Source organism: Eumetopias jubatus, unplaced genomic scaffold, assembly GCF_037043125.1.
Source record: "Eumetopias jubatus isolate StellerSeaLion01/CBP00866 unplaced genomic scaffold, mEumJub1_p1.0 scaffold_129, whole genome shotgun sequence".
NCBI lineage: Eukaryota > Metazoa > Chordata > Mammalia > Carnivora > Otariidae > Eumetopias > Eumetopias jubatus.
In genome coordinates, this window is record NW_028274935.1 from 117,624 (window position 1) to 189,712 (window position 72,089).

General features: G+C 41.6%; 1 protein-coding gene across 1 annotated transcript in view; it reads right to left on the reverse strand.

The window, feature by feature from the left end:
* Nucleotides 1-70,409: 70,409 nt before the first annotated feature.
* LOC148161576 (epididymal-specific lipocalin-10-like) overlaps nucleotides 70,410-72,089 on the reverse strand; it is a 5,911-nt gene continuing 4,231 nt past the window's right edge. The window contains exons 6-7 of the mRNA XM_088020733.1: nucleotides 71,721-71,828; nucleotides 70,410-70,573 (exon numbers count right to left, since the gene is read on the reverse strand). Of these exons, the coding sequence (XP_087876859.1) occupies nucleotides 70,410-70,573; nucleotides 71,721-71,828 (272 nt within the window). The remainder of the gene's footprint in view (nucleotides 70,574-71,720; nucleotides 71,829-72,089) is intronic.

A 72,089-nucleotide genomic window follows, 5' to 3' on the forward strand; every position in this document is an offset into this window, starting at 1 on the left:
GAATAGGTATTAATTCTTCTTTAAATGTTTGGTAAATTCCCCTGGGAAGCCATCTGGCCCTGGGCTTTTGTTTGTTGGGAGATATTTGATGACTACTTCAATTTCTGTAGTGGTTATAGGTCTGTTCAGGTTTTCTATTTCTTCCTGGTTCAGTTTTGGTAGTTGATACATCTCTAGGAATGCATCCATTTCTTCCAGGTTATCTAATTTGCTGTCGTATAGTTGCTCATAATATGTTCTTATAATTGTTTGTATTTCTTTGGTGTTGGTTGTGATCTCTCCTCTTTCATTCATGATTTTGTTGATTTGGGTCATTTTTCTTTTTGATAAGTCTGGCCTGGGGTTTATCAATCTTGTTAATTCTTTCAAAGAACCAGCTCCTAGTTTCGTTGATGTGTTCTACTGTTCTTTTGGTTTCTATTTCATTGATTTCTGCTCTGATCTTTATTATTTCTCTTCTCCTGCTGGGTTTAGGCTTTATTTGCTGTTTTTTCCCTAGCTCCTCTAGTATAATGTCTTTTTTAAAAAATAGTTTATTTATTTATTTGGCAGTTAGAGAAAGTACAAGCAGGGGGAGCACCAGAGGGAGAGGGAGAAGCAGGCTCCCCGCTGAGCTGGTAGCCCGATGTGGGGCTCGATCCCAGAACCCTGGGATCTTCCCTGAGCCAAAGGCACATGCTTAACTGACTGAGTCACCCAGGTGCCCCTATAATGCCTTGACTTTTAATGAAAAAATTTAAAAACCAAAAGGCAAAATGTACAGTTGAAAGTTACAAAGCAAGCATCAGAAGCAGCTTTAGATATGACAGAGACTTGGGGTTTATAAAGCCCGAATTTGAAATAACTAATTAATATGCCAAGGGTGGTAATGGCAATAGTGCACAATATGCAAGAACAGATGGATAATGTAAGCAAAGAGATGGAAACTTTAAGAACGAAGGAATGGTAGAAATCAAATAAAGTGTAATAGAATGAGAAACAGATAATCTGAGTAGGCCTGTATCTTTTAAAGAAATTGAATCAGCAATTGACCTTCCAAACAGTCCTAGATGGTTTCACCGGTGAATTCTACCAAATGGTTAAGGAAGATGTGATACCAATTCTCTGTAATCTCGAACAGAAACTAGAAGCAGAGCGAACACTTCTAGCTCATTCTAGGACGCCAGCATTACCTTAATACTAAAATTGGACAAAAACATTGCAATAAAGGAAAACTACAGACCAGTATCTGTTGTGAGCATAAATGCACAGTTCTGCAAGAAAATATTAGCAAACTAAATCCAGTAGCATATCAAAAGAATTATTATACACCACGACCAAGTGGGATGTATTCCAAGTATGCAAGGCTGGTTCTACATTCAGAAATCACTTGGTGTAATCCATCACATCAAGAGACTCAAGAAGAAATAGCATATAATCCTATTAATATCCTATCGGAGAGAGCATTTGACAAAATCCAATACCCATTTATGATAAAAGCTCTCAATAAACCAAGAATAGAGTGGAACTTCCTCAGCTTGATAAAGAACATCCACAAAATATCTACAGCTAATATCACACTAATGAAGAAACCAAAAGCTTTCCAACTAAGATCAGAAACAAGGCAAGGATGTCCCCTTTTATCACTGCTTTTTTGTGGAAGTCCTAGCTAATGCAGTGAGAAAAGGAAAGGAACTGATAGGTTTACAAATTGGGGAGAGAAAAAGCAAACTGTCTTCATTCAGAGATGACATGATAGTCTAGGTAGACAATCCCAGAAAGTTAATAACAACAATAGAACTCCTGGGACTAACAGATTATAGCAAGACATTAAGATACAACGTTAATACACAAAAGTCCGTTGCTGTCCTGTATACCGGGATGAAAAATTGGAATTTGAAATTAAAAATACACCATTAACATTAGCATGAAGAAAAAAGTGCTTAGGTATAAAGCTAACAAAACATGTACCTGATCTATATGAGGAAAACTACTCTGATTTAAAAAAATCAAAGAAGATAATTAGTGGAGAGCTGTTCCTCTCCTGGAAGGAAGACTTAGTATCGTTCAGAGATCGTACTTAACTGGTTATTGTGTGGGTAAACTTGGTAGGAAATAGTTGTAAAGCAGTTTCATTTTCTCCCACTGCTGCTTGCAAGGATCCTTTGGTGGGTCTCTGTTCCCTTCCTTTGGTGACAACTTTGGCTCATCTAATAGTTTTATGGTCACTCTCACATACTGAAAAATCAAGTCCAGTCTAATTTAAACTTCTGTCTTTCATCCTATTCAAAGTGTCTCCCCTTCGCCGTGACTGGGCCTCATGGAGGTTAAGGAACCAGAAGTGGGAAGGATTGTAATTTACTCTGTTTATTTTAAAATTATTTATCTAGGCACTCAGGAAGATTCAAGAGATGTATAAGGTAGTTCCTGTTTGTATTAGTACCTTTAATGTGCCTAAACTATATATAATAAGAATTTTAGGAGACACATTTTATTTACATGAAACATTTAATGGAAATCAGTGGTTGTGCTGAAATACTGTGAACTAGGAGTATTGTGAGGGTTCAGAAGGGGGGGCTTTGTGGGTAGAATAGCTGTGCTTGGGATGTAGAACACGAAGGACAAAGTGAGTGACAGCTGGCTCTGGTGGCAGCTTCTCTCAGGTAAAGCTGTCTTTCGTTTACGTTTTGCTGGAGTCTGGGTCTCAGAAGCTTTTATCATAAATGGGTATTGGATTTTGTCAAATGCTCTGGGTCTCTAAAAGTTCTTTTAGAGAACTTTTGGCTGGTGACATACAATGTAAGATTAGACAGAATCTGAAAAATCTCAATAAGTAATAAGGTGTAATATTGTAGATGACATTACTGAATTTGACATTTACTGTGATAATCTTGAAAAACAGAATATTTACTCCTTGTTAAAGGTCTCTGTTAGATGTTTATGAGGAAATACTGTTTTACCTTTACTGAAGCACAAGTTGATGGACACAGGGCAATTTATTATGATGGTGCCGATAACAGAAAAGTGGATATCCGCTTGTGTTTCAAAGTCATGTTAATTGTTTGGGAGATAGAATATTGCTAATTTTGTTTTCTTATCTCTTTAAAAGGTGGTTTGTTGCAGTTATAAACAATGAACATATGCAAATGTATCTGAAAGGAATGCTTGCAGCTGCTAGCAACAAAATATTCACTGTGTTTTTAATTACATAGTGTTTTATTTTTCTTGTAAAAAGTCTGGAAGAACGATGTATTTGTACATGCTATAGCATGGATGAACCTTGAAAACATTATGCTAAGGAAAGAAGACAGACACAAAAAGGCGCATATTATGTTTTCATTTATATGAAATATCCGGAATAGGCAAATCCATAGAAACAGAAAGCAGTAGTTGTGAGGGGCTAGGACATTGGGGTGGCAGGACATGGATTTATAGGTATATACCATTGAGTATGATAAAGCCATGTATTTACTGGAGCAATATTATTACTGTAAAAAATTTCATATTTATTATTATGTATTTGGTTTGCATTTGCTTTTTCTTTGATGGTGAGTTGAAGACTCCCAACTAAAGTAGTGGTTTACATTTTCCCTTTCATACTCAGTTTTGAAAAATTATCTTGGTGTTTTTGGTACATGAGGATTCTTTCTTCATTGTGGGCGATACTGTTGTTCATAAAGTACCCTATTTTGTCTTCACACCTTATTAAAAAAAAAGACGACAGCTTCTTTGTTAGCATCTGCCTGGTTTGTCTCTGTTTATCCTTTTGTTTTCAATCTTTTTGAGTCACTTTATTTTATTTCATTTTTTTAAAAGATTTTTTGAGAGGAAGAGTGAGAGCGAGAGCAAGGAAGAGAGGGAGAAGCAGGCTTCCCGCGGAGCAGGGAGCCCGGTGCGGGGCTCCACCCCAGAAGTCTGGGGTCAGGGACCTGAGCCGGAGGCAGGCGCTCAACCAGCTGAGCCACCCAAGCGCATGAGTCACTTTATTGTAGATATGTCTGTATCTGTGAGCGTTTTCTTTTAATCATTTGTCTCATTTACAATTTTGGTTTTAGTGTTTCATCTTTAATCTGTTGTATTATTATTTTCATAATGTTGGTGTCTTCCTGTCTTTTACTACATAGTCTGGATTTTTCTTTGTTTTATTGTTGTTTTCCTGGCTCTTAGGGTAACTTGAAGAATTTTAATTTTATTTTAGTGGTTAGCTTGTAATGTTAAAGGATACTTAACATCTCTATTTTTGATTTAGTGACCTTAAAATAAAGCAGTGTCTATTGGCTCTCAGCTGTGGTATGAGATTATTGGCTCAATTATAGTTTCCTCATTTCTCTGCCAAGATTTTGTCAGAAATGTGTTCACGGTAACAGTCCTTGAGCGTCTTTGCACCCATGACTCTTTTATGATACTCATTCCTTCTGGTTACCCTAAAGTAGTTGAAGCCTATCGGCCTTGAATGAAAAGCTACTAGGTAGTACCATTTGATTATAATGTACCAGTTTGAATTTAGGTTCAAATCTTATACCTGGAATTTATGAATTTTAGCTTTTAACATTGTATTTTGAAAGCATTATTAGATTATTTGTGACCGGGTAATTCAGTTCCCAAATGCCTAGCCCTTTTTTTAATTAAAAAATTATAATTTAAGTATAGTTAACATACAATGTTATATTAGTTTTAGGTGTACAACCTATTGATTCAACAATTTTGTACATTACCCAGTGCTCACGACAATAAATGTAGTCACCATTTGTCACCATATAACATTTTTACAATATTATTGACTATATTTCCTATGCTGTACTTTTCATCTCAGTGACTGACTTACTGTATAACTGGAAGTTTGTACCTCTTAATGCCCTTTATCTGTTTCACCCATCCTCCTACCCACCTTCCCTCTGGCAACCACCAGTTTATTTTCTGTATTTACGAGTCCATTTTGTTTGGTTGTTTGCTTTTCATTTTTTTTAGATTCCACATGTAAGTGAAATCATACGGTATTTTGTCTTTCTTTGTCTGACTTATTTCACTCCGCATAATACCCTTAGGTCCATCCATGTTGTTGCAAATGGCAAGATATCGTTCTCTTTTATGGCTGAGTAATACTCTATTTTATTTATATATATGTGCCACATATTCTTTACTCATTCATCTATTGGTAGACACTTGGGTTGTCTCTGTATCTTGGCTGTTGTAGAAAATGCTGCAATACACATGAGTATATACATCTTTTCAAATTAATGTTTTTGTTTTCTTTGGGTAAATACCCCGTAGTGCAAATATTGGATCATATGGTATTTCTTTTTTTAATGTTTTGAGGATCGTCTATACTGTTTCACAGAGTGGCTGCACTGATTTGCATTCCCACTAACAGTGCACGAGGGGTCCTCTTTCTCCACATCTTCACCAACACTTGTTATTTTTTGTCTTTTTGATACTAACCATTCTGACTGGTGTGAGGTCGTATTTATTTGTTTGTTTGTTTTTGGTGTAAGGTGGTTCTGATTTGCATTTCCCTGATGTTGCGCATCTTTTCACACAGGCTTATCTGTATGTGTTTTTTGGAAAAATGTCTATTCAGGTCCTCTGCCCATTTTTAAATTGGAGTGTTTGTTTTTTTGGTATTGAGTTGTGTAAGTTCTTTATGTATTTTGGATATTTGCTCCAAATATCTTCTCCCAGTCATTAAGTTGACTGTTTGTTTTGTGGATGGTTTTCTTTGCTGTGCAAAAAGCTTTTTGTTTCGGTGTAGTCCCAATGGTTTATTTTTACTTTTGTATCTCTTGCTTCAGGAGACATGTCCACAACTATGTTGCTAAGGTGATTTCCAAGAGGTTACTAGCTCTGTTTGCTTCTGGAGTTTTATGATTTCAGGTCTCATATTTAGGTCTTTGATCTGTTTTGAATTTATTTTGGGGTATGTTGTAATAAAATGGTCCAGTTTCATTCTTGTGCATGTAGCTGTCCAGTTTTCCCAGCACCATTTATTGAGAAGACTGTCTTTTCCCCATTGTATATTCTTGCCTCCTTTGTTGTAGATTAATTAACCATATAGATATGGGTTTGTTTCTGGTCTCTCTGTCCTGTTCTGTTGACCCGTGTTTCTTGTTTTTGTGCCAGTACTGTACTATTTTGATTACTTTAGCTTTGTAGTATATTTTTAAATCTGCGATTGTGATACCTCCAGTTCTTCTTTCTCAAGATTGCTTTGGTTATTCAAGGTCTTTTGTGGTTCTCTACAAATTTTAGGATTATTTGTTCTAGTTCTGGGAAAAATGCTATTGGTATTTTGGTAAGGATTGCAGTGCATCTGTAGATAGCTTTAGTACGGACATTTTAATAATATTCTTCCAGTCCATGAGCATGGTGTATCTTTCTGTTTGTTTGTGTCATCTTTATTTCATGAATGTCTTATAGTTTTCAGGATATGGGTGTTTTACCTTTTTGATGAGTTTATTCCTAGGTATTTTATTATTTTTGGTACAATCGTAAATGGGATTGATACTTTCATTTCTCTTTCTGCTACTTTGTTATCAGTGTATAGAAATGCAAGTTTTCTGAATATTAATTTTGTGTCCTGCAACTTTACTGAATTCAGTATCAGTTCTAATAGTTTTTTGGTGGAGTCTCTAGTGTTTTCTGTATATTGTGTCATGTCATCTGCAAACAGTAGTAGTTTTACTTCTTCCTTAGCAATTTTTTTTTTTAAATGTAGGCTCCATGCCTAGCATGGAGTCCAATGTGGGGCTTGAACTCACAACCCTGAGATCAAGACCTGATCTGAGATCAAGAGCTGGACACTTATCGAGTGAGCCACCCAGGCACCCCACTTCCTCAGCAATATATGTCTTTTATTTCTTTTTCTTGCCTGATTGCTGCAGCTAGGACTTCTAGTACTTTGTTGAATAAAAGTGGTGAGAGTGAACATCCTTGCCTTGTTCCTGATCATAGAGAAAAAGCTTTCAGTTTTACATCATTGAGTATGATATTAACTGTAGATTTTTCATATATGACCTTTATTATGTTGAGGTATTACTCCCTCTAAACTCACTTTGTGGAGTGTTTTTATCATGAATGGATGTTGTCAGTTGCTTTTTCTGCATCTACGAAATGATCATATGGTTTTTATCCTGCCTCTTGTTAGTATGATGTATCACATTGATTGGTTTGTGAATATTGAACCATGTTTGAATCCCTGGAATAAATCCCACTTGATTGTGGTGAATGATTTTTTTCATGTATTGTTGGATTGGGTTTGCTAGTATTTTGTTGAAGAGTTTTTGCCTCTATGTTCAGCAGAGATATCAGCTTGTTTTTTTTTCCCCTCAGGTTTTTGTCTGGTTTTGGTATCAGGGTAATGCTGGTCTTATAAGATGAATTTGGAAGCTTTTCTCCATCTTCTATCTTTTTGGAATAGTTTGAGAAGAATAGGTATTAACCATTCTTTAAATGTTTGGTAGATTCACCTGTGAAGCCATCAGGTCCTGGACTTTTGTTTGTTGGTGGTTTTTCATTACCCATTCAATTTTATTACTAGAAATCGGTCTGTTCAAATTTTCTATTTCTTCTTGTTTCAGTTTTGGAAGAGTGTATGTTTCTAGGATAGCCATCCTTGATCATCATCAGGACTAAAGCCATGTGGCCCCCGAGAGGGGTGAATTTTCTGCTGTCTAGGTTAGCTGGCATAGAAGACATGCAACTGGTATTGTTTCTGCTTGAGTTTCAGTAACCTTGCTCTTCCTCCCTGACCAGGAGGGAAGAGCTCAGTCTTCTTAGAGAACCATGAGAGCCTGTTCCTCTCCCTTTTTATCAGCTGTATCTTACTTACTGTTAATGGCGAGGAGCTGTAATGACTTTCTTCTTCTTTTTTTTTTTTAAGATTTTATTTATTTATTAGAAAGAGAGAGAGCATAAGCAGGGGGAGTGGCAGAGGGAGAGGGAGAAGCTGACTCCCCACTGAGCAGGGAGCCCCATGCGGGGCTAGATCCCAGGACCCTGGGATCATGACCTGAGCCAAAGGCAGGTGCGGAACCAGCTAAGCCACCCAGGGTGCCCCGCCTTTCTCCTTTTTTGGTTAGGAATTTCCTTTTGTTCCCACCAGATATAGGGACAATAAAAGGCATCACAACAGCTTGCTTTCATTTCACTCATCTCTGGGTTGCTTTCTGTTGAAGATGTACTCATTTAGGGGAGGCATTTGCTCCTAGTCTCACTTTTGGAACTAGAAAAATAGTTCTAGTTCTAACCCATTCTGTGAGTTTTCTAATCCGTTATAGTTGTATTTTTATTTTCCTAATGCGTGGCTTTTATACTTAAATTAGTAATACTTATATTTGTTTTTATAATTGTTAGCCTTATTTCCGTTCTTAAATGAATCGCTTTCCATTAGTCTTTTCATTTTATGCCATGCATTTTGGTTTCTTAATTTCATTTTGTTCATTACCTCTCATGCCTTCTCATCTTCTGCTTCTGCATGAACTTTCTGGAATTCCTGACACTTTTGTTCTCTAAATTCAAATACTAAGTTTAAAAATCTATAAACATTCTTTAATCATAACCTTTTCTTCTTCCACGTTCCTTGGTCTCCTGCAGTTCTACTGGGAGCCTCAGTTGATAGACATCTCCACTTATCCATCACTCTGTACTTGGTTTCTTTTTTTCCTCCCCAATCTACTTAGGATTTATGGCCATTCATTTCACTCTTTTTTTTTTTAAAGATTTTATTTATGTTTTAGAGAGAGCGTGCGAGAGAGCGAGCACAAGCTGTGTGGGGGAGGGGCAGAGGGAGAGGGAGAAGCAGACTCCCTTATGAACAGGGAGCCTGACGCAGGGATCAATCCCAGCGTATTGCAACCTGAGCCTAAGGGAAACACCCAACCGATTGAGCCACCCAGGTGCCCTTTACTTACTTTTGCTAATCCCCTAATCCAGTGGTTTTCACACTGTTGTCCAGGGATTTCTGGGGTTGATGGTTAAAACCCTGGGAGCAGATTAGGTTACCTGTGAAGAGTTTGTGGATTGAGAACAGATTTCTGGCTCAGCCCTGAAATCATGGAGAAGAAAAATAGTGTGCTGTGTTTTGTTTTGTTTGTTTTAGAAGAATAATGTTTAAAGACTGGCAGGAAAAGGGAAGCTAGTGATGGAAAATGGGTGAATAATCAGAGAAGGAGGATGATTGCTGAAACAGGAGGGGCTGCTCAGAGATCAGGTGAAATTGTGAGAGTGGAATTCGGATACTGGGTCTTGACTGACCACTGCCAGAGCACTTGGAGTTGGTCAGTGGACATGAAGTCAGATCTGTGACTGGAGGAGTGAGTGAGCGGTACCTAGCACAAGTCTGCCAGTGTAGGCTGTACAGGGGAGGAGAGAATAGGGTCGTTGTTAGAATCCTCAAAGCTCTGCTTGGTGTACCTGCAGCTTCCCCAGCACCTAAGAGCTAGGCCGTCGTGTTGTAGAGCAGCAGTAGGCCTCCTGCCTGGCTCGGAGGTTCAGCTTGGGCTTGCCTGGAGCTGTGAAGTCCATTTCATCTTGCCGTGGCTCTCAGGATTCCCTCATATTCTCTACTCCATTTACGGTGTCCTCCTCCTGTGTGCATTCTGTCTCCATGTGTAACTCTTATTTGAGGAACTTGGCTTCTATTTTACTAAGAAAATAGAAACCATCTAAAGGGAATGTTTTTGTGCTTTTACCCCGCATCTGTTGACCTAGCTGCAGTGGAACTCAAATGTTCTGTCCTCTGCTCCTCCTCCTTCTGACTAGGGATACATTTATTTCTAGCTCCTCACCTTGAATGCATTGCTTTAGCACTTCTCCTTTTTCTTTCTTGCATCAATAATTTTTCTCTCTACCTGATTATTATTGCAATGTGTAACTTTTCTCATCTTAAAAAAAAAAAAAGCCCTCTTCATAGTTCCCATCCCATTTCTTTTGCTTCCCTTTACCTTAAAATTCCTGGAAAGAACTGTCTATGTACATTTTATTTTCAGTGCTTCTTCTGTCTTAATTTACTTCAGTCAGGGTTTTACGTTCACTGCTTCAGAAAAACAGCTCTGGTCAAGGTCACCGATGACCTCCATGTTGCTAAATCCAGTTGTCAATTCTCAGTGCTCGTCTAACTTGGCCTGTCAGCAGCATTTGACACAGCTGATAATTCCCTTTTCCTACATGAACTTTCTTCATTTGACTTTTGGGACATCACAGTCTGTTGTTTGCCTCCTACCTGCTGACTGCTGCTTCTCAGTTAGCTCTTCCTGGTTCCTTCTGTCAAGTTGACTTCTAAATATTTGAGAGCTCCGGGGCTTGGTTCTCCGACTTCTCTGGTTGTACTCACTCCCTGGGGTGGAAATCTCATCTGGTCTCAGGGCTTTAGCTATCTATCTGCTTATGTCCCCCCTGCTCCTCAGCTTAAAAAAAAATTCTAGCCAGGCTCCTTTCCTTGGACTGTACAGATTTGTATATCCAACAGCTCATCCACCCTCTCCACCTGAGTGAATAATAAGTATTTCACATTCATCAGTGTAAACCGTACTTTTTATTTCCAGCACAAATTAACTTTACTCATAATCTTTCCTGACTCAGGAAATGGCCACTCTCTCTTTCCAGTTTCTTCGGCCAAGCCTTAATGCCTGCAAGCCCTCTCAAGTCTGTTTTCAAAACATACCTAGAACTTAATAATTTTTGATATTTCTACTACACAGGTCCAAGTGACCTGTCTTCTGGATGATTGCAGGGCACTCCTAACTGGTCTCTCTGCTTCTGACCTGTCCCTTCTAAGTTACTTTCCACATTGTACCTAGAGTGAGCCTTTTGCCCTCTGTCAGATCCTGTCACCCTTCTGCTCAGAGTCTCGTCGCACGGATTCCTGTCTCACTCAGGGTGAAAACCAACTCTTCACTGTTTGTGAGAACTGACGCTTAGTACGAACTCCTGTATGACCTCATCTCTTACTTCTCTCTTGCTGTTTGAACACACCAGAGCTTTTCCTGTCTCAGACCCTTGGTGTGACTGTTCTCTGTCCCTTGAGTACCCTCCCTCCAGATTTCTGCATGTCTTGCTCTCTCTTCTCCCATAAGTCCTTCCTCAGATGTCACCTTATTTGTGAAGCGTGCCCCGTCACCTGAGCTCGCACTCCCTGTTCCCGTAATCCTGCACCAATTGTCATTTGCCCTGTTGCCTGTTTATTGATGGGCTGTTTTCTTAGTGGAGTGTAAGCTCAGTGAGGGTGGGAGTTTTGTTTTGTTCACTGCTGTGTTCTCAGTTCTGAAAAGAATGCCTGGTGTACAGTAAGCTCATGACAAGTAATTGTTGAATGAATTGAATTTCATTTAGCTTCTGTAATAAATATTAATTGCCTTGGTCATCCGATCCCTCTGACTTTAACCTTGTAAGTCACGGAGTTTCTGCCCAGTTACCCTGTTTCTAGTGCTCTTGCAGCCCTACTCAGACTTCACCATTCCATTATAAACAGTCTCCCCCGACACTCAACATCTTCTTTTTTTTTTTTAAAGATTTACTTATTTATTTTGAGAGAGTGAGAATGAGAGAGAGAGAGAGAGTATATGAAATGGGGGAGGGTTAGAGGGAGAAGCAGGCTCCTCGCTGAGCAGGGAGCCCAATGTGGGACTCGATCCCGGGACTCCAGGATCATGACCTGAGCCGAAGGCAGTCACTTAACCGACTGAGCCACCCAGGCGCCCTCAACATCTTCTTAGGAGACCCCCTCCGTTTACATTTCTTCACCAATAACTGGTTTCCTTTTTTGACCCATTTCCCCTACTCATAGGATTTTGGGAGGAAGTAGTGATGGTGCTAACATTCTCTTATCCATCTGGAGTTCTTAGTGGGCTCCCAGCAGTAGGCCAGTTTGATGCTTTTGACTCTTAGCTCCTTTTTGGTCACTGTCATTATGGTCCGTTGTCACTTTCCCACTCCACTGGTATTGGAAGAACATGAGGCTCGTGGTCTTCCTGTCCACTCTTAGTTTGTCATTTCCTAGATGACATTTCACAGTGGCTGTTCACACCTAGATCTAAGGTCCTTTTTAGTCATGTGGCCAACAGTCCTTCAGAAATCTATGCATAGGGGTGCTCCCTAGACTATCGTCACTTTGAATTGTTTCATTTGAGAGTCTTCACATTATTTTTACCCTGGTTCATAGCTCTAGTGAGACTGTATTTCTGCACACTTGGTCTTTGACAGGGACGAGGTCTCCCGTTCTTTGACCCACCCTCTTTTACCTATCGTTCCCATGAAATTAAATGGAATTTAATTTGAATTTAATATTTAAGAAGTTTCTCATTCAGCTGCTGTTTATTTTGATATGTGGTTTATTTATTGAATGATTATTCCCCCCACATTGATTTGTGATGCTTTCTATATGTAGAACCAAATTATATAAATTTTGTGTAGTAGATGTTTCATTTGTCTGTCAAGTTTTGGTGCCATCACACTCTTTAAATGTTACTGAAGCTTTATAGTGTGTTTGATATTTGGAAGGGATAGTAGCATCTCATTGACTTTGGTTTTCAGAATTGTTGGTGTTGGTCTTGCTCTTTACACTTCCATATGATTTTGAAAACAATTCGGTTAAGTTATGAAAAGAAAGATCTTCCTTGGGCTTTTTCTTCTGCAATGATATTAAACACTGGGTTATTTGAGTTATTAGTTCATATAAGTTAGTATTTTATCAAAACTTTATATTAGCAAAATATCTAAAAATTTTTACTTTTTTAATAGATCAAATCCTTCTTGCATATAAATACCAAAGATGTATCTTCTATAATTTATTAAAAAAATGCCACAAATGTAAATGAACTGTTAATTTTTTTTTCCAGATATGTTTCCTTCTTTTTGCCATTCTCTATATTGTTTCCTACTTCATCATCACAAGATACAAGAGAAAATCAGGCAAGTAGAAACATTGTAGTTAAAACTTAGATCATCATGTCAGCTGGTCTGTGGTATTTGGGCTGTATACTGTGCCTGTCAGTGTGGTAGTATATATATTCAGTATGGCCATGATTGAAGGACACGATAGCCTGGTACTAAGAGTAAACAGTAACCTTCAGGGAATCTGACTGCTTGCAGGGTCGTCATTCTCAGACCTGAGCCCTCGTTTACTACCGTTCTTATGTCCAACCAAGAACAGTGTGGGGCTGCTCAGTATCTGGGAAATTCTAGAGTTTATAAGGATATATGAGTTCTTGTGACTGGCTCTGGGTTTGAACATGCATACCCTATCCCATCTTTTCTCTGACTACTAGACTATCTTTTCTTTCTCTAAAGTAATACAGAATTTAGAGTCTCCATGATACCATTTAGTATCAATTTAGGATTCAATCGTATATTATTCTTTTTATTATTTCATATATATCGTGTCTACCAGAGGGACCACTAAATCTTTGTTCTTTTTTTATTTAAAAAATTATTTTTATTTTTTATTCATATTTTTTATTATTATGTTAATCACCATACATTACATCATCAGTTTTTGATGTAGTGTTCCATGATTTATTGTTTGTGCATAACACCCAGTGCTCCATGCAGAACGTGCCCTCTTTAATACCCATCACCAGGCTGACCCATCCCCCCACCCCCTCCCCTCTAGAACCCTCAATTTGTTTCTCAGAGTCCATCGTCTCTCATGGTTCGTCTCCCCCTCTGAATCCCCCCCTTCATTTTTCCCTTCCTATGATCTTCTTTTTTTTTTTTTAACATATATTGCATTATTTCAGAGGTACAGGTCTGTGATTCAACAGTCTTGCACAATTCACAGCGCTCACCATAGCACATACACTCCCCAATGTCTTTCACCCAGCCACCCCATCCCTCCCACCCCCCCACCACTCCAGCATTGTTATTATTATTTTTAAAGATTTTATATTTTTGAGAGAGAGAGGGAGCGAATGTGCATGTGCACGAGCAGGGGGAGGAGCAGAGGGACAGGGAGGGGGACAAGCAGACTTCCTGCTGAGCAGGGAGCCTGGTGTGGGACCTCAGGACCCTGAGACCATGACCTGAGCTGAAGGCAGACACTTAACTGACCGAGCCACCCAGGCACCTGTTCTTTTTTTTTTTTTTAAGATTTTATTTATTTGTAGAGAGAGGGAGAGAGAGTGAGTCCAAGCAGGGGGAGCGGCAGGCAGAGGGAGAAGCAGGCTCCCCACTGAGCAGGGAGCCTGATGTGAGACTTGATCCCAGGACCCTGGGATCGTGATCTGAGCTGAAGGCACGTTCTTAACTGACTGAGCCACCCAGGCATCCCATCCCCTATTCTTTTTTTAAAAATGAACTTTGTGCTAATTCATTCACATATTTTTGTGCCAGGGTTTTGTAAGGACCTAAACAGTTGCCTTACTGCCTTCTGTTAAATCTCAGCTATTTTCTATAAATCACAGGATTTTCTACCTGTGATGCTGGGCTAATAGTAGGTACCATATGATTACTTAAGGATTCCATATAATAGGGACTCTTTATGTCATAATATTAAACTTGTTAGACTTTTGAAAGCAGTCAGTAAATGCTTGCTCTCTAGTGTTTTAGTTTGGCTCTATGATTACACTAAAATACTTCCTAGAATCTATAATCTCTCAAAAATTTGAAGACCTGCAGATTCAACACAGTATCTTAGCTATTTTTAAAGTTGTTTTGGCATCAGGTTTTAATGATTATGGACATAGAAGGTGGGGGGAGAATTAATGAATATAAATGCATCATTTTAGGGGAAATTAGGGGATGACGAGCAGGAAAATTAGAGATTTATTAGATGATTTAGATGATTTTTAAGTATTTATTTATTTTGAGAGAGAGTGAGCAGGGGTGGGGGGCAGAGACAGAGGAGGAGAGAGAGCCCCAAGCAGACTCCCCTGACCCCTTCAGTCAGCCCGGAGCCTGACGCAGGGCCTGATCCATGATCCCGAGACATGACCCCAGTGGAAATCAAGACCTGGATACTCAACTGACTGAGCCACCTGGGCACCCTTATCAGATGATTTTTAAAGTAATGGCAGGGAGAGGTGATGAATACCCTGGACTTTAGTAGAGTGTAGGGAGAAGAATTGAAATTTATATGAAGCTATTAAAACGTTCTTCAGTAGTGGATGGTTAATTGGGGGTGTGTACAACAGTATAAAAATTGTGACTGTTATTTTATGGTCCTTTTGGTTGTAAAGCTATTTTGGGCAGCCCATAATTAAGAATGGAGATTGGAGTAAGAGAATGGCTCAAATAAACCATTGACACGGAAGCAGGTGGACACTCATAATTACAGAGACTTAGAGAGAGAGCCTTTGAGGACAACCCCAGTTAGGTATTGAGGAGAAGGAGGGGCCAGGGGGTGCTGTGCAGTATTCTTGTAATTGGATCAGACTTTCTTTAGCTGGTAAATTTATGTGGGAGGACAGAGAGAAGGCGAGCAGCCATGAGGGAGAGGTAGAGGAGGTGAGCGAGCATTGGGGCAGAGGGTATCTGCTACTTGTAAGAGATACAGAACTTGATACTTTCCACTCTATAACTTGCACAGTAATTATGAAGTATTGAGGCAGTGGTATCTAAATGGTTTAGACTGGTCAAAGAGAATCTTCCTTATTACCATTAATAATGACAAACTCAAATCATAGAAAACTACATGAGTTTTAAGATTCTGACTTCTAATTTTATAGTAAAGATTTTTGTTGGATACTATCAACTAAAAAATTTCATTCATTAGCAATTATAATTTTACTTATATCGTATGACAGTAAACTTGATAGTGGTCCTAAGGTTCTACTAAGTTTTATTTTCTTGAGCAATAAATATTTGGAAAATTTCAATTTACATATGGTAGTTTTGTTAATCAGGATTTTGGTTAATCACAACACTCTTACCTAGCTACATTCTCTCTTACGTGATTTACTGAGATTTAAATTTGGATCCATGTTGAAATAAATACAGTGCATTTTGAAAATCAGTTCTTTTCAAAATAATTAAGTTTCTATTTTTGTTTAATTTCCTAATAAATTAATGAAACATTTTATTGAAGATAAAAAAATTAATACCTTAACCATTTTTACAGATGAACAAGAAGACGAAGATGCCATAGTCAACAGGATTTCGTATGTATTTTAAAATTCATTTGTTCTGTTTCAAATTTTGATGTCATAAATTCTTCAAATTTAATTCACACCTTTGGCCATAAATGTGGAAAAAATTCACCTGAAGTATTACAATGCTTTTATCGATATTAACCCTATCCTTAGAAACACATAGAGACAGATACCCAGTTGACTCTTGAACACCGTGGGGGTGAGGGACGCTGGCCCTGTGCAGTTGGAAATTGTGTATAATTTTTGATTTATCCAAAACTTAACTACTAATAGCTTACTATTGACTGGAAGTCTTACTGATGACATAAACAGCTGATTAACACATATTTTATATGTTATATGTATTATATACTGTATTCTCCCAATAAAGTAGCTAGAGAAAAGAAAACTATTAAGAAAATCATAAGGGAGAGAAAATACATTTATATTACTGTACTATATTTATTAAAAAAGTTCACTTGTAAGTGGACCTGTGCATTTCTAAGCCATATTGTTCAAGGATCAACTGTACATGGAAAAATGAGGATTGATTGTCTCCTGTTAAAATTTGCTTGTTTGAGGAGCTGACAATTTTACCTTCAGAGGTTTTAACCAGGAAGTGGGCTTATGGTTGGGGAAGTTGCTGGGCCATAAGAAAGAAAACTCTTGGCTGTTCAATGGTCTGCTGAGAAGGCTGTGACAGTCTTGGAATAGGGAACAGACATCTCTTCTAGTTAATCGAACATCTACCTGCTGTGAGCAGGGAGACGGACTCAGATGGTTCTTTAGGTTCCCGATAGCTCTTTTTCTGCTTATATATGCTGAGATATGATTGATGTACCCTTTAATTTTTTTTTTGAGGTATCAAACCAGATGGGAAGCAGCGAGTTTCTTTCTATCATATTTTGCTTGACTAAAATTTGAAATCACACAGATGTAACTACATTGGAGAGATTATTATTCCAGGATTCTTTGGATTCTTGAAAAATTTTTGGCGTAGTCCTGAATTTAGACAAAAGTTAGAAATATAACAAAAAAGAGCCTTTTTGCCCCAGAACTGTTTGAGAAGTTGCTGACCTGGTTCTCCATTTCCTCAGGATACTTTTGTATATAATGCCTGTAAACAGTGCATTCTCCTGTGTAGCTACCATACAAACATCAAGATAATGAAACTGATGCTGTACCACTCCTGCCCCATTCAGATTTACCAGTTGTCCCGTTCATGTCCTTTGTTGCAAAAAGATCCCACTCAGAATCACACACTGCTTGTAGTTGTCATGTCCCTTTAGTTGCCTTCAGACTGAAACCCTTCAGGATTTTCTTGACTTCCCTTACCTTGATACTTCTGAAGATGACAGGCCAGTTATTTGGATTTGTTTCTTCACGATTAGTATCAGATTATTCATCTTTTGCCTGGGGTGGGGAGGAGGTGAGGGGAAGGGAGAAAGGCTGCCCGCACTTACGCACACATTCACGGATACTCTCGTGTCCCCGGGGATATTATTCAGCCATAAAAAGGAATAAGGTACTGACACATACTACAGCATGTAGGAACCTTGAAAACATCATGCTAAGTGAAAGAAGCCAGACATGAAAGGCCATGTAGTGTAGGATTCCACTTATGAGAAATATCCAGAATAGGTAAACCCATCAGTGTCATATTGATGGTTACCAGGGACTGAGGGGCGGGCAAAATGGGGAGCAACTGCTTAATGAATACAAGGTTTTATTTTGGGGTGATGGAATGTTCTGGAACTAGAAAGTGGTGGTGTTTGCACAACAGACCAGAACACATCACTTAGACTGTACCTTGCAGTGTATTCTGTGAAACGGTGGCTGTGCCTCGTTTCCTTGTGAGGAGGCTCAGGAGCCCTGACCTCCCCTTCTGCTTTCATCAGTTCTGCTGCCATCGCTGTTGTGGCGGGTCTGAGGGTTCTCCTGGCAGGTGGCTCCTGCATCACGTGCCTGGAGCTGGCATCCCTTTCCTGCAGGCAGACGGGTGTACTTACAATAAAGACAGGAGAGGGCGCGGGGCGGCGGGGGGGGGGGGGGCACCTGAGAGAATCAGGGCTGGTCCGTTCCCCCCCCTTGCCCAGTAATCCTTTTGGCTTTCACCGCCTGTTTTCCCCCTTGTGTGATAGAATGAGTGAGAATGGAAGAGGAAGGTAGATCTGGGTTCAAATTCCGAACTCAAGATTAACTTAAGATCAGAAGAGATTGAGAAAGATTTGTTTTCTCTGTGTGTGAAGGAGAGCTGCCACTTACTCTGTCATGCTGTTGTGTGGATTAAATCACATCTGCAAAACAATCCAGGGTTGGTGCTCGTGCACAGTCTGTGGGAATTTGGGGTTGCCTCCCTTCTCTCCACCGTCTTTCCTTGCCTTGCCCCCTCCACCAAAAAGGAGGAAATGGAAGGAGAGTCCTGCTGAACAAAGAGAAAAAAGGGGAAGAGCTCCGACAAGTTTTTTTTTTTTTTAAGATTTTATTTATCCATTTGAGAGAGAGAGAGAATGAGAGATAGAGAGCACGAGAGGGAAGAGGGTCAGAGGGAGAAGCAGACTCCCCGCCAAGCAGGGAGCCCAATGCGGGACTCGATCCCAGGACTCCAGGATCATGCCCCGAGCCGAAGGCAGCCGCCCAACACACTGAGCCACCCAGGCGCCCTCAGACAAGTTTTTAAGTGTAATGATTGGCAGCACTACCTGGCCACTTGAAACAGGGATCTCTGCAGCTGGTTCAGCACCCATGTCAAAATGGAAAGCCTGTCCCTTGGCCGTTCTCACCTCCCGTTAGACCCACGTTTGCTTTCTCCTTTGCTCCTTTGTTCTGTTCTCTGTTTGTATCTACTTGTGCCCCCAAATTAACTTTGCAACCAAAAACTACATTTTATGAGAGCTACTGTTGGCTAATTAGTTGATTTGATTTGGATTTAAGTTATTGATATAAAAATGGAATGCCTAACTGGTGAAACTTTTGGGAGCCCTTGCAGGTGAGAGGAGAGTCTCCATTGCAGGAAGTAGGCCTGGCATGAGGTATCAGAGCCCGGGGGTGACCTGGTGTGGGCTCTCAGGGTCCAGGAGCAGGGAGGGAATTTTCCCTGCAGAGGGAAATCCTTGGTGGAGTGTCAGCTTGAGCGGTGACGAGGGGCACTCGCGTGTGTTCAGGGGTGCTCTGTTACAGGGAGTCAGAGGTTGGGGAGGGCATCCAGGCAGGATGACAGAGCCCAAGCAGGCTGAGGAGGGTGTCCCCAGAGGGATGGCCTGGCCTAGGCATCAGAGGTCCGTGGGGAGGGAGGTGGGACGGTCCAGAATGGGGCGTCACCTGAGTAGGAGGGCGCCTCCGCAGGGGGCGGGGTGTCAGATCATTTCCAGGGGGTTGGTCCATTAAAGGTGAGGGGAACCATTCTGTAGTTAAGGGAAAGGGAGAAAAATGAAAATGAACAGGGTTGTTGCATTGCAGTTGGACTTGCAAGTGAACTATCAGTGTGGACTCACGGTTTTCAATACAGAGTTGTTGCACCAGATCTAGATGTGAAGGTGGGTGTGTGTTAGTGTGTATATGTACATGCAGGCGTAGTGCATACTTGCATTCCTTGCCTGTCCATTGGGAGCATGACACCCCAGGAGCAGTGAATATACTTAGCCCTAGATCTGTGCTTCTAAATACAACTTTCCACTGATAGGAACCAGGGCTCCTTGGGGAAGAAGCTGACTGCAGGGGTAGGAGAGGGGAAGTTCCAGGCTCATTTTGTATGTATGGTACTGCCAGAATGCAAGGAAGTGCTCCAAGAACGATGGGGTGCATGTCTAAAAGACCCAAGAGCCTTGAAGGGCTTTCACATCAATCAGGGACAATCTGAGTGTCCGGAGAACGATTGTAATGGATCCTGCACAGAATAAAATAGAACAATCTTGAGTCCATCCTGATAGGCATCAGTAAATGAATAAACTTTTTGGGAAGGAACAGGGTATTTTTCCTAGTTTCAAACTTAGCTTCCCACAAAATACTTACTAATTAAAAGTGGAAGAGTGATGTTAGAGTCAGAGAGCCCTGGCAGACACCGTCCTGCCCAGTGGTCAGTCAGAACGTAACCAGCAATGGGGCAGACAGAAGTTCTAGGCCACCTGGTAGCCTGCGGAGAGGTGTGAAGCGTGGCCTCCGTGGTGCTCCTGCCTTGTGGACATGACAGACGAGGCCGGGCCAAAGCTGAGTCCCGTGTTTCCCCGCCGGCCCGCTCCAGCTGGGGCCTTCTCCGTCACGGGCGATACCAGCTCTACCCTTCCCGTTCTCAGGCTGAAGGCTCAGCGTCAGCCTTGAGCCCTGGCTGCCCCGACCCCAGGAAGTCCTGTGGGTGCTGTCCTCAGAATCTGCTCCGTTTCGGAAGGTGACTTCTGTGAAACGGCACTTTAATCTGAAGGGCACTTCAGGAGGTCTGCAAGCTATGACCACTACTGCTCTTTTTCGATCTGGCCTTCCCTTGGGGACCCCTTGCCAGCATTGACCTGACCTGCATCGGCCTTTTCTGAGTAGCTTTCGTGCTAGGTGCTCACAGGCAGGGTGAGAGGGTGGCAGCGGCGCTCTGTATCCAGAGCCCAGGCACAGTACCTGAGATGCAGTAGATTCTGCAAGTGTTTGTTTATAGTTAGGCTTTTCTGGATCGTTTATGATTTCAAATACTTTACCTATTTGCCCTCATAAGCTTAGTTTTTTGTCAGATTACTGGTCCCGGTTTTTGATTTGGAAACTCTGGTTGGTCTTGCTGGTTATGTGGTCAGTGTCGTGTGAGCTGAGAGGAGAAGCATTGACTGTTGAGAGGAGTGTGGAGAGTGGTGCTGAGGCTGCTTCGCAGGGCAGATGACATAAAGCGACCCTAGGGGCAGAGCTGACTGTGCCCCAGAGCACAGAACCGTGAGACGCATTGAGGTTTGGTGTGTGAGCAGGTGGGTACATCACACTGTATGTGGGAGTCTGTCGTGGCAAGAGGAGCCTGGCACACATACTGGAATAGCTGTTCAGGACCTGGAATGGTGACCTTGTGGGTTTGATCCTATTTTTGGCATTGGAAGGAAGCAATGGTAGCGATTGGGATAACTTCCTCCCTTGACTTGCAAGGACAAAACCAGAGAAGCACGCTGCAGGCCACGGGCTGGTAGTTGCCAGAGTTGGCAGTGGACCTGGCTGGACATTTTTCCTAGTGCGTTTCCCAGGAAACATGCCCACTCAGCAAAACAGCTTCTAAGCCTTCTTCTGTGTCTGATTTGAGCTGTATTTTTGGTATGTATGATATGGTCTACATTTAAACATTATCCATGATTTACTGAACAGAGGTTTCGTGGTTGTTTTGGCTTTTAAGTAGGAAAACACTTCTGTTGGTTGCCACAAGATGGCATTGGTCTCAAAGTTACTCTAGTGGATGTGTATTTCAATCGTTTATTACGTGTTTTTTTTTTCTTATGTGTTACATTTATTTTCACGTTCTTCCTATATTGACTTTAATGGGATGGATATTAAATTAAGATTCCATCTCTAATGTTGGTGAGGTTTTCTTTTCCTTTGCCTTTTAAGTCTTAAAAAAATCTTTTAAAAATTAGATAAAAAATTTTAAACATTTCAGACATATATATAACTGAGAAAGTGAAAGCCCTTTAGAATTCCACTCTCCTGTGGGATTGTTATATATTGTGCTAGGTGTGTGTGTGTGTGTGTGTGTGTGTGTGTGTGTACCTCTATTTTCCTGTGTGTATAAATGCATTTTTTTGGGGGGGGAGCATGTTTTCTATTTATTGTCCGTGCCTTTTCAGTTTTTTTAACTTAATTTATCTTAGACATTTCTCTGTATCAGTATTTATGAGCAATATCTTATTTTTAAAAATGACAAATAGTGTTTTAAATACTGTTTAATAGTAGAATATTGTTTAATAGTTCTCTACGGTTTCTTAGTATAATTTATTTTGCCTTTACCCATTTTAAGAGGTAGCTGACCAATGGCTTTGTTAAGTTTTTTTCTCTTGAAATAACCATTTTGAATTGATTTGTTTTTCATACTGTTTTCACAAGTTTTTGTTTTTTTTTCATCTGAAATCAGCTTTTGCATTGCTGTTAGGATGTATTTGCCAATGTAGTTAATTAAATGCAATTGTGAAATAAATATTTAAATTTAAAAGAGGAAAGAGACTATGGCTTATTCTTTGTAAAATGTGCAAAGTACTCTGTCTTCTGTATGTGATTCTTCTAGGGCCTGCTCGTTCAACAAGTTAATGACCCTTTTCACAGAGTGAGTAGTTTTAGAGTATACCTAATTGAACTTCTAGTATCATATATATATCATTTGTCTCCCAACTACACATATTTAATGAAAATCTTATGTAACTTTTTGGATTAAAAGATTTAAAAAGATTTAAGAGTTTTTATCCTTTTTAAATTCCTACCGTATTCCTTGCTTTTTTCAATTGCTGGTGACAATGATCTCTTCTCTTCCAGGTTGTTTTTGAGCACGTTCACTCTGGCAGTTTCAGCTGGGGCTGTTTTGCTTTTACCCTTTTCAATAATCAGCAATGAAATCCTGCTTTCTTTTCCTCAGAACTACTATATTCAATGGCTAAATGGCTCCCTGATTCATGGTTAGTATATATTGCTTAATATCACAATGAATGTTTTCATTTTTTACTGCACTGTATTTTTAGATTTGCCTTTTCTTAATTTCCTTCATAATTTGCATCTTCCTCCAATAAACCATGAGTCCTTCATAAAATCAGAAAACCAGATTTTTACTTACTATTCCTATTCTTAGTTGTGAAAGGCTTTTCTGTTTTACTTAATCAAGAAGCAGTCTTTATACTTAATGATTTGGTAAGTTCTCATTTAAATATTTAGCAAGAGAATTTTGGTTTATCTGGATATGTCAAAAGAACTCAGCCTCCATTTAAGACCTAAGAATACTAGCCATAGTTTTCTACTTAATTTATTTTCTGTTACTTTTGTTATTTAAGAATGTATAATTGAAGGGGGAAAAACTCTTTTGTCAAGTACAAACTTTAAAATTAATGTGGTTAAAAAAGTGACTTACTTACTGTGGGCAACATGGTATATTGCTTGGAGGCCAATTAGACCTGCATTCCAATCTTGACTCTGCCATTTCCTGGAGATTTTTAGTGAGGTGTATGACATTTTAATTTTAATTTATAAAATATATTACAAGATCTAATACATAGATCTTTTTTATATGTTTCATTGTCCTTCCCCCTTTTATTCTTTTTGAATTGTGATATCTTTATATGGAAAGCACATCAGCTTTTTATTAAATTTTTGTAAATATGTTCTAGTTATTTTTCTTTTTAACTTTACTTGCTTTTTATTGACAGAATTTTTAACATTTGTATATTGTCCAGGGTCCAGTCTTTTTTCTTCCTTTGGTTTCTCTAATTGTTTTGTGTTTAGAAGATCCTTTCCCTTCCTGATATGTGACAAATACTCTCTTTTTCCCCCTCATTTTCTAAAGGTGACTTTTTTTGTGCATAACTGTTTAATTCGTCTGGAATTTATACAGACAACTACCATTTCTCTCACTCCTTTGTGTTTAAAAAAAATGCTTCGTTTGCTGGAGAATATTTGGAAAACAATATATGGTGAAGAAAATTAATGTTACCCACAATCCTACAACCCACCGAGCTATTGTGAATACTGTGGTCTGTAATCTTCAGTAAGGTGTCTTCCTGTGAATACATAACCAGATGGCAACCTTCACGGACTCACTGATGATTTATGTTTTCCTAAATCAACATGTGAGTGGGAGGTTTCCATGCCATTAACTACTTTTCTGTGCAATTTATAGTAGTGCCTGGAGCTGTTATAAGCATGGATTGTTCCCAATTTTTTTTAACTAAAAGAGCTCCAGTGTACATCTTTACAAATATTTGTCCTTAGGATAAATTTCTGCAATTCACTTTCTAGGTAAGCACACTTTAAAAGTTTTGAGAAGATGTTTCCTGATTCCGAAAAGCTGTGTGAATTCCACTAGTGGTTTCACTTTCACTGAGGGGCTCCTCTTCCCAGAATGTATCTTCATCAACTGTGGGTGGTACTTAAAACCTGCCAATTCAAGGAGTGCTTGGGTGTCACAGTTGGTTAAGTGTCCAACTCATGGTTTCTGCTCAGGGTCATGAGATTGAGTCCTGCATCAGGTTCCATGCTCAGTGCAGTCTACTTGAATTCTCTCTCTCTGCCCACCCCCCACCCCCTGCAGTAAATCTTAAAAAAAAAAAAAGTTCCAGGTCAGAAATATGAAACATTTCCCCTCTTAAATGTACATTTCTTTAATTACTAGTAAGGATAGACATTTACAAAACATACTCAGAGGTCATTCATAGTTATTTTTTAGTAAATTGCCTACCTATGTTTCCTTTGCCCATTTTTACAGTGTTTTCCCCTCCTTTTTTTTTTTAATTAAAATTTTAATTCCTGTTAGTTAACATACAGTGTAATATTAGCTTCAGGTGTACAGTGCAGTCCTTCAGCACTCCATACACTGCCCCGTGCTCATCCCAAGTGCTCTCCTTAATCGCTATCACCTATTTCATTCATCCCCCAACGACTCCCTCCCCTCTGGTAACCATCGGTTTGTTCTCTATAGGGAAGAGTCTGTTTCCTGGCTTGCCCCCCCTCTCTCTTTTGTCCGTTTGCTCATTTGTTTTGTTTCTTAAATTCCCCATATGAGTGAAATCATAGGGTATTTGTCTTTCTCTGACTGACTTATTTCTCCTGCATTATACTCTCACTCTATCCATGTTGTTGCAAATGGCAAGATTTCATTCCTTTTTACACTTGCAGTTTTTTTTTAAGTAATTAGTTGTCTCTCAGAGGTTAATTGCAAACATTTTCCTCCCATTTGTCCTTTAATACTGCTTAAACTGTTTTTTAACATGAAAAATTTTAACATTTTAGTTTAATCATATATTTGAATCTGGCCTTTGTGGTTTCTGTCATGCTTGAAAGTAGAAACAAATGGAGTCATGATGCTCTGAAGACCAAATGAATTCAGTAAAATGAGGACTAATTATTAACTGAATAAAAAGAAATTACTCCATTTTTTTGCTTAGCAATTGAAAAAAACAATAAGCAAACTGAAATTGATACAAAACATAAATCCTCTACTGAAAAGTCAGCTATTATTATGAAAGGCAGGAGGCAACCTGGAAAGTAATGGCTATGAATGTTTTGGTGAGTTTTTTTTAGATGACATGTTTTTTGTTATTAAAAATACTTGGATAATATATAATTTAGAAAATGGTTTTTATATGTATTGTCTAAAATGTTTGAGGAAGACTGTTTGGCATGGTTCCCCTTGGCCCTAGCTTTCTGTAAAGCTATAGGTACTATAGCACATACATTTTTCAGGATTGGGCTCCAGGTGTTCTTAGCAGCAGTGCAGGTGGTCTCAAGCTGGGCTAACCAGTATGACAGGTGAACTGGCCTTTGTTTCCAGTTTTACTGAGTAGAAATTGCATGCTATACTTAGTGACCTTCACATACTCTAAATCAAGGCTATTTCTTTTATTCTGTTTATGGACTGTAAGTAAGAGCTACTAACACATGACATGCCATATATTTGGAGGCCTTAACTCTGGAAGTAAATATATTTGTTTTATTGGTAGTCTTTCTCATTATAATGTAAGGTGTGTAAGCTCAAATATTTTGTTTATAAATTAGGGCTTAGAACAATGATTCCCACATAGTGATTGCCTAATAAACCTATTGAATGAATATGTGATAGACAATAATTTTGAACTCCAATAAACCACATCATCTGAAAGTTGGGGAACTAGAGGAAGAACCTTCTAAATGATGTCACTGCTTCTAAATGTACCCTTAGGAATAGGTTTCAGGAGGCCTGGGATGTAAGCCCTGGACATTTTCCTTGAGGGTTTTATGACCCCTGGCTTTGTTTCTGCTAAATCTTTGGTAGGTCTGTATCCTTTGCTGCATGTAGTGAATTTCGTAAATCTTTTAAATTCATCTTTCTCTTCTAAATTCATAGCTTTCTTTAACCTTGTCGATGACATTCAAGGGAGTGCTTATTATTAGTCCCTTAGATTGTCTTGGGGTTGAAGATTTGTCAACCTTAGACATACTTGCTTCTTGGCTTTTAAAAAATCATTAATGGGGCCAAATTATGGTAATACTAAGACATGCCCTGAGGCATGTTCTGTGTTCTAGACACGCTCTTCCTCACTTCTATTGTGGAGGAGGCGTCCAGGTTCCCCCTGGGGGTCAGAACTCCCTTCCTTGCTGGTTGATTGAGAGGCATGAGCACCGCAAAGTGCTGGACAGTAGTCTGAACTTCCATTTCAGTGGAATCATTGTTGTGTCTCCTGGTGGAAACGTTCCTCCCTTGGAGCTAGAACTCTAGTCTAGCAGCACTGGTTCCTAAGGTTACAGGAACAGGAGACAGAAAGTTTGCTAGTGGGTCATTACGGATAATGGTGAGTGCTACCACTCCCGATTCTACTCCTCGATTCTACCTGTGAACCCCGGCGATGGGAGAAGTACCACCATATATTGAATACAGATTCAGGGCGAATACAACCTCCTAGAGTACCTTTCTTCAGCCCTGCGAGGTATGGCCACCTAGCGGGCACCGTAACAGTCTTCAGAAGGACATTCCACCATTCTGTCGAACCAGCTGCTTCAGGATCGTGGGAAACATGCATGACCAGTGAATTCCGAGGGCATGGGCCCATTGTTGTTCTTCTGCTGTGAAGTATTTCCTAGATCAGAAGCACTGCTGTGATGATGGTGGGCAAGGCATTCTGAAAGTCCACAGATAGTAGTTTTGGCAGCAGCTTTGCGCGAAGTTCAAGGCATATCTGTACCCAGAGTAAGTGTCTGTTCCAATAAGGACAAATTGCTGCCCTCTCCATGATGGGAGTGGCCCATTTCAGGTAACCCACCACCAGGTAGCTGGCTAATCTCCCCTGGGTGTGGTGCCATATTGAGGTCTCATTGTTGGTTTTTGCTGCTGGTGATTAGGCATGCAGTTGGTAGCCATAGCCAGGTGAGTGTGATGAGTAGACGTGCACACTGCTGAGCCCGTGCCTAATCTCTACCCTGCCATCGTGGCCACTTTGCTTCTGAGCCCATTGGATCATGACGGGTGGCGGGGAAAGAGGCTGACTGGTATCTGCAGAACAGGGAGTCCCATCCACTTGATTATTAAACTCCTCCTTTGCCAGGGTCCCCTTTTGATGAGCAGTCACATGGGACATGAATATCTTCATGTTTTTTTTCCCCATTCAGAGAGCACTGTCTGTACTACCTCTGCCCCAAATTTCAATTTCCTTGTTACCAGTTTTCTAGTCATGTTTCTTCCTGACCTTCTAGCCAGATCACTGGACACAACCCATGAATTTATAATTACGTGTCTGGTCATTTCTCCTCCCAAGCAAAGTGAACAACCAGGGGCATCGGGAGGATTTCCCTTCACTGCTGTCTCAGAGGGCTCTGGTGCTGCAGCTGTCCACTCTGGGTGGTGTCATGCAGAACCATCTGTAAACCAGGCCTGAGTCTTTTCTTCCCTCTGTCAGCTGATTGTAGGGAACTCCCTATGAGGCCCTAGGCGCAAGTTGGGGAAGAGAAGTAGTAGAGCAGGAGTGGAGACCATGGGCATTTGGGCCACTTGTTCATGTAACTTACTTGTACCTTCAGGGCCTGCTTGGGCCTGATCTTATGTATACCACTTCTGTTTGATGATGGAGTATTGCTGTTGCATGTCTGATGTTACAGCTCGGTGGGTCAGATAACAAACACCCTGTTCATCATGGGCAGCTCCAGTCACATGGTAACTTGGTGGCTCATGGTCAAGTGTACAGTCTCTTCTAAGGCCCAGTAACAGGCCAAGATTTACTGTGTTAATTAAATTAAATTACAAGTGTTACTTAAACGAGAATGGTTATCTGTGCAGGGCTGTCCTTCAGGTATATCCCAGAGGGGCTGTAGTGCTGTAGGGCTTTGCTCTAAAGTCCTACGGGCCTGTGCTGTGATCCATCTATAGCGCCTGCCAAAGGCTCCACGCAGCATTCCTGCCTGCCGTGGACACTTCAGGCATCTCTGGGTTTGCGGATCAGATGGCCTACATAACAGAGCAACTTGTACAGCGGCCTATACTTGTTGCAGAACCTTCTCTTGTTCTGGACCCCACTCTAAACTGGCAGCTCTGGGTGTCACTTGGTAAGTGAGCTGCAGTAACACACCCAGAGGAGGAATAGGGGGCATATGTTACCTTCAAAATCCCAAGAAGCCCATGGACTTTGTGCCTTTCTTGGTTGTAGGAAGAGCCAGATTCAACAACTCATCCTTCGCCTGAGAACAGAGATCCCCACGTCCACACACCACTAGACCCCTAGAAATTTCACTGACCCTTCACTGAAGGCCCCTGAATTATTTTTGGATTTATTCTCCACCTTCTGACATGAAAATGTCTTACCAATAAGTCTAGAGTAGTGCTCTAAGTAGTAGTGCTACTTCTCGCTCACTACATCCAGTCGGCACAGTGTCATCATTAGTATGGGCCACTGTGACATTTGGTGGAAGGGAAAGGCGATCAAAATTCCTGCAAATTAAATTGTAACAGGGCTGAGGAGTTGGGGTGTCCCTGAGGTAAGACAGTGAGGGTGCTTTGCTGGCCTTGCAGCTGAAAGTAAACTTCCTCTGGTGGGTCTTATGGACAGAGATGGAGACAGAGGCCTCTGTCACATCAGGAGTCATACACCAGGTACCACGGTATGTGTTAATTTACTTAAGCAGTGAAACCACACCTGGAACAGCAGCTACAGTGGGAGCCACCACCTAGTGAGGCTTACAGTAATCCACTGTCATTGTCCTAAGGTCTGTCTGTTTTGGGGATGTGGGAGTCACTACTTCTGCGTCTTTCAAACCCTTGATGGTGGCATTAATCTCTGCATTTCCTTTGGGGATGTGGCATGACTTTTGGTTTACTGTTTTCCTAGTTAGAGGCAATTCTGGGGGCTTCCACTTGGCGTTTCCCATTGTAATAGCCCTTACTACACAGGTCAGGGGACCAGAGTAGGGGTTCTGTTAGCTGTGAAGTATATCTATTCCTTATGCATTCTGGCACTGGGGATATGACCACAGACCTGGTTTGCAGACCCACTGTGACACATGTGAGACCTGAGCTAACACTCAGTTGACCAGCTGACCTCCATAAGCCTTTGCTCTGACTGGTGGGCTGCAGTGATGTGTTGGGTCTCCAAAAGCAGTCCCTGAAAAGTCTGATGATTTCCTTTACCCCAGTGCAGTTATATCATCCATATTCATTTGTCAATCATTTACCATCTTGTAACACTTAACGAGATTTTCTTAAGTTGTTACTTGTCTTTTTGTGTTAAGCTTTTGTGAATTTATGCCAAATTCTTTGAGATCTCAGAATATGTCTGAAATTCTCTTAATCTCCCAGGGATCACTGCTCCAGTACTTTCACACTGAAATTGTCCAATAAAGATTCATCGTTGAGTGAATAAAAGTTATTTATTGTGTCATTAGGAATACCTTGGTAAAAAGGAACTTAATTTGAAAACAAATGTAATGGCTTATCCTGTAAAATTGTCAGTATGGATGGTTTTGATCACTTGTGCCTTTAGTGTGTAAATCATATGGATTAGGCCACTGTATGTGTTGATAATGCTTTAGTATGTATAAAAATATTTAGTTTGAATTAAATATAGTGTCTGGATTTGGGCCACTTGGGTTTGAGATGTTACATGTTAACCAGATTACGTTAGAATGCCACTTCACTTCTGTGGGCCAGAATTTAATAACATAAATAAATAAAATATTACCCTTAGTTTTAAATCTGTATCGTGTAGCAAGATGTATCTCTGTCTACAAGGGGAAAATGAATAAAATAGCTTGGAAAATGTGATATACAAAAATGATATTGGAGCTAGAATGGGGCAGAATGGTAATCTGGTCATTGGCAGTTTTAGCCCAGGGTCTTTTTTGCTTGTCAGCTGGATGTCGTGAGGTGTGTCCCATCATTCACTTAGTGTGGGTATGACATGCCGGCAACGATAGTTATAGGATGGTACAAAGAGAGCAGAGATGACAAAATGGTAGCTAAAATTTGTATTGTCACTTTTATTGTTAAAATTGAAAAAGGGTAAAAAATGGACAGAAAAAGAAAGCATCTATTTGTATTCACTTTCTTTGTATCTTGTTAAAAACTTAGCAGAAAACTACGAAACTTTTCAGTTCCATAAATTGAAAAACTGATACAAATGCTTAATGGGTTTTCCTTTCGGGGTGATAGACATGTTTTGGGGTGAGATGGTGGTAGTGGTAGTATGATTTGTGAATGCACTAAATGCATTGAATTACTTCCTTATTTAAATGGTAATTTTATGTAATGTGAGATTAAAGTTAAAAAATAAACAGGAATAAATCTTTGGAAGGTAGGAGAATGATGGAGTTAAGTTGTAGCCTTAAATAAAGTCAGGAAATAATTCTTCAGTTTTTTGAGGTATCCCCCACTGGGGGCCAATTTTTGCTAAGCCGTTCATACTTATTTATGAAAGAGACAGAGACACACGTTTATAACATGATTGCCTAGTTGACATTTAGGTCTGTTAAAAGATAACCACCATGAACCTGACTAGTCTTTTCAAGGTATGGGTGTTTTATTTTGATTTTTCAACAGGAATAGACAATATGCTATTGTGGATATCATGAAGGAACTATGCAAAATCCATCTTTAATTTAGCCATTTTCAAGTCCCACAGAAGATTAAAAAAATCAGACTTCTAGATTATAAGCAATTAAACTTAAAAATAAGTATTACATCTACTTATGTATAGATATTAAATCAAAGTCAGTCCTTCATAAAGTTTAATATACCATTATTAGTTAAATGTTACTAGTAGTTTCTAATTAATTGGTCTTAATAGTCATTTGTCAAGGTATGCATCACCGTAGTTACTGGATAGTAATGGAGGTATTGTTTATAAAAATTTTAAAAATGAAACAATCTAAGTGTCAAAGTAAGAAATTTGCTTAATTGAATTTTGGTAAATCCTAACAGTGGAGTGCTTTCTTGGCCATTATAGATGATGATGTAGAAGAGTATTTGTTGATAGAGAAAGATGTTTGAAAAACATGTTTTTCCCTGGGTGGTAGGATTAATTACAGGATATAGACATTTTTTTGGTGCTTGTATTGTATAATATTTCTGCAATGGACATGTATTGCTTTTTTGTTACAAGAAAAAGTTATATTAAGGTAAAAAGTTTCACAACTCATTGCTAAAGTTGTTTTTTAATTTTTGTTTTTCTTCTAATAGACGGAAGCTGTTCTGATTCTGAGGTTCACACAATACTTACTGTTCAAAAGCAAACTTGTCTTTCTCTAAGGCTTCTGCTTTCTTGGTAGAATTTTTTTATTATATAACTCACTTTTTGACAATAGCGTTAGATCCTCAATTCCACTGCAATACTGATTTTAACTTAGATTTGTCATTTTAGAAATTATTGAATATGGCTGAACTCTGATTAATTTTCTGTTTTAAATTCATGAAGTGTTTGGTCTATATGATAAATTGTAGATCATTTGTTTCATAGTATTTTATGTCAGATTTTGGAATATTTTGTGACTCCAGCAGATGGAGCTAGAAGTTAATGCATCCTACGGTGATCTGGCAATTCAGTTTGGTTTGGTTTGAAATGAAGTATTCTAGGATTAGTAAATAACCTTTGTTTAAGTTCAGATACATCTTTGGGAGATAGGCATAGGACATCTTTCAGAAAGGTTGTCACTGATACTGATTTAGACAAACTACAAGGTTTTTGAATTTTTCGGGTTATATTGAAGGATTTTAGCTATATGAAGTAATTTTAGCCTTTTGAAGTAGAGAAATTTGATTATTTTTATTTTATAGATTAATATGTAGTCATATAAATAAGTTATATTATAAATATTAGTCCTAATTTAAAATTAGGAAAGTTTCATCAAAATTACAGAATAATTCTTAAGGGATATTTACGTATATATGTCTGATGTATGTTTGTAAACTGTTGGAAACTAATTAAGTCTTAATTGTCAAGAATATAATTACTACTTAGGAATGTATGTTAGATATATTTCTCTATATTAGATGTTTTTCTCATAGTAACTTTAACTTATATGTTGTAGATTTAATAATTAAATTAGCATAAGCTAAGCCTGAAACTTTCACATTTACTTACTCTGGTAAATACACTTAATTCTTTGCATTTAATTATTTAGACTTTGAATAAAAACTGGTTATTTGTGTAGATGATTATTCTGTTAAGATAAGACCTCAGCTCTCAAATTCTTTGTGTTAAGTGAATATTTCTTGCAAAAATAAATACAGTGGAGGTTCTGTATCACATATCCCTTTCTACAATTGTGGTTGTCAAAACCATTAGTAGTAATGTTGAGTCTCCTGGAAAAGGGGCAATTGGGGGAAAATAAAAAAAAAATTTAAATGATATATGTATATATATACACACACACTTATGTATTATATATGCACACATATAGAGCATATACATATGTACACACATATATTACTTATATATAAAGTTCAGTATGTAAAAATGTAGGCATCTAATTTCCTGTCAAACTAAATGAGTTGGTATTCAGAATCTTTGTGATCATACTCATCATTTTCTCCACTTGTTCTGCAGACATTGCTGCTTGTTGATATCTGTTGATACAGATTTCTTTATTTAGCTTTTCTTAATTATCTTCATTTTAAGTGTGTAGGTTAGTCAGAGCAGATACTTTTTCTGATTTGTGAGCTTTTGCCCAAGGCAGAGTTTTATTTCTTTTTTCTTTTTTTCAAGATTTTATTTATTTATTTGACAGAGAGAGACACAGCGAGAGAGGGAACACAAGCAGGGGGAGTGGGAGAGGGAGAAGCAGGCTTCCCGCGGAGCAGGGAGCCCGATGCGGGGCTTGATCCCAGGACCCTGGGGTCATGACCTGAGCCGAAGGCAGATGCTCAACGACTGAGCCACCCAGGCGCCCCCAGCGTTTTATTTCTTAACTTTTGATTTTCAGAGAACAATTTGTAGTTTTCCCTGCATGAAAGGAGACATATATGATCAGAAGGATGAATTCTGGGAGTACGTGTATTTATAGTTCAATAACAATAAAAAAGTTCCTTTCTGTGGTACGAATGTTGTTTCAAATTACAAAAACTAATAAAGTTTTACCCCTTATTATAAAAGTATAGTGGATTTTAAGCATTCAGGGGTTTATATTCATGGTGGCAACTATTTGAGAGCAAGCTTTGAGCTCCCTCCTAAGTGGTAATCTGTGACTTGGCTGAAGCTTGGATTTGAACTGTGTTGTCAGTGAGGCTGGTAAATAGAGTGAATGGCATGGCTGACGGGAAGCCCAGCATTTTGTTGGGAGATTACCTAACAGGGATTTGGAGAATTGTGAGTTTCACAACAAGGTTTAAATATATTTCATTTTGTTTAAGGGTCTTTATTTGCTCCTTATAGAAAACTAATAATATGTAGAAAAGTAGGAAGCAAATCATCCATAATTTTAGTACATTCACATTGTTAGTAATTTGGTGTATTTCTTTGCAGCTTATTTTCTGTTTCTGTTTTTGGTCGTTGTTTATATATATATATATATATGTTTATATATATATATTTTTAAAGATTTTATTTATATATGTGATGAAGAGAGAGACAGCGAGAGAGGGAAGACAAGCAGGGGGAGTGTGAGAGGGGAAGCAGACTCCCCGCTGAGCAGGGAGCCCGATGCGGGGCTCGATCCCAGGACCTTGGGATCATGACCTGAGCCGAAGGCAGACACTTAACGACTGAGCCACCCAGGCGCCCCTGTTTTTATATATTTTTAATGTGTGTATACAGGTTTTTGTTTTGTAAGCTTTTTGGGGTATAATTAATGAGAATCATGCTTTTTAAAAAATTTTTTAAAAGATTTTATTTGAGAGAGCAAGTGTGAGAGACCATGAGCTGGGGAATTGGCAGAGAGAGAGGGAGAAGCAGACTCCCTGCTGAGCAGGGAGCCCGAAGAGACTCGAAGAGACTCGGGGCTCCATCCCAGGACCCCAGGATCATGACCAGAGCTGAAGGCAGATGCTTAACTGACTGAGCCACCCAGGAAGCCCCTAATGAGAATAATTCCTTAGGCAAAGGTTGAGAGCTGATTTTAGCTGTAAATCACTGTCTTGTCTTTATCAGGTCAAAGCTGGTGTGCATTAGAATTTTTCAGTTGTTTGGAACATTTACATTATTTTGAGATGGCTGGCGGGAGGCACTGACATTGGTTTAGTATTTGGTATGTTATTTCTCTTCTTTATGAGAGCCCTATGAGTTAAGTTGTAGCCTATTTTATGAGGACACAGAGTTGAAGTTCCTTTTCCAGCTCATGTATAGCTGATAGATGCAATCTTAGGCTAGTCAGACATAAAGTGCCACTTACTCAGACATCTGGCCTCAGGACTTTTAGGCTTTTTAAATCATGAATAGTGTGAATGCCTTGTTTTGTTAGAGGACATTATAGCACACAGAGTACATATAGTACAGTCAGTGTTTTATCAGAGTTGGATTTGTTAAAACCTTTCTGTATTTGATGTTTTCAGAGGCTTGGGTGTACATGTGCTCACATATAATGTAGAAGTGCTACATGTAGAAGTGCTGAATTCTGTTTCAGTGTCTTTCAAACTAGTGCTGAATTCTGTTTCAGTGTCTTTCAAACTGATCAGAAGCTCCACTAATTTTGTTTTACACCGATGGATAGAATTAATAAGCTGTCATATTCTCAGTTTAAACATTTCCTTTAGTAAAATCTTATTAAACTGATTGCTTTTTTGAGCAGATAATATTAACAAAATTCAAAATATTGTGCTTTTTTCATCCAGAATGGTAAGTGTGAGATCCATACAGTAATGTAGAAAGAGCAAGAGATCTTGGATCTAATCCTTTGTCCATTATTTGTAAGTTTTGGAATTTGTGTGGCATTTATTTAACCACTTTTAAAAATTTTAAAAAAAGAATTTGGTTTCTGAGTGAATTAAACAAGGGATCTCAAAGTTCTTTTCTGCTCCAAAATTCTGTGTTTACTTGTTATTCTTGGTGCATTAAAAGTACACTTTTGCTTATTTTGAATAAATCTTAATTTCAGAATCTTACAAATGTATGTCTACCCTGCTTAAGTATTTTGTTAAAGAGATCTTTATTTAGACCAGTAGAAACAGGAAGAGAGGTCCTTTTAATTTAACACAATTCTTTGAGAAGATATAAAACTGGTACTTTTTTCCCTAAGTGATTTTTTTTTTCCTTTCAGAGTGTAAATTGAAAGTAGCAGGTATTGAATAGTATAATAGGAGCTTAACAAAGTGAGGCTTTGCAATGATTTCATTATGTTTAATATGTTTTTAGGACACTATGTTTTTTTAAAAAAGATTTTATTTATTTATTGACAGCGAGAGAGAGAGAGAGAGAGACACAAGCAGGGGGAGTGGCAGGCAGAGGGAGAAGCAGCCTCCCTGCTGAGCAGAGAGCCCGATGCGATGCGGGACTCGATCCCAGGACCCTGGGATCATGACCTGAGCTGAAGGCAGATGCTTACTGACTGAGCCACCCAGGCGCCCCTAAGATACTATCCTATTTGATTAGAGTGCACTTTCTAAGTGTATCAAAGAATATAATGGGCAGGGTATAGAACAGGGAGAAAAAAGAATAAGCATGATGGTTTTGTGAACTATCCTAGAGGCCCACTATAGAATGTGTACTGGAGCAGTTATATTTTAGGAATTTAGGGCAAGAGAGTAAAGAGAATGGATATTTTACAATAGGGTAATAGGGAACAATTTTGTCTAAGACATAGGAGTTGAGGCTTAGGCTTTATTGAGTTGTGTGTTGAAACAATTTAAAAAAGGGTCAAGGACCTCAATAAGTATTTGGGAAGTCAACTTCAAACAGTGGGTAACTACCCGTTAAAAACAGCTTTTTAAAGATTAACAAATCCATGAGGACAGTGAGTAAAGAATGAGTGATCTGCTATGGTATTTTATGCCCAGAACATTCCCTGTGTTTATTGTTTTATCAAAAACTAAGGCTCAGGTATGAAGTAAGAAAAATTAAAATCAGCATTCAAGTTTAAAAGCTACATATAGTCTGGCCAAGATGAAGTAAGAGAGACTGTATATACCCTGTCACCTAAAACAACTAAGTTTTCAAGAAAACCTAGGCACTGAAGAATAGCAATTCAGCATATAAATAAATACATTCAACTGCTGGAGGGTGCTGCCGAGAGAATGGGGGTGCAGGCTATAGTTGGGGGGCAGGTGGCTGGAGGTTCTGGGCAGAGTACTAGACAGGTGAGAGTTGCACAGAGAAACATCTTGTTTTACAGATGAATAGAATTAAGGGACTATCATAATCTCAGTTTAAACATTTCTCTTTGTAAGATCTTATGAAATGGATGTTCTTTTGTGGGGGGAAGCTGAAATGAAGGTTTTCGTGAGGTTGCATTCCTTATTGGAGGCTCTGGGGAAGAATTTGCTTCCGGGCTCATTCAGGTTATTGGCTGAATTTGGTTCTTTGTGGTTGTAAGACTGAAGTCCTCCATTTCCTTGCCAGGTGCTGGTCTTTGCCCTAGAGGCTGCCCACCTCTTATGTTTTTCATGTGACCCCCTCCAGAAGAAGTGGCTTGAGTTCCTCCCTGATTTACCCTTCTACTGCTTCTCTCTGACTTCAGCTGGAGAAAGTTCTCTGCTTTTAAAGGTTCATTGGGTAGGTTTCACCCACCTGGCTAATCTAAGATGATCTGTCTCCCTATATTAAGGTCTATAGCCTTAATAATTATACCTGCAGTCTTTTTGGCATGTATACTGGATTGAATAATGGTCCTCTTTCCTGCCCACCCTTCTTTCCCCCATCAGGTCCACCTCGAACCTCAGAATGTGGCCTTATTTGGAAATAATGTCTTTGAAGTTGTAATTAGTTAAGATAAGGTCACACTGGGTTAGGGTGGGCCCTAATTTAATTACTAGTATCCTTATAAGAAGATAAAACAGAGACACAGACACACCTGAAAAAGGCCATGTGAAGACAAGTAGATTTGGAGAGATACTTCTATAAGAACTAGGAATGCAGCTACCTTGTCTCTACCAGAGATAAGGAAGGATTCTTGTCTAGAGCCTTCCGAAGGGATATGGCCCTACTGATACCTTGATTTTGGACTTACAGCCTCCAGAACTGTGAAAGAACAAATTTCTGTTGTTGGAAGCCATCCAGTTTGTGGTACTTTGTTAGAGCAGCCCTAGAAAACTAATATACCATGTAATGTAACATATTCACAGATTCCAGGGATTAAGATATGGACATCTTTGGAGGTTCACTCTGCCTACCTTGAGTCTACAACTGAGTACAAAGCAGGAAAGGAAAACTCATAACAAAGAGAAAAATAAGTCAAAACTGACTTACAATTGACACAGATTCAGAATTGGTAGACAACGTTTTCATGAGGTTGCATTCCTTATTGAAGGCTCTTGGTAAGAATTTGCTTCCAGGCTCATTCAGGTTATTGGCTGAATTTTGTGGCAAAATATAAAAGTTTTTATTATATGTCTTTTAAAAAGATAATTGGGGGCACCTGGGTGGTTCAGTTGGTTAGCGTCTGACTTCGGCTCAGGTCACGATGCCAGGGTCCTGGGATTGAGCCCCTGCATCGGGCTCCCTGCTTAGTGGGGAGCCTGCCTCTCCCTCCCCCCCGGTTGTGCTCTCTCAAATAAATAAATAAAATCTTTAAAAAAATAAAAAGAGGGGCGCCTGGGTGGCTCAGTTGGTTGAGCGACTGCCTTCGGCTCATGTCATGATCCTGGAGTCCCGGGATCGAGTCCCACATCGGGCTCCCTGCTCAGCAGGGAGTCTGCCTCTCCCTCTGACCCTCTTCCCTTTCATGCTCTCTATCTCTCATTCTTTCTCTCGAATAAATAAAATCTTTAAAAAAAATAAAAAGATAATTGGCTGCTTAAAAAGTAGTAACAATGTATTGTGAGTTTATAGTATATACAGGCAAAATTCATGACAACAATAGCACAGAGGCAGAAGGAAAGAAATGGAAATATACTATTGGAAGGTTATTATGCTGTACATGAAGTATTATATCACTTGAAAGCAGATTGTGATGAGTTAGGGTGTATGTGATAAACCTGCAGATAACCGTAAAATAGCTCAACAAGGAGATACAGTCAATAAGCAACTGTAAGAAATAAAATGGAATCATAAAAATTAATCCAAAGGAGCACAGAAAAAGAAGAAAAAGGGAAGATAAATGGGACAAATAGAAAACAAAGAGCAAATCAATAGACTTAAACCTGACCATATCAGTAAACATTAGTGGTCTAAACATTCCAATTAAAAGACAGAGATTGGGGACACCTGGTTGGGTCAGTCGGAAGAGCATGTAACTCTTGATCTTGGGGTTGTGAGTTCGAGCCCCACGTTGGGTGTAGACATTACTTAAAAATAAACAAATAAATAAACTTAAAAAAAAGGCAGAGATTATCAGACTGAGTAAAAAGGAAGGACTCAAGTATATGCTGCCTACAGTAAACGCATTTTAAATATACAGACACAAATAGGTTTAGAGCAATAGAAGAAAAAAGGTATACCATGCTAATTCTAATAAAAAGAAAGCTGGAGTAGGTATATTATTATTATTAGAAAAGGGTATAGATTTTGCCAGGCATAAATAAGATCATTTCATAATGACGAAATTCATCAAAACATAATAAACATGTATCTACCTAATAAGTAGCTATTAAATACATAAAGCAAAAACTTAATAGAAATGAAAGGATTAATGGTCAAAATCACAGTTCTGTTCAGATTTATCAATATCTTCTTTTTAATAATTGATAGAACAAATTAAGAAGACAACACAGAAGATTTGAATAACATTCTTAACTAATTTGGCCTAATTTGCATTTATAGACCACTCTGCCCAACGGTTGTAGAATATACATTCTTTTAGTACAGTAGGCACATTTACCAAGAGAGACCATATTCTGTGCCATAAAATAAATCTCAGTACTTTTAGAAGAATTTAAGTCATACAAGATAGGTTCTGTAATGAAATTAAATGGGAAACCAGTAAAAGAAACATATTTAGAAAATCACTCAATTATTTGGTAACTAAATAATAGGTCAAAGAAGAAATTAGAAGGGAAGTTTGGAAGTTCTTTGAACTTAATGAAAACAAAAATAAAACATTTGAAAATTTATAGCACTAAAATGTCTATTTTAGAAAAGAAAAAAGTCTCAAATCAGTGCCCACAATTTCCACCTTAAGAAAACAGGAAGAGGGGAACAAATGAATACCGAATTAAGAAAATTGGAGGGCGCCTGGGTGGCTCAGTTGGTTAAGTGGCTGCCTTCGGCTCAGGTCATGATCCTGGAGTCCCGGGATCGAGTCCCGCATCGGGCTCCCTGCTCAGTGAGGAGCCTGCTTCTCCCTCTAACCCTCCCCCTCTCATGTACTCTCTCTCTTTCTCATTCTCGCTCTCTCAAATAAATTAAGTCTTAAAAAAAAAGGAAAATTGGAAATAAAAAAAGGATAAGGGGAGAAATCAGTGAAATAGAAAACAGAAAATACAGAGAAAGTGAGATCGAAAAATTGATAAAGCTGCAGCAAGGTTGATTAGCAAAAAAAAGAGAAGACACCAATTACCAATATCAGGAATGAAATAGATGACATCACTATGGATTCTACAGGTATTTTTTTTTATTATTATGTTATGTTAATCACCATACATTACATCATTAGTTTTTGATGTAGTGTTCCATGATTCATTGTGTGCGTTTAACACCCAGTGCTCCATTCAGTACATGCCCTCTTTAATACCCATCACCAGGCTAACCCATCCCCCCACCCCTCTCCCCTCTAGAACCCTCAGTTTCTTTCTCAGAGTCCATAGTCTCTCATGGTTCGTCTCCCCCACCTATTTCCCCCCCTTCATTTCTCCCTTCCTACTATCTTCTTTTTTTTAAAACATAAAATGTATTATTTGTTTCAGGGATACAGGTCTGTGATTCAACAGTCTTATACAATTCACAGTGCTCACCATAGCACATACCCTCCCCAATGTCTATCACCCAGCCACCCCATCCCTCCCACCCCCCCACTACTCCAGCAAGCCTCAGTTTGTTTCCTGAGATTAAGAATTCCTCATATCAGTGAGGTCATATGATACATGTGGATTCTACAGGTATTAAAAGGATAATTAGTGCACATTGTGAAAACCTTTATGCCAATACAACACCTTAGAGAAATGGAAAAATTTGGAAGGCAAAAACTACTAAAGTCTCTCAAACATTGTAAAAATGTTACAAATGTTCTCACAAATAAAACTGTAGGCCAAGAAGACTTCACTGTCAATTCTATCAAATATTTAAGGACGAAGCAATACCAGTTCTACACAGACTCTTTTAGAAAATTAGAAATGAAGGAACACTTCCTAATTCATGGTGCCTAGCATTACCTTGATTCCAGAACCAGACAGACATTACATGAAAAGAAAATTACAGACTAATATCCCTCATGAACATATATGCATAAATTCTAAACAAAATTTAGCAAATCAAATACAGCAATATATAAAAAGGATAATACAGTATGACTTTTGAAAAATCAATGAATGTAATTACTATATTCAAACCCTAAAAAAGAAAAGTCACCACAATACATGCAGAAAAAGCAGAAAAAATATTCAACATTCATTCTTTTTTTTTTTTTAAGATTTTATTTATTTATTTGACAGAGACATAGCAAGAGCAGGAACACAAGCAGGGCGAGTGGAAGAGGGAGAAGCAGGTCTCCCGCAGAGCAGGGAACCCGATGCAGGACTCTATCCCAGGATCCCGGGATCATGACCTAAGCCGAAGGCAGACGCTTAACGACTGAGCCACCCAGGCACCCTCAACATCCATTCTTGATAAAATCAGCAAACTAGGCATGAAAAGGAATTTCTTCATCCTAATAAAGAGCATCTGTAAAAACCCTACAGATAACATCATGCTTAATAAAGACTGAATATGCTCTTTTCCCTGCGAATAGAAATAAGGCAGGGATGTCCCCTCTCACCACTTCTATTCAACATTGTTCTGGTGATTTTTAGAAAGTAAAGGACATTGAGGTTGGAAAGGAAAAAGTGAAACTGTTTCTATTAACAGATGATAGGGTTGTCTATATAGAAATTGTGATGGAATCTGTTCTTAAAAAGCTATTAGAACCAATAAATGAATTTGCAGGGTTGCAGGATACACGATAAATATACAAAACTCAATTGCATTTCTATATTCTCGCAATGAATAATTGGATATTGATTAAAAAAAACAAGCCCACTTGTGTACAGTAGCATCAGAAACCTGATATACTTAGGGATGTGTGGGACCTATATACCATAAACTATAAAACACTGCTGACAAAAATTAAAGAATGCCACAATAAATGGAGAGATATACCATGTTCATGGATAAGAAGACAATGTTAAGATGTCAGTTTTCCCCAGATGGGTCTCCCAATTAAATGCAACCTCATTCAAAATCCCAGCAGGCTTTTTTTTTTTTTTTGTAGAAATTTAAAAGCTGATCTGAAATTCAGATAGGACTTCAAAGGACTTAGAATAGTCAAAACAACTTTGAGAGAGAACAAAATTGGAGGACTTACTACCCAACTCGAAGACTATATTCAGGCCATAGTAATCATTGATGGTGTGGTATTGGCATAAAGATAAATAGATCGACTCGATGGAATAGAGGATCCAGGAATATATCTACACATATATTGTCAATTTACTTTCAAAGAAGGTGCAAAGGCAATTTGGTGGAAAAAGGGTATTCTTTTCTACAAATGGTGTTGGAGCAATTGGATAATCATAGGGAAAAAAATGAACTTCAGTCCATACCTGGCACCATATACAAAAGTGACTCAGAGGGATCGTAGATCTAAATGTAAATCTTAAAACTGTAACTCTTGTAGAAGGAACCATAGGAGAAAGTCTTAGTGTTACTGGGCTAGACCATATAATTTCTTGGGTAAGATGGTCTGTAAAAGAAAAAATTGGTAAATTGGACTTTGTCAAAATGAAGAAATTTTGTTCTTTGAAAGATACTTGTTAAAAAAATGAAAAGACACTCTACAGATGGGGAGAAAATATCTGCAAATTATATACCTGATAAAGGACTTGTATTCAGCATATATAAAGAACTTGACAGACTCAACAATAAGTAAACAATCTAATGAAACAATGGGCAACAGACTTGAAGAGACTCTTCACCAAAGAAGATATACATGGGTGGCAGATAAGTTAATGAAGATGTTCATGTTATTCTTTATTGATTAGGGAAATGTAAATTAAAACAGTAAGGAGATACCACTTTATACTTGTTAGAATGGCTAAAACTGAAAAGATTCCTCATAGCATATTTTGGTGAAAACAAAGGTTTTGTGTTTTGTTTGTTCCTGTGTCTCCTGTGCTTGGAACGGTGCCTTCTACATAAGGGTGTTGAAAGAACGTTGGTTTCCCATTTTCCAAAGCACTGAATGATAAGTGCATGTGATAGATTGAATTTATGCTTAGCATAATTTTATCTTTAACTTTTGATTTTATAAGTATTATAGGCATTATTTTGGCACGCCTGGGTGGCTCAGTTGGTTAAGCGACTGCCTTCAGCTCAGGTCATGGTCCTGGAGTCCTGGGATTGAGTCCCACGTTGGGCTCCCTGCTCAGTGGGAAGTGTACTTCTCCCTCTGATCCTCCCCCCTCTCATGTTCTCTCTCTCTCTCTCTCTCTCATTCTCTCTCAAATAAATAAAAATCTAAAAAAAAAAGTAGGCATTATTTTGAAAATTGTTTTAAATTTGAGTGTTATACCTATAAAAGGTATAAGATGTTTGGCCAAACATAATCCCAAAGACAGACTTAGTCTTCTTTTTCTAAATCTATTTTTATTGTCATCTTAGTACCTTTTTATTGTGGTTTTACAAGAGTACAGAATGTGTCAAAAAGGGAAAAGGTAATATGAATTTGCCTGCCTCTCTTACATTTTCCTTCCCACTTAGAATTGCTTACTTAAACTTCTATGATATAGTGGTTTTTAAAAATCCCAGGAGTTAGTTCCGCCACTGGCTCTGCAACCTTGGCTAAGTTATATAACCAGCCTGTTCCTCTGTCTTGTTGGGGGATTCCTATGAAGAGTATGTGAGTTTGTATAATATTGGTAAATCACTCAGAATAGTGCTTGACACAGAAGGGCTCAATAGATGCTAATTATTACCCTTAGTGTTTTTACTAGGCTTAAGTTAAATGATATTATGCATGTACAATGTCTAGTAGAGTATCTGGCATTTATTAAGTGCTCAGTAAATGCTAGTGGATCTAATTTAAATATTCAGTTGCCAGTATGTCTAAAGAGACTGTGTCTTTGGATCTCTGCATTTGTCATATCTTTAGTGAATTTGTTTTAGGACATGAGGAAAAATATTTCTAGTTTCTATATTGGCTTTTCCTAATAGGTTACAAGTTACAAAGTTACAGAAATTTGGATGTGTAATTGTTTTCTCATTTCTAAGTTTAGGTGATTCGTTAGTCCACTGTCCTCAAGTTTATGTTTATTTTTATTAGTAAAAAGTATAGATCTTCGACTAATACCATAATTTAGCATAGTCATTTTTTTTTACAAGGCCTGTCTCTAATCTTTATTCTTTTTTTTGCTATCTCCTTATAGGCTTGTGGAATCTTGCTCCTCTCTTTTCCAACCTTTGTTTATTTGTGTTGATGCCCTTTGCCTTTTTCTTTCTGGAATCAGAAGGTTTTGCTGGCCTGAAAAAGGTAAGGGAATCATATTTTGGAATTAAACTTGTCAAATTAAGAAGTATACGTCATTCATGTTGAACTAGTAAAAGCAGGCTTGAGCCACCATTTGAAATACAAAAGTTTAATTAGTAATAATAACATCTTATTAATATTAATCATGTTGACAATACTATTAATAATAGTGCATATTGAATGATTTTGTGTGCCCACAGGGAGGAAGTCATCTTTTGGCCTTTGAATGTTTACTTGGTGGAATGTTTGTAGAGAATAAAGCTGATAAAATAGCCATTCTTCCTTTCCTAGGCTCTCTCGCATTTAGTTTAAAGCATGACATGAAATTCTCAAAATAGTAAAACATATCTTGATGTAAAAGTTATTTTATATCTAGTATTTTCAGAAGAGTAGCATTTTATAAAATCAAACATGCCCTGGAGATAGTCAAATTCTCAAGATACTGTGAGTTACTGATCTTAGTGAATGTGGGAGGTTAGAAGTGAGCAAAACAGGAGACTTTGCAAGGGCATCTTAAACAATCAGTCCAGACTGTATCAGTGGTAATAACTTCATCTGTCTTTGAATATAACATTTTAAAGTGAAATGAACAATGTTTCTGTTTATAGCTTGTGGAGGTCTTTGCTATAAACATTTGGAATATAATGCAAAGATTTAAGTAGTTAATACTTTTTGGCAAAAATGAGTTCTAGGTTACAGTTTATTTATAGACACATTACACCTTTTTAGTTGTTAGTTCTAGTCATATTGTGATACATGAAGTGAAAGTATGCCTATGTATGTTATTGTTGAATAATACTATAATGCCAGTTCCATAAATTTGGCAAGGGAAGCCATAAACTGTGAATTTATATGACTTTTTATTTCATATAACTTTTTGTACATACTTAGGAATGAAATTGTTTAGTTTCACATTTTGATAAGTCTTCTGATTTTAAACCTTAAGTGCAGCACTTTTTAGGTCTGTGTGTTGAAGGATGCTGGGAAAGAGTCACAGAGGTGATAAAGTATTGTTTTAGTGGATGCACCTTTTTGCTTTCTAGATATTATTCCATGCTTGAATAGTTTGAAGCTGAAAAACTCAGCGTTGATTTCATATATAGTAAATGTACTGAGATCAGAATGGATGGTTGTATTTGGTAGTCAACCCTGACATTGAGAAAACTGGCTTTGGTATATTGGAATTGTTTTTTATCATGATGTATTTGAATTATTTAAGTCATCTGTATAATGTGAAAGAATTGTGTAGTTTCAGTTTAAAAAGCTCTTTGAGTGTTTATGACTTCTTGAAGAAATTATAGGAGTTTTGCTGAATGGGATTTAATACAAACCTTCCTTTTGTAAGGAGAAAACTGAGGTCCAAATATATTAAATATTATTAAATTGTCTAAGGGCCATATATGTACAATTCCAGAACTGGTACTAAAACCTAGGGTCACTTTTAACCACCCCAAAGTGGTTGTGATCTTCACACGTCAACACTGTGGAGTGTACTGAGGCCGCCCAAGGGGATGAGGTGGCCGAGGACAAGTGAGGCTGGAGCAGAGAAGAGGGCTACACGGCCTGCTGCGCGGGGAGGAAGCGGAGGGGACTGCTGAGCAGGTCCTGCCAGAAGGCAGGGGAGCAAGAGAAGTGTGGTTTTCTAGGAGCCAGAAGACAGAGTTTCTAGAAGAATGGAATGGAAAGAACATCAAGAAGAAGTGAGAGCATAGGAGACACTTGAGAAAGCGATTTCTGTATAATTTTAGAGCCAAAGCTTTTGATGGATATTCATTCATTCAACAGAGTTTTACTAAGCACCTACTAGAAAGTAATTATTATGCTACTGTAGGACCTTGCTGGGGACAGAAATGAAGTCAGGGCTTCTGCCTCCCAGGGGTAAGCGGAAGGAGAAAGAAGAGGTGCAGTCTGCCAGGACGGAGTGTGATGGACTTTCATACCGCTGCGGTGGGGGGCACTGCGGAGTGAAGAGCTTGATTTGCCTAGGGAATTGGGGGAAGGCACGGGTTCTGACTGGATTGCGGGAATGGGTGACCCTTAGCTACAGAACGGAGAATTGGTGAGAGATCAGGGTGCGTGGAATCTTGTTGGGGTCACATCCTGGAGGCCTTGAATCCTCTGGCAGTTAGTTTGGATTTTGTGCTCCATTATCTACAGATAATGGAGTTGGCAACAGAATTTTGAAAAAGATTTTTGCATCTACTGTTTTATTTGAGTATGGAGATAAATGCATATGTCAGAGTTTAAACATATGTCACTAAGGGAAGGAGTACATGTGGAGACACCACCATACTGAATCGGTCACGCACCTTGTCCTGCTAAACAGCGTTGCAGCATAGGTCCCCAACATTGTTGTGCTGATGTTTGCGTTAAATATGCAGATTGTTCTTTTGTCCTATCTCTGCCTTGTGTGTAATCTTGCCAAGTACAAAAACAATTGGTAAAGCTCAGTGTTAAGTGTAATTTCATATTTGGTAGTATACGCTTCTCTACCTAATTTATACTCTTTATAAAATTCTAGTTTTTAGTTAAATAGGTTATTTTAAAAAACAGTGTGTAATGTGGACAGACCTCTTGTCTCCAAATTGTTTTCCTCCCTTGTTGTGAACTAACCAACTAGAAGAGGGACTTGGCTACATTTATTGGAGTAGAATTACCATCTCTAGAATAAAAAAAAAACTGACAAAAACCCCAGTGACATGTACTGTTCTCTTGTTCCCCCTTGTAGACTAAGGTCCAAGGGGAGAAGCAGCTTGAGGAAGGACACAAGAAGGTACTTGAAGATATTTCATACCTACCACTGTAGAGCATTCTTTCCTCTAAGTTTTTTACGTCTAGTCTCTCTATACGCACTTAAAAGAATATTCTTTTCTAAGCACATCTTTGTTAGTCTCCTCAGAATCCCTCAACATCACCAGCCCCATTTCGTGATCTCAGAGGGGACTGATGTGCTGGATGACTGTAGGGTACAGTCGACATGACCAGTCCAGGTGATTCCCCAACTCAGCGAAGGATCTAAAGGAGGGCAAGGAGACAGAGCTCAGGATGGTTGGTTACCATTTGTCCAACTTGCATCTCTGGACAATGATTGGGCGTTGTAGGAACCAAATGAAAGAACTTGGTCTTTAAAACTCTTAGAGGAGGGAAGGGAAAATGGGGCTAAGAGGCAGAATGATTCTGCTCTTTTTGCACTGAGGGGCCTGTGGCAGAGAGATGGAGGGTGAGGGTGCTCAGGTGAGGAAATCTGCCCTTTGAGTCTCACAGCCTGGGCTGGTTTTTTCATCTGGACCTCACGTTCTCTTTCTGTAAAATGAGTATAGTAATGATTGTTACCTTACTGTATTATTTAAGGATTAAATGAGAGGAGATTATTCATGTAGAACACACAGCCCAGGGTATGGTAGCTATTAGTGCTGTCATTCTAGAGCTTAATGCATTTCACCAGTAAGTGTTCTATGGGGCCATCAGAAAGCAACGGAGTACAGTACAGTCCGTTCTTAATTATTCACATATTATCTTGGGCAATTTTAAGGTTACAAATTATTTTTCCCATTTTGAAATGACATGGACTGAAGCAAAATCAAACCTGCTTGAAGATAAGGTGCATTCTAGACCCTATTAGAATTGTTTGGAAAACTTTAAAATTGAGGTAATTGTGACATATTATTTTAAATATTCATATTTTTCAGTTTTAAAATCAATTATGTGAAAGTTGCAAGGGTTATTAGCATTGCATGGTTAAGTCTTAAATGTGTAAACTATGTTTGAGCCTTTCATTGTTAGGCCTTTCTCTAATACACGATCCTAGGAGTTGACTTGTGCAGGTTTTACATCGTGTTTGTTAAGATCTGTAGTTCTTTACACAGTGTTGTAGACTGTATCCCAGACTTGTACTGCTGCCTCACTGAAGCGAATGTATCACAGACAGACTTTTAACACAGCTGGCTAGCAAGGATATTCCTTTGTGTATATCCTTTAAAGCTTTTTGCTCATTGGCATTAGACACATCTAGTCTGAAGGGATATTGAAGAGGGCTTAGAAAACACTTCTAATTGGTAGATTCCGCACAATGATTTGAGTAATGACAAACTTGAAATATGGTTAAGTTAAATTTCTTTTTTATTCCTTTGGCCACCCTCCTGGTGCTGTTTTACTATGTCTAAGTCTGGTGGAGTCCCTAAATGGCATATGGCTCCACCATACTCCCATTGATTCCCCCGGGCAATCGATTTTAAAACAGCCCCTTGCATATTGTGCCGAGACGCGGAAATTGGCCACTGGCCACGGGCGGATGCAGAGCTTGAATTGAAAATCAAATTAAGCAGAATTCTCTACTTAGTTTTTAATTAAACCACTATGTTAATTCAAACAGGACATTTTAGGCCTGGGGGGTTGACCATGCCCTTTTAAGGGCCGTAAATGAGCCTTTCTTCTCTCTCCTTACCATGGTGCATGTTTCTATTTTATTAGGACCATCTCCTCACTATTCCCATTCTTTATATTCTCAAGGGTAGGAGAATGTAAATGGTTTGGATAAAGCAAAACATTTTTTTAGTAAGAAGGTAACTTTTATCTTAGAACTCTAACTTATTATTAGCACCTAAATGTTTATCAAATTTATATTATTAGTCACCTTTATGTATTGTGTCAAGCATTATATTTGTTCATGTGTGTTTGAACCTGATCCCATGCTTGCATCTTAATGTTTGTTTCAGTTCTGATAAAAACGGTTGCATCTGCTGAGTGTTGTGTGTTGTGGTGGAGATCCTTTCTCTGCAGTTTTTGTCTTGGTCACTCAGTCATATACCAGAGTACAAGGGTATTGGGGCCGACAGCACTGCTGTTCCTGTCACACCTCAGATCAGCTGTGTGGTTTTCTCTTCCCATTCTGCCTCGGGGAGGCCTCTGGATTATGTGGGATGATGTCAGAAGATGTTTGCTGATTGCATCGTGAACTCTGAGGGTCTAACCTCTGGCCAGGGTTGAAATAAGCGTTAGGAATATATTTATTTCATATTATATTTTAACATCTTACTTTGAGTTCAGATGTTACGAAGTAAAAATTCAACAATTTAATGAAAGTGAAAAAAATATAATCAGTGACAGATTAATTCGCAAACCAAAGATGTTTCTGGGAGTAACTTTATATCGTGCCTCACCTTAGTGCCTATCTTTGATTTGAAGCCTTGGCATAAAATTTAACATAAGCGACAGCAACATCCTGACCAATTATCCAGCTATATCCAGACATCCCCAAATGTCCAGAACATAGCACACGGTCTGTAGGATTAAGAGGTTAACTCCTATAACTTCAAACGAAGTGCTTGATAATAAAAGCAAAAAGCACAGAATTTGAGGTAACTTCCTTTCTTAATTAATTAGACTGACCAGGTGGAAGCGAAGAGCCCGCTGTCGGTGCCTGGAAGGCCTATAAAGCTGAGCAGTGTGACAGCACAATGGAGGAGGAACAGAGATTGTTTGAATATGTTTCTATCCTGTGTCACAGTGTGAAATTGTCCTGGTTTATGTCCCTTTTGGCAAACTTACATAAGAGTGACCTTGTAGTGTATTTTATGACCAGATGACTTTTCCCCCCAGTGGCTAATTTGTATCAGGCCTCCATCTGAAAGAGACACAGAAATGAGTAGGAAGTCCAGCTTGGTCTCAGGGAGCTTTCATGGCATTCTTTCGTTATTTTTGCTCGTTTTTGCCACTGATCATCCATAAATTGTTGGACATGAGTGAATAAGGAAGTGCTGCTTAGTGTTAGCGGCACATGCGCGTATTTGGCCTGGTTTTTGTGGGTGAGAGGAAATCGCATACAAAAAGGAAAACTCCTGCTGGGGAACTTGCAAGGAAATTTACCTTGGGTGCGTTTTGATCTTGGTGTTTATTACAGAAAATGGAGTCATATCTCACTAACTATTGTTATGTGTTAATTTGATTTTCCCAACACCTTCAAGAAAAAAAAAATCATTCAGTAATTTATTAATAGAATTCCTCTGCCCTCCCCCACTTGGGAGCACTCACTGTTTTCCATAGAAACAACATGGATAAAGATGATTATTTTTAAAACGTTTGATTCTGGTAGTGTTGTTATGCTCAGGGTTCTTTTTGGAATTGTTAATCTACTGTAAAAGGCGTGGTTATAATGATTTATTGAAGCTTGGCATATGGGATCTCAGAGAAAGATGTATAAAAGTACTACTTTGAGGAAAAGAATACATTTATTTCATTTAAAATTATTTGAGTTTATAAAGATTTTGAACTAAAAATCATTTACTTCATGAAATGATCTTAATTTTGTCACTGTTCTTAGTATAATGGCATATTGGAGGGAACTAAATTATAATTTCAGTAACAGTAACTGTTACTGTTAAATAGCAGCTGTGTTTCTAAAAGTTATCACTGGTATACCCATATACTTTGAGATGGTATGAGTGTTGAATTGGACCAATATATAGCACTTTCATCTTTCTGTCCTATCAGAAAATGAGAGATTTCTACTCTAAGGCCAAATTTTCTCTTTATTTGCATAATAGTATAGTGGACAAATTGTGAGCTTTGGCATTTAGACTGACTTAAATCCTGACTCTTCTCCTTACTGACGTGGGACTTCAGGCATGTTTCTTAGTGTCTGCATCTGTAAAATGGGCTGGCAGTACTTATCTCGGTGTGGAGTTGCTGAGGGTCTTGTTTGTCTCACCTACCATATGAGATGCAGTAAGAGCAGCCACTCTTAGTAAGTGCTTAAATGTATTGGCTGTGTGGAAGTTGATATGAAACATCAGGAAGATTTGTGTAGGATTATTTTTTACATATGATAGCAAAGCTACATATAAGATATTATTGTGGTGTCAACATAGCTTTATTTATTTACTTTTTGAAATAGGAACTGCCTTATCTTGTAACAGTATAAGTTGTAAAAAAATAGGTACTATGTTTAATAGGTAACTAGACTTCAAACTTTATTTTATATGATGATTAAATTATTAACTAAAAGTCTCACAATTTTGGGCTCTTTGTTAAATGAAGAGTTTTAGTATGGAGGAAATAAAAAATAGGTTCAGATTTTAAAGTAATTATACTCGTAATTAAATTGGCCCTACTACTTCCAACATTCATGAAGCAATTTTATGGAAATAATCATTGCCGATTAGAGTCTCTTTTCCAAAACTTTTCTTGGGAGGGAACTTGAAAACTATCTACCCTTGGCTGGAATGAACTTTATTTGAAAGTAAAACTAATGTCTAATTTCATGCTGACTAGAGAGCTGCTTACCTGGTTATGGCACGTTATGGCACATGCCCACAGGTCCACAGGACGGCTGGAGTTTGGGCTGTTAAAATCTGTTTGGCATTTAAACATATTTATTTGTCTATAAAATAATTTATTCAGCATGGTACAGTGTTAATCTTCTGATCTCTATGAAATGTTTGCCAGTGTATAGTTGAAACTTGGTATATTACTTTACCAACCCATTTATTTGGCCCATTTGTATGGGAAATAAATGTTGCATAAGCAGATAAAGGCGATTGGATTGTTTGATAATTTTTTTTTTAAAAGATTTTATTTATTTGACAGAGAGAGACAGCGAGAGCAGGAACACAAGCAGGGGGAGTGGGAGAGGGAGAGGAAGAAGCAGGCTTCCCAGTGAGCAGGGAGCCCGATGCGGGGCTCGATCCCAGGACCCTGGGATCGTGATCTGAGCCGAAGGCAGACGCTTAACGACTGAGCCACCTAGGCGCCCCTGATAGTTTTGACATTAGGGAATATTTTAGGTTGTGATATACCTACTTTTTTTAAAAACTGAAGTTATTAGCAGTTTCATTACTTATAAATTTACTGATTTGCACATCTGGTAAGCAAAGGAAGTTCTTACCTAAAAAAGACAAGTTCTTACTGTTCTAGAATGATTGAATTTTAAAGCACTGAATTGTCAGAAGTATATATATGAATGTGTGTTCTTTTAGTTATTAAAAATAAGATTAGCAGGCAAAAACTGAAAAAATAAGGCTATATCAACAGAAGAAAAAGTTAGAATTAAGTACTGAAATGACCAGTTCTTAGAAAACATTTCCTGTTATCTTTTTTTTAGAACACAAAGAAGAAATTTGAAGTTGTTCAGAATGCTAGATTTAAATACTTGTATACTTTCATATTTTAGTTGGGATTACTTGATATTTAATGTTTCTCTTTACACATTAATTAATGAGTATTAATTTTTATTATAAGCGTGGGATTTTTTTTTTTAAACAGGCGTGGGAAGGGCTTAAAATTTTTTAAAGCTTTTTTGAGTTATCATAAAGATTTGTCTGATCTCATGATGACTTTTGTTTCCTTCTTAAATGCCCAGAATTAAATTATACTTCTGATTTATTTTTTTTAGAAGAGATGTAATAAAGTACCTTACCTTGTAATAAGAACTTAGTGCATTAGATAGCTTAAAAGTACTGGATTCACTACTATGAATAACTTCTGAATAAGTGCTCTGAATGTTCCTCTTTTCTTTTTGGGTTACCTTAGTTCAGGCTTCATCATTTTTGCTTGGATTTATTTAAACCACTGTCCTACTGTTTTTTCTGCTTCCAGTTTCCTTCCTATACAATGTAATCTCCACACTGCCTTCCAGCATTGTTTTCTTAATGATATTGTGTAACTAACCTCCATAAAATCTTTTGATAGTTTTTAACTGCCAACAAAATGAAGTCTAAAATCTGTAACGTTATATCTACAACTCTGGAAATTTGGCTTCCATCTGCCATTTCGGCCACATTTTTCAGGAGGCTCCCCTGTTCCCCAAGCTGTATCCCCCTGAGCTCCTCACCTTGCCCAGGACTTTCCAGGTGCTTTCATGGCCTCCCGTCTTCATGTGCTGTTCTGCCAGGAAGCCCTCTACTCACTTCCCAGTGGAATCTGTCTTTTAGTGCTACCTCCTAGTGCTCCTTAAGTCTTTCCGTTGGGCCTCCTTTGTGGTGACCTGCTTCCTCCCCCTGCAGTTAGGGATTGTAATTCTATTGTGATTGTTTGTAGGTGTGTCTTTTTCTCTTATTTACCATGGTATTCCCAAATATATATACTTAGCCTACTGCAGACAAAGCTTTTGTACAGGAAAAATAAAGCATAAAAGCTGAGTAGGTCTTAGGTTCCATTGGTTTGTCAGAGGAAGGATCTAAAAATGCATCAATGCTCCCCTTTCTGGAGGGGGCTGGTTATGGGTTCCTGCATGGTTATCTTTCAGGGTGTGTTATTTTTAGAATCATTTTAGAACCTCAAGACAAATGAAGACATGAGAGTTTGCATTGTTTTAGTACAGCTTAGGCTTTTAGTCCAGAACCTCCAGGTTAAATTATAATGAGGCTCTTCACTAATGAAGTGAGTCTTTACAGGATCTTTACCATCCTTGGCTTGGTTTACAAAACCGTATCTCCCCCACCCCATCCTGGTTCTTTAGCTGGCTGTTAGGAATGAGCCCCACAGTCACCACCGTGTTTGCCTGTTGGGTGAGACTGGTAGTTCTAGCTCTCTTGTTGTGCTAGAGCTCAGCCTGACTGTAGCCTGCCTGGCAGGATGTTGACCACCTGCCAGGGTGTGAGGTCTTCCTTCTCCTGGCCATGCCTTTCAAGGGCCACGTGTTCAGCAGTGGAGCTTTCCTCTGTCCATAGTGCTCCATTCCCAGTTTCCTTCTCTGCCTGGCCTGTCAGTGGAGAACTAGCATGCCTCCTGCGTTGGAGTGCCTGAGAGGCAGGAAGACAGGTGCTAGTGTTTACTTGTGATAGAAATTGATGAAAAGTTAAACTTTGAAAATAGTGTTAATATTGTTAACCTAATGTCTTCTATGCCAAATCTGATTCTCACATAGAATAGGCACTAGCCTCTTTTTTCCCTGCAGCCAGGTATTATTGAAGGTTCATGCTTGCTCTGTATTTTATTGTTTTTAAACTGCTTTCATATATTTCATTTGATTTGTTAAATATCTGAGAAGTAACCAAGGCAAGTTATAGTGCACATTTCTTATAGATAATGTCTTGAAGCCCAGGTTTCTTGGGAAACTTCCAGGACATGGTCCATGGCAAAGCTCGTAATAGACTCCGAAGAGTGTGTTTTCCCTGTGTTAGTATTTACTAATCAAATAATTCTCAAACCTTCTAAAGATTAGAGAAGGGTTCCTGCAGTGCAATTCTAAAAAGAGATCTCATAAAAGAACTAAAATTACATAAAATTAAAAATCAGCTCTTCATTCATAGTAACGACATTCTAAGTGCTTGATAAACACGTATGGCTAGTTGCTATCTTATTGGATAACACAGAACATTTCCATCATCACAGAAGGGTCTTTTGGACAGCACTTTTGTATGCTATTAAATCATAAATAATTTGTTTCATCTATATTTGTTTTGTCTTTAATTATTTTGTCTACCATCTAAACAGCAGAAGACAGAGTAAGACCCAGCTTTAAGGATCTATGTGTATAGCACCTCATTTTCTTAGAAGTGATGCTAATGAGATTTGATGTTTATGTGTTGTTGCATTAATGCACCTGTTTCCCTGTTGCTGGCCTGTACTTCTGTTAGCAAGTTCTGACTAAGAGTGACACGATCAGAGTTGTGTTTTGCAAAGATTGCATTCCCACTGCAATGTAGGCAACAGGTCAGGCAGAAAGAGTTAAGAGTTGCATTTTGGACTACTAGCTAGCAAAGTAGGGAGTTGTCCAGGCGAGTTGGATGTAGTGGCAGAAAGAGAAGTGGATGGATTTAGTTGTAATGACACAGTAGAATCAGAAGGACTTGGTGTTTGAATAGATCAGAGTCCAAGGTGTGTGTGTGAGAGAGAGAGAGAGCGAGAGAGAGAGAGAGAGGGTGCAGCAGCAAGGGGGATGATAAGGATGTTTGCAGCATCTGGAAAAAACAGTGGGTAATGGTGCCATTAATTGGGGTATGTAACACTGAAGGAGCTTGTTTAGGGGATAAAGTGATGAGTTTGACTTTAGAATTGTTTATGTACTTGTGAGATACTTGAGGGGAGGTGGCCGTTTAGATGTATGGATCTTGGTCTCAGTGGTGAGATTTGGACTAAAGATGGAAACTTTAGAGCCGTTGGTTACGTGAGGAGCCGAGATCACCCAGGGGAAGAACAGAGCAGTCTATCTGGTGTCTTCATCACATGAACTGGCTTCGTCAGAATTGACTGAAGTGTCTTTGGGCTGGTTCTCAGGGATTGGCAAGCCCCTTGGTAATGCTGACATATGCTGAAGTTTGAGAAGCACTAATCCGGCATGTTGAAAGGATGAACATCTAAGCCTGAGCCATGGAAAAAAGGGATCTGAGGCATTTTCCTTTATATAAAGAATGAAAGAAAGAATGGAGACAGAGAAACCAGAGATAGGGGAAGGAAGCTGAGGGATGTGCAGTCTCCCCAGTTATGTCCTACTAAGGAAGAGGTAAGGGCAGCTGCAATTTGCTAGAAAGCAGGGGATGAGATTTAGGGTCAAGGAGAATGGAAAACATTTAAAAAATCATTGAGGGAATCGTTAGCCAGAGATCAGCATAAGTATTGCCAGGTAACAGCAAAGACCCACTTTGGAATGTAGTAGCACATGTTTCTCAAGATTTTGTAAATTTCTTTCACAGGACTGAGAATTCAAAGGAATGAGCCACCAGTGGAATTAAGGTAGTCTGGTGGAAATCAAAGGGACCAGGAATATTAGAATATTATTGGTCCTGGATTATCATTAAAATACACAGTTCAACATAGGGTTTAAGCAAGTGAAAACAAGACTGATTGGAGGAGTTGGGTGGATTGAGGGAGTGGAGGTTATAATGATGAAGACACAGTGTAGGTTAGAGAACTGGAGGTATCAGAGAAATATGGAGCTGAGAGACGAGGGAGTCAGGCTAGTGGATGTGCTGTCTTACAGGTCTGTGAATGATAGGTGACAGATGGAAAGAAGTTGATAAGCTGGCATTAGGAGAAATAAATTTAATCCAGAAACACAAATGATAGGTGAACTACAAAGCCTTGGAAAATTTAAAAACAAAGGCAGTAATTTGAGCCGTTACAGTTAACCCTTATATTGTGCTTACTAAACACCTAGCCTAATGCTAAGCATGTTACTTATTTTAACTTATTTGATCCTTATAATGACCCCATAAGGTAGGGATAAACCTATTTTATGAAGAAATAAACTGATGCACAGAGAGGTTTAGAAATTTGCACAGTGTTACACAGTTGGTCAGTGATGGGACCAGGCTTTGAACCCAAGCAGTCTGTTGCTGGAGTTGGGGTCCTGAACTAGCTCGCTATACTGTCTCATAAACTGAAGTTGGATATTTTAAAAATTATTTTTCTGAGTGTCAATCTCTTGGAAGTTAGTTCTTTTAAGAAAAAAATTAAAAATTAAAAACAGCATTAATTTGTTCTCCTATTACTTAAAGCCCTGCACATTCACTCTATGAAATTTGGAAAATACAGAAAAGGACAAAGTCTACAAGAAAAATAGTTCCTTGTAATCATAGTCTTTTTAGTTGGCCTTGTAGGGCTTGGTGTTACACGAACATGATAACACCCCTACTCTCTGGGAGAAGGGGCTATGACCAAGCTCCACCTGTAGCTCAGCCTCTGACAGGCATTAGCACGTCAGGTCCTTGGGGGACTCATACTTCTCCCACTTGCCTACTGCTTGGGTAAGAGCATTCCCTGCTAGATCTTGGGAGTTTTCTCATTGCCCCTAACCCAACCTTGTGGGCCCTTATTTGTTCTTCTCTAGAAAGCCATGTTAGCTGCCTACCCTTGTCACCCAAAGCTGCAAGAATTGTGGAGGGTCTGAGATTTTACTGTACTTGCAAGCTGACAGTCTGCTAGATTCCTGCATGGTAGTTGTAGACATGAGACTCCTGGATCAGAGACAAAGGACTTCGTTACTCAGAACAGGCAAGCCATGAGTTTCCTGTTCTCCAGGACAACACCCCCACCCCCCAGCTTCATGGGGGCAGTGTGGCTCAGGTGGAGGCTGTTCCTACAGTGGGCTCAAGTCATAGCTGAGGAATCTCAGGGGAACCCACAAATGGGCTTCAAGCAAACTTGTCTGTGCTTTGCTCTGTATGAAACAGACCTGCTTCAGAGAGACAGCGTCTCTATTTTCCAAGGCTGTTTGCTATCCAGACATCCTTAATAAGATAGTCCAGGGGCTCCTGGGTGGCTCAGTTGGTTAAGCATCCAATTTGATTTCGGCTCAGGTCATGATCTCAGGGTCATGGGATTGAGCCACTTGTTGGGCTCCACTTTCAGTGGTTTGTCAGCTTGGGATTCTCTTTCCCTCACCCTCTCCCCCTCCCCCCTGCATGCATGCATGCTCTCTCTCCAAAATAAATAAATCTTAAAAAAAAAAGTCCAGAACAAGGTCTATCCCTGCCTCTGAGATGCACAGAAATGAGAGAGGCCCATGGAGCATTAGCTCCTGAAGCAGAATAACATATTTGAAGAAAAATACATTTAATTGCCAACAGATATTTCTTACCAAAATAACAGAGGAAGTGTGTAAATCTTATGGTAGATTGATTCCCCAACACTTAATATCATCGTAATGGTTATATAGTTATTACGTTATTACAATTGTTTAATAATTATATTATTAAAACACTTTTTTGGGACAGTGGGTCTCAGATGGTTCCAAGGATCACTACTGTTTTGTATCAAACATGGTTGCAGTGTTTAGCTCATATGTCATAACACTTAAGACACATGTGTTAGGTGTTTTGGGAGCCCTTAGTATTCCTAAGTTCTGGTTGGAGGCAGGCAGGATTTGGGCTCCAGTCAGAGATAGGAAGAGACAAGCTGAAAGGGTGTTACACATTCTCATTAAAGCACCTGTTCTTTTTATCTGTTACAAGCTTTCCACGTAATATTTGATGTGTAATAAGATTCTTGCTTACAAAAAAAGACTATTGCTCAGAAAGAGAGAAGGAAGGAAAAAGAAATTACCATTAAAAGGTGGCTGTCTGGGCCACCTGGCTGGCTCACTTGGTAGAGCCTGTGACTCTTCATCTCAGGGTTGTGAGTTCAAGCCCCACACTGGGCGTGGAGCCAATTAAAAAAGAAAAAAGGGGGGTGGTGGTCATGTTTTGGTCTCCTAAGTGGTTTGAAAGTTGTGAAGTGCGGGTTTGGAGAGTTCTTTCGGAAAGCTGGAGTGTGTTTTTTAGTAGTATGTTTGGGGACTGTTCATATTTCATCTTACTTGAGTCATAACTACTGTTAGATCTGATGTGTTAAATAAAATACAAGCGTCATTTACTCTGGTCCACCGACCTCCCTACTGGAAACACTTAAGGTGTGCTGACTCCACACCTGGGGACATCTTTTAACCGGCCGAGGGCAGTCCTGTGTAAGACTGGGCTATAAGAGCAGGCCCCTCCAACTCTTTTATCGAGAGACATGGATTTACTTCTAATTTTGTTTGTTGTATTCCATGTACGTTATAGTATAAAACAACAATGTGAATCTTTGAATTTAGGTATGGATTCAATCATTTGGTGACTTTTCAGGAATATAAGAAAGTTGTTTTTATTCGTTTGTTTGTTTGGCTTGTCCAATAGGTTTCAAGTTTAGAAGCCTGGCCTCTGGTTTGGCCCTGAGGTCAGAATTTGTTTTATATTTAAAACAAAATTGTGCAGAAAGATGGTTTATTATATTCCAGGAACATGAAGTAATGGCGGTTTTATCTAATGTGAAGAAAGAAGTGTAGTACATAATCGATAACCGTGCACTGCTCCTGGCCTTGGTTTCTGCTGCGGGCTTTGCTCAGGGAGTCCCTGGGCTGCTGGCGGGAGCAGGGGGGACACGGGCTTCGGGAGCTGGAGGTGGTCGCTGGCAGAAGTCGGGGAGGGGGCACTGGCCGCTGCAGGGCGGGGGGAGAGGGGAGGGGGGCGCTGGCAGCTGCACCCACGGCTGCGGGAGCGGTGCAGGTGGCTGTCGCCCGGGGACTGGGGGCTGTGTGTGCTCGTGGGGTCCGTCGCTCCCATGGCTGCTTGGCCCCGGACCGTGGTCGTCCTCGAGGCCCTTGCTTAGAGCCACAGACAAAAATTCATCAATCTGTGTTTTAAAACCCGTTTTTGTTTTTTCTTTAAGATTTTATTTATCTGAGAGAGAGAGAGGCGGTGACAGAGATAGCAAGAGAGAGTACAAGCGGGAGGGAGAGGGAGAAGCAGGTCCCCACTGAGCAGGGAGCCCCGCGTGGGGCTGGATCCATGACCTGAGCGGCAGGCAGGCACTTGACGGGCTGAGCCTCCCAGGCGCCCCTTAAAACATTTTTTTGGTTTTTTAAAGCTTGATGGTATTCTACATAATTTGGTAAAACAAAGGTAGTCTAAACATGACACTGTAAAGCTAGTGTTTTCTGTCTTCCTTATAAATAGAAATTTCTTCCCTTTCCAAAGAATTTTTGTACTTTCATACAGATAGAAGCCTAGTTAATCATGAGATGAAATGAAATACAGTTAGATCTCCATTATCTTTTTCAGGGAATCCGAGCCCGAATTTTAGAAACTCTGGTCATGCTTGTCCTGCTTGCGCTCCTCATCCTGGGGATGGTGTGGGTGGCCTCCGCGCTCGTTGACAAGGATGCCGCGAGCATGGAGTCTGTACGGTCAGTCGGCTTCTCTCCGGGACCTCGAACCGGCCTATGACTACACGTTCGCTGTCGTGAACGTTGTAGTGATTCTTTGTGTGGTCAGCCCTTGTTGTTAATTTACAGAGTTAACAAGTCTTTAGACAGGTTTAAGAACATAAATGAGTGTTCCTGTGTTTGCTGTATTCAGAACGAGCAAGCAGCTTTTAAGATTTTTCTTTGTTTCTTAGTTGGTTTCTGTTCTTAAAATTCCATGGAGACTTTTTTTCTCCCTCCAAACAGGTTTTGCAAAAGGGGTATTTCCTTTTCTGTTTTAGATCTTTTTATTGTACAATTTAGAAATTATATGGTTTAGTAGACTCAAATAGACAATTATGATGTTTATCAAACATTATAGTCAACCTATATCTTAATGTACAATATTTTGGATTTACTAAAATATATTTGTGTTTCTTTACAGATCTCTGGGAGTTCTACCTACCCTATTTATATTCCTGTATATCTCGGACGGGATGTTTGTTACTTCTCTGTAAGTATTTTTCTGGCTTAATGTTGATGGGAAAATGGAGTTCTTTGTTCTAGAAAATTATACTAAGGTTTCCTGATGAAATTACTTAACAGCTTGGAGATGTTTTTAAAATTGGCCCTTAACTTTTTTTATGTTAAGATAAATTTTGATAAACTGAAGCCATGAAATAATACTCATGTGTTGTTCTTTAAGGAAAGCCTCTCTTGTGGAGAGACACACACACAGGCCCACACTCACTGAAGCATTAGATTCTACTTTTGAGTGGTAACATAGACCCTGTGTGGTGAATTTGTGGTTTAATTTAGTTAAAATGTACTCAGTTTTACCTGAGGCATTACAGCATATCTCAGGGATATTATAAGCAGAAAAATGTAGTTAAAAGGAGTTAAGATAATAGTTGTTTGGTTCTCAACTCCATCAGTACTTGAAATTTTAATCTGTTCTTTAGTTTTTTTTTTTAATTTTTTAAGTGAAAATACTATTATTCAACTGCTAGAGTCTTGCACGTGCTAAGCCTTCTTCAGTCTTTGGGTATCTTTCATCTTTCACCTGTCATCCTCTCTAGCTTCTTTATTGATGAAGACTCCTCTGATAAAACACTGAGAGAATCTAAATTTGAGGCAAGACTTTTCTTACAACGATCGTCTTGGAGTCTGTTCTGTATTTTGCACTAGCCATTTATCAGCCTCCTCTCTGTGACCTCTCCTGCAGTGTGTACCCCTGTTGGCCTTTGCCGCATGTTCACAGTGATGGGTCAGTTTATGGTGAAGCGAACAGTAAGTGTGTCATCTTGTTTGTTAAATGTGTTTACATTTGAACATCTTTTAGGTTGTGAATTAGCAATCAGAAACATTAGTGTATTTCTGTGGGCTTGTGACCTCCTTGTTATTGTTGCTTTTATTTTAATCTTTTTCATCTTTGGAAACAAATTTGTTTTTGCTTTTAAAATACTAACTATAGACACTCAGGTAGAAAGTCTTCTGGCAAATTTTAAGACAAAATTTACAAATACTTACAGGTATTTTAGGTGTCTGTTGTATCAGTAGTAACTCTGTTATGTTTCAAAATTTACCACATACATTCCTTGATTTACAGAGCAGTTATGTCTCTGAGAAGTTGTCTGCATGTTACATTTTGATTATACTTTTCACTTGAATCTCAGAGTTGCCATATATTCATTTTTGATTTTCAGTTGGTAGTAATTCTTAGCTGCATTTAAGGAACTTGCCATTTACATTCTTTTCATGGGTCCTCACTGCCTACAGACTCAGGTCTGAATGACTCACAGCCTCTTCCCTCGTCCGCTGACCTCCAGCCTGTGCTCCTGCCCCCGCGGCTCGGACTGCACGGTCGCTGCTAATGGGCTGTGCTCCCAACGGGCTGCGTGCTTTCACTTAGCAGGCGTGTCCGGGGCTTTCTCCTATCAGTGCCCCCTGCCTGCTCCAGCCGCCCGACCGCCTCCTCAAGGCCGGGCTCTGATGTTGCTGCACCCACTGCCTACTCTTGAACCTTGCCTCACCTCTTCTTTAAGTTGAGATAATCAAGCTCCTTTCTCTGCACTTTTCATATTCCCCTTTGTTAGTACCTATTAAATTATTTTGGCTATATGTTTGTCTTTCCTATAGAGGTGATTAATCAGAAAAAATTTGAGGAAATATTGTAGTAGACATTCCTTTAGTAATGCTTGCTTAATTTTGAAAGATTTAAAAAAATAAGTGACAAATAATTTTTTCCTGTCTTTTAAAAAAATAAAATTGGATTATTTAACTTGCTACATAAATGTATACACACTCAAAACATGCTATCAAATCTTGAAATTCACTTCCCTCTTGAAGAGGTTTCATGACACTGCATTCTTAATTTTTTCCTGATTCTCTGGCAGAGCTTTTCTTTTTGTTTTTTGGTCTCCTTTTCCGTTTTTATTTCCTAGCCCCCTAAGATAGGCAAATGTTCCAAGTTCTGTCCTTGGTCTAAAGTTGCTCTGCTCTGTTCTCCTTACCACCTCTGCCACTTTCATGACACTTCTAAATGTGTAGCTCTAGGGAGCAAAAGGCACCGAAAACAAACTACGCCACATTGTAAATGCTATACCCGAATACTCAACGGAGCTGAAAGCTCAGCTTATAGAAAACCAAACTACTTACTTAGTGCCCTTCCCAAAGCTGATTTTTGTCCTAAACTTGTCTCTTTATTAACATTATTCTCGAAACTTTAATTATCTTCACCTCTTTTCTTGTTCCTAACATCCAATATTAATGATACTCAGTTCAGTGTAGGCTCTATGTTTGTGATAAGTACTATATTTTACACACATTTCATTTAATTGTGTTAACAAACCCATAAGTTAGGTGGTGGTCTTATTTTATGGCTGAATTAACTGTAGTTCAGGGAGATTAAGTCACTTGTACGAGATTACAGATCAGTCATGATGGGGTGGGATTTGAACCCAGAGACTGGTTACAGACCCTGGGCTCTGGACCACTGTTTTGTTCTGCCATAAGCTCCAGAATACTCGAACCGCTTTATTGCTGAGTGTACTTCATACCTCTTCATCTCTGTGTTTTGCTTACAGTGTTTTCTGATCCAAATGCCTTTCCCCTTTTTAGTAAGCTAAGCTATCAGCTAAGAGGCTACTATTATGAAAAACACTCGCCAAAAGTTTTTTCTTCCCACCTAGAATTTGGGGGTCTTTCTTCCTCTGAACTTTTGTAACATTTTATTTTTGCTTCAGTTATGACAGTTATTTTCACCCTATAATTATTTTTTTGAGTTCATTCTGTTTTTCCTGGACACTAGAACGTAAGCTGTTTGAGGTCAGGGACTGTGTTTGACTCATATTTAGGTCCCCATCAGCTCAGAGTGTTTAAGAGTATAGGCTTTAAAAGGAAGATAACTTTTCTTTGCCAAACCCTTGTTTCTTGGCATATTATAAGATGGGGGTGATAACAGTCTGTTTTTCATTGGATTGTTGTAGAATCAAGGGGATGAGGCACACAAGCATTTAACACAAATATCGGTGTGCCATTCATTGTCACTCACTCACATGAAGACAGACCCATGGTGGTAAGTCACTGATGGATAGTTTGCATCGTAAGAGGAAATCTTTTTGTATGGGCTAGACCTTAGGAAAAGTAAAAACTGGATTGTGATCCAAATGGTAGAAATGTTGAGAATATTGATGGGAAAGAAGCTTGATATCATGACCCACAAAGATAGGGCCCCTGCCTACTGTAGGCTCAGAGCCTGCCTTGGATTAATTTAGCCCAGTCCGCTGCCTGTACCGGTGCTGTCCATCTGCCCAGTCTTTCCCATTTAGGACTCAAGGGTCATCTCCTGGGGGAGACCCTCAGTGGTGGCATGCTGAAGTGGGTCACCCCACCCTTTTCTCCTAGGTCGGTCAGCTTTTGTACTTATTTATTTGTGTGTTGGTATTTATTCTTATTTTACTATTTTACTTTGCTGTGAGTGTTAAACCTGTTGATAATAAGGGATTATCAATATTTGTTGAAATACTGGGAATTATTGGATTGCTCTAAATAAATTTTATAGAAATTAGGCAGATTTGATACCTGATAGGAGTTACATGCTTTGAGACTGCTTTTTATGAATGTACCTCATCAGGGAGCTGAAAGGATATACATATATAGGGTTTCTACCCTTTTGCTTTGTCCATCAACTTCTCACAATTGATTGTTTTGTTGGGAATAAGTAGTTTGGGTTTGAATGACATTAAATATATCAGCTCTGGGCTTCTTTCAGATTTTCCCCAGAGCTAGGAAGATATTTAGGATCATTTCAAGAAGGATACCTATGTTAACAAAGCTAGAATTAAACATATTTTAGCCTTTATCAGTTGTGAAGATAGTGCAGATAGTGCAATTACATATCCTATGTAATTGGTGATTGATTAGTGGTTCTTGTTTTTTACTAGTGTTGTACGGTATGGTAGTGGGTGGGGTATATACAAGCATAATATTTCTCTCGGGTTCTGTCTACAGAATGATTTTGATTATACCAGTATTATCGGGTCGGAGCTGGACGGGCTCTAGTCTGTGGGGGCACTGGCTCAGGCTCTCGAGCTGCTTCCACGGCTGGCTCGAGTCAGCACTGGGGCAGGTTCTAGTGCGTCAGATGGTTCTAGATCTTAGCTGCCACCAGGGCGGGCCCAGCCCCATGCCTCCTGCAAGGTCTGGTGCTAGAGATGCTCTAGCTCTGTATCGCCCCCTTGCGGACTGTAGGTGAGATGCTGACCTACGGGTTGGGCTGGGAGCTCCGAGGGCAGGGAGGGTGTCTGGGGGTCCCCTCTGAATTCCAGCAAACAGACACAGGTGGGGATGCTGCACGAGTGGATGAAAGAGTGAACACAAGTCTGTGGCCCAGATCTCTCTTCTGTAAGCAACATCCCCCACATCAAGGGGCTGCTGGAGGATCCCTGTGATTCACTACAATGTGAACTGATACCACTACCAGGCACTGTTCTGGGGTTGGGGACCCAGCGGTGAGGAAGCACGGTCCCTGCTCACGTGGGGCTGGCCGGAGCAGAGGTCAAACGAGGACTTCACGTCCCTGGCGAGAGTCTCTGATCAGGTGGGATCAGGTGCGGGGAGCAGCGGTTCAGGCCCTTCCCCCTTTCGGGCAGCTCAGGACCGACCTGTATGAGGCACGAGGTGAAGGTCATGCAGGATCCTTGGGCTGAATCCCCCCGTAGCCATTACCCCCAGGTAGCCGGTCCCGTCACCTCCCCGAGTTTTGTCATCCATGAAATGGGCAGGGGAGGAAAGCCGTTCGTGGGTTCAAGAGCCTTATCCAAGTGCGGAACCGGATCTAGATCATCTCTGGAGGGGGATTCAGCTCTAGCACCTGCCCCAGAGCTCGAGGCAGGTCCAACAGCGATGCGAGCCGCAGCTCCCGAGACTGGGGCAGCTGCAGCTTCAGCTCTCGCGCCAGCTCTGGGATCAGAGCCCGGTGTGCAGCCTGAGCAGCTCCGACACCAGCTACGGAACTCGCCAGCCAAGGGCCAGCACCTTCATCATCACACCCTCGCCATCGTGCACGAGATCAGGAGAGGGGCTGGGGACCGAGAGGGTCCCTCCTGGGCAGGTCACCCCGTGTGCTTTGGTCACTCCATTCAGAGCTCCCCCTCCCCACCCCTCCCACAGGTCACAGCCCCGGGCGTCCCCACCCCTGCTTCCCAAACAAGGCTCAAGGTGGACAAGCAGACCATGGATGTTGGAATTCGAGACTTGTACCTTAAACACTGTATACATGTTGACCCACAAACTCCCCTTTATGGATTCTGTTGCAAATAGGGGATTATGGACACGGGTCTTCCCTCCACAAGCTGGGATTGAGCTGCCCACAGTAGGTGATGGGTGCACCTGCAGGCTGGGATGGGTGCTGCGCACCGTCCTCCCAGACAGGGGTGCCGTCACCCTTTCCTCCAGGGGACCTCCGCTTCCTCACGTTCTCCCCAGGGCTGCTGGTCCCCAGACCAGACACCTGCCGGTCTGAGGGTGACCAGCGCTGCCTCCATAGAGTTTTTTGTTTTGCCAGAGTCCTTCCCTGGTAGCTCCGCTTCTCTGACTCCCCCCCCCGTGCCTGTCCCCACTTGGACTTGCATGCGTGTGGTCTCTCCCTGTGGAACCCAGTGACTTGGAGCGTGGTTTGGACCAGAGTCCGCTGAAACCTTTCTCTGGCCTGGGGTTGTGAGCAATGCATTGCCCTTTGGGGTGTGTCTTCCAGCTTTCTGCATTTCCCTGGTTTCTGTGTGGGCCACAGGAGGAACCAGCCCTGTCCTGTCTGGGGTCAGGCTGAGGTGGCCCAGCAGGAACAGGGGTCTCGGCCCCAAGATTGTGCCCATAATTCCTAAAGTGGCCTCTCTGATTACGTCTGATCTGTAACCCCCAGGCATTTCAATATCGAATAAGGGAAATTCTGTGTCCAATAAATACAGAAGGAAACGAGTTCCCTTTGAAAATAGGGGGGCAGACGCAAAAGCCCCTATTGCGTGATTCCACGTACAGGAAACACCCAGGAAAGGAACAGAGAGAGAAAGCAGCTTAGGGGTCGCCAGGGGCTGGGCTCGGGGAGAAATGGGCAGGGAGGCCTTCTGGTTCAGGGTGTCCTTTGCGGAAGCAGATATTGTGCAGCAATGTTCTGGGGTGCGGTGGCACAGCATTGGGAATATAATTAATGCGGCAGACTTGTCCAACAGAAAACAATTAATTTTATTTAAAATAAATAATAAACAGCGTAGAGGATAAGGAAAGATAATATAACAGTTAATATGTACCAGAGAGAGAACACAGGGGGAGGGGATGAAACAATCTGGCGGGGCATCAGGGTCGGGTGATGGAAATAAGGGGAATTGTACAAGGGGCTCTCCCCACGAGGATGTGGGCTCTGGCTGTGGTTCTGGGAGCCCTGCAGGAACAGGAGGAGGGGCAGGGCCAGATGCAAGAGCAGAGCCAGATACAAGAGCAGGGACAGGGGCCGGATGCACAGCAGGAGCTGGGTCATGGGCAAGTACAGGAGCACAGGCAGGGCCAAGGGAAGGGCCCGCGGCCCTGGAAAGCAGGGGAAGGGGCATCGGCTCTGGCAGGGGCAGGGGCAGGAACAGGGACCCAGGCAGGGGAAGGGGCATCGGCTCTGGCAGGGGCAGGGGCAGGAGCAGGGACCCAGGCAGGGGAAAGGGCATTGGCTCTGGCAGGGGCACGGACAGGGACACAGGTAGAGGAACGGACAGGTGCAGGGGCAGGAGGTGGGTCATGGGCAGGAATGGGTGCACATGCAGGGGCAGGGAAACGGGTAGGGAAAGGGGAAGGAGCTGGGTCAGAGGCAAGCACCGGAGCAGAGGGAGGAGCAGGGCAATGGACAGGTGCAGGGGCAGAAGCCGGGACAGGGGCAAGAACAGGAATACAGGCAGGTGCTGGGCAAGTGGCAGCTGCAGGGGCATGGGCAGGGGCAGGGACATGAGTGGGGGCAAGATTTGGGTCAGAGGCGAAAACAGGGACACAGGCATGGGCAGGGGAAGGGGCAGGACTTGGGTCAGGGGCCAGAACAGGAGCACAAGCAGGGGAAGGGGAAGGGGCAGGTGCAAGGGGAGGGACAGGGTCTGCAGCAATGGCACATAGAGGAACCAAGGCAGTATCTGGGTCAGGGGCAGGGACAGGGGCACTGGCAGGGGTAGGGATGGGTCAGGATCCAGGGCAGGAGCGGGGTCTGGGCAAGGAGCAGGGCCACAGTTCGGGGCAGGCACAGGGGCCCTGGCTCCGGCAGGAACAGTGGCAGGAACAGGGGCAGGCTCTCCGGGCACAGGTTCTCGAGCAGGCCCTTCCTGGTCGGCGTCAGGCTCTCCGTGGGCAGGTGCCGGGTCAACTGCCGGCTCCTGGGCTCCTGCTGAAGTCTCTGCAGGCACCACCCCTCCCTGGAGAGCTGCTGATGGAGTTGGAGCCGGCTCTAGCTCCTTAGGTCGTGGAACATCTGTGAGAGGAGGAAAGCTCACCCCCGTGCCTGCTCTCCGTGGGTATTTGCAAGACAGAGCCCAGCCCAGAGCCTCCCAGAGAAGCCGCAGCCAGGAACGAGCCCTCCCCAGGACGTCTCCCCGACTGCAGTCCACCCGCTGGGTGCTCTGCACACAGTCTTTGCTCCTGGCCCCACACCAGCCTCTCGGGGCTCCTCCCTGTGGGGCCTGCCCCGACCCGTCCCCACACACCCACAGGCACCCCGCCCCAGGCTTCTCAGCCTCGAGCTCGGTCTCCGTGGGCTCCATTCCTGGAGCACAATCCAGTCAATGACCACCAGGGACAGTGGTCTGGGTGGTGTCGGAGGCCTTCCCCCGCAATCCCCAGCACCTGCTCCTGGGGACCCCTGTGGTGTCACGCCCCAGGTCCCAGAAATATCATGGCTGTCCGCCAGCCTCCTCCCGATTTCATCCGTGGTCTGCAAAGACAGGGATGGGTAGCCGGCCCAGAGGCATCACAGCCCTGCCCAGCCAGCCTCCCTGTCCCCCTGCCCTGTCCCCCTCCTGCTCCCAGATCAGACACATCTCTGCGTGCCCAGCCCTGCACACGGTACAGTGACCCCCGCTGCAGGGCAATTGGGATAAACCCAGGGCAGAAGCTCGCATCCGCGCACACCCCGTCCCACCCAGCCACCCTTGACCTTGAACAAGACCTGCCCACTGGGTATCTGACCCCTCATCAGCCTGCTGTTGAATGGGGTTGGCCCACCCTACATGACCCCTCTTCACACACACACACACACACACACACACACACACACACACACACACACACACACGGGTGGGGACCTGGGGTTGCACAGGTGGATTAGACCCTGTGGGGCTGGGTGGCCGGCTCTGGGACTCCTGGTGTCACCTTGTGGTCTTTCCGACCAAACGGCCAGAGGCGGTGGGGAGCCCTGAAAGGACATCTTGAGACAGCATTTGCTGGGCGCGCTTTCTTCCGTCGGCAACCTCCGGATCTGGGAACGCAGCACGCGAACATCTTAGTTTCACTATCTGCAATGTAATGAGCTGGGCCGGGGGCTGTCTCTGGAATGTGGGTTCCTGGTTACCTGGGTTCCAAATTCTGATGGGCTCTGTTGTCAGGGAAGTGAGGTCACCATGGCCGGGGTCCCCTCACCCAACTTCCTCCTCAGACAAGAGCCCCAGCCGCGAGGGCCCCTCCCCCAGCTGTTCAATGCTGACCCCCCCATGCCCCATCTATACAGTGACACCCTCACACCCCACCGCACCCACAGCCCACGCAAGGCCTGGGTGCAGCCCTTGTGTGAGGACACAGAGCTGGGTTCCGCCTGGGCTCCTGCGCGTGCCCAGGGCTGTGACCCTCGACAGACCCTGTGCAGGCCCTTCTGCACTTGGGGTTTGGCCCCTTGACATGCTTCACTTAGCCGCTGAGGCAGAAATGCAGTCCTGTGCTGAGCCCTTCCTCCCAGCCTGCTGTGGCCTCGCCTGCTGTGGCCTCGGCGTGGCCGTGAGACGAGCGGGACGTGGCCGCCCTCGGTGGGAGGGGGACAATGGCAGCAGAGCCGGCACGAACCAGTCACGGACAGTCACCCCCCAAGGCGGGCGCAAGCTGCGGAGACCCCCGCCGCCCAGCAGGGCCGGCCTGCACCACCTGACCCCATGCTGCCCAGACGGGAAAGCTAAGTACATTCATGTCGGTTCATAGCACAGAGATCCTGTGGGTGGTCCTTACGTGGTAGTAGCTGACTGATGCCATTCTACTGTGTTCTCCTCGGGTGGCCCTAACCGCACCAGCGAATTGCATCGCCAACTACATACTGGTGACTCCACGTGTCCGGCTCCCACATCTCTCTGTCCTCTGAACTCCAGCCCCCCACGTGGCATCTCCGTTTGGGGGTCCTGGGCTCCAAGCTCAGCCCCCGAGCCTGCCCGGGGCTCCCTGTCCTCGGACTGAACCTCCCTCCACGGCATGTGCTCTCCCCCCCCCACCCTTCCCTCCACTTCCACCACTCTGGGGTTTTTCACAAGTGGTCTCCTCTTCCGTGGAAGCCCACCCAACTTCCCTAACTACCTCTGTGCCTCAGCTCTCTTCTGAATGTCCCTTCCTCCGAGAAGCCCTCCCTGACCCCTCCTGCTCCACCCGGCGTGAGTCAGACCTGCCGTTGTTTTGCACTCTCTCCAGACACTTTCCCGAGTCTGCGGTCGTGTGAAGGGCGGCTGCGCTGGTGCGAGCCTGTCCTGGCATCAGATCTCTGAAACTGAATTTGCCAGTTTGCCTCTCTCCGGCAGCTAGCACGTGCCTGGCATGTCACGGGTGCTTGGAAATGTTGGGCGAATAAGTGGAAGACTTCCTGAGGAAGTGTAGGACGTCAGGGCCCACGGGGACTGGTGGCAGACGCGCTGTGGGACGCATACAGAAGGACGACATTGGTCCAAGAGCCGTGGTCTACTTCCCAGCAGAGAAGTGTGGCAGACTCTTTCCCCCACGTAATCTGGAGGGCGTGGGCAGAATAGGTCCGGTCGGGCATCCTCCTGCCTGGCCAACACCTGCCCTCCTACCGCCTTCCTATCCCCATCTCTCCAAGATCATAAAGGATCCCGCTTGGGCTACGGCCATGGCCCCGGACTTCACCCCATCAGTGGCCTGGGGTATTCCAACGCGTCCCAATAGGCCATTGGCTGTGCAGACCTGCAGTCTTGAGCGATGTTCCCGGGGTCAAGGGGGACCGCGGGTGGAGCCGCGAGGGGACAGGTGGGTGGACGCGGGCTCTCAGGGCAGGATGGTGTGGGCACACGAGGCTGCAGGAGGGAGAGAAGCACTGAGCTCTACGGGATGGATGGGGGCCGGGCGTGCTGTTGGCCTGCACGGGTGGGGCCGTGGCCGTCTGTTACCATCTTTGGGAGAACAGTCACACCGTTTGCGAGCTCCAATATCTCACGTATGTCTACGAATTTTTTCATGCTCGGGAAGCTGGACCTGCTCTGTCTGCCTGCAGTTGAAAGCAGAGTCACAAGGTCAGAGTCCCCAGCTCTGGCCCTCTGGGGCCGTCCCCGAGCCCGTGGCCACCGCAGCGCCCTCCGAGCTGGCAGGACAGAGAAGCCAGTGTGCTGCCAAGGGAGGGGGCAGCAGGCGGGTGATTGGGAGTGTGCCTCTGTCCCCTCTGTGCTCCGAGGTAGGGGGGTGTCCCCAGTGCAGCCCCAAGGCGGGCACCACACAGGGCCACTTGGGGAGGCCCCTCTGCTCACAGGACCCATGGGCCGGAGCCTGATGCCCCTCCCGCTGCGCTCCTGGCCACGCCCTCCTCCACGGAGACTCCACGGGACCCCTCCGACCTCTCCGATGGCTGTCCTGCAGGCCTCGGTGCCCCGAAGTGGGTTTGTGCCCACTTCCCCCCACCCCTCCCTGGACAGCAGCTCCCCGCCCACCCTCCCTTCACCACCTCCCCCTGTTGCCCTGATCCTGCCCTCAGCCCAGGGGGTCCCCTGCCTCCATGCAGAGGGTCAGTCCCACTCCGGGCCTGTTGCCCTCTGGGCTCCGCCCGTGCACTGGCCGCCCCCACTCAGCCCCGTGGCAGCCACACCAGAGACCCGCCCACCCGGTCCCCCCGTCCGGGCGCCGCGCTCCGCCCGCCCACCTGGCCACCCGTTTGCTGTGTGTGTCCCAGCCCTGACCTCCTACCTCCCACTTCCTGCCAGCCCGCAGCACAAGGGCCGTGACAGGAACGGATGTGTGTTCGTGTCCCCCTAAATTCATCCATCAGAGCCCCAGAGGGATGGTGTGACGTCCTGGGGTCTTGGGAGGTGTGTGGGGTTAGCTGGGTGCTCATGATGGGGTCAGTGCCCGTATAAGAAGAGGAAGACACCGGAGCCCTCTCCCCGACACTTGACATAGTGACGAGGCGGCCATCTGCAAACCAGGACTGGGGACCTCCCCGGAATTCGCCAGGTCGGCGCGCTGAGCCGTGAGAATCAATGTCCATCGCGGGCGCCCGTGCGGTGCGGTCTGTGGCGCTCTGTCAGGGAGCCCGAGCTGAGGCAGGTGCTTCCATACCTTGCCCTCCGAGCTTGTCGCCCCTCCTTCCCCCACCTGACCCGCAGCCCGCACGCCCCCTCCTCAGATTTTTCCACTGGACTCACTGAGGAGCAACAGGGTCTTAGAGGTCCGGCCAGCCCGGCCCAGGCGCACGTAGACCACGCCGTAGCTGTAGTCGGTGGACAGCACGTGGAAGCCCTCGACCCCCTTCCCTGGACCGGAAGAGAAGCGTGGGGCCGCCCGATCAGGCCTGCACAGCAGGGGCAACAGGGAAGGGTCAGGAGTCCCTCCCACACACCCAACCACCTTCCAGGCCTAGGCTGCGGGCACTTGCATGCTCGTGGGCTCTGGGACCGTGGCCTGCCTGCCCGCCCCGTGGGCCGCTGTCCCTCCCATCCACCCAGCCCTGGGACAGAGGAGCGGCCTCTCCCGGGCCTGTGGCCGTGAAGCCGGGGAAACGCCCACCCCCAGGT